The sequence below is a fragment of the Miscanthus floridulus genome, chromosome 10, assembly GCF_019320115.1.
Source record: "Miscanthus floridulus cultivar M001 chromosome 10, ASM1932011v1, whole genome shotgun sequence".
NCBI lineage: Eukaryota > Viridiplantae > Streptophyta > Magnoliopsida > Poales > Poaceae > Miscanthus > Miscanthus floridulus.
Window position 1 is genome coordinate 120,631,632 of NC_089589.1, and position 58,515 is coordinate 120,690,146.

The following is a 58,515-nucleotide window of genomic DNA, read 5'->3' on the forward strand; positions in this document are numbered from 1 at the left end:
GCGTGTTCTCCAAACGAGCATAGACCTCATACAAGCATGCTTCCCCACCGGCACATTTGGATGCCCAGCTGGGAAAATTGGTTTTGACTTCAATGACATGCAGACATGCTTTCACCTCAGAGCAATGGAGATTAATCTAATTCGCACGTGGTGCCTGTAAGTCCTTGTCCTCCCGATATGATATAAATGTAATCTTTGAATTTTGTTGTAACTAACCCACGCCGTGATTTGTAGAATGCAAGTGCACATTGTAAAACAAATGCCAAGTGTGAAAGCCGGGTATATAGACCCTTAAGCTATAGCACAAACAAATTTTAATAACCCTAAACAGTGGAAACTGGATGACAAAGTGCTAGCTTCTAGAAAGACCCTTTGGGAGAATTGGGAGAAAGAGGACATCCATACGAACAAACTAAGGCAAGAGTTCCTTAAGGTTTCGGCATACATTGCCCTGGCTTTTAAAAATCTCCAACAACACTCTACTATATGGCTACCATACAACTTCGAGTAAGTTCAACTCTATACTTAAAGCTTTGTTCGAAATATTTTATTCGATGCAAAAGAGCTTATCTAGTTCTATGATTAAATCCATGTAGCAACCACTAAATTTGTATAGGCGTCGATGTCGGGAGGAGCATGGCATGGATCTTTGATTCAATAGATAGGAACCCAATGACATACAAAGACTTCATATCGATTCTCAAGACGTATACATATCGACAATCCTCATTAGCTTATATGTTTGTATACATACTTGTAACGTTCATTTTTGGATACTAACAAGTTGTATTTGCTAAAATAATTCGAACAGGGCATTTAGGTTCTATGTCACTAAACATCACGGAAGGCATGATCCAGTAAGGAGCTGACTATAAAAATACTATGTGCGGTAAGTGTAACTTACTTCTTCAGTACTCCATTACATGGTTATCAAAAGCATTACTTAATATTTTCATATGCAAAACACACAGTGCCCAAAGCAAAAGTTTGGGAGTGTACATTGTGGATACTATGTATGTTCTATGATGAGTAACACCGGTGCCTACAGGAGACACCCTTTAAGGGTAAGTTTGAACCTCTTCATCCGTAGTATAAAACATTCATACATGGTATGAAATACTAAACCAAAACGTGTTCTCTTATAGTGGAAAGAAAAGAAAAAAATAAAAAGAGACCCATACAAGGATGACCAATTCTTAGAGCTCGTTGGCGACCTTTTCAACTTTATATTGGACCAGATTGTACACATCTAAGGCACCTACCATGACCAAGAGTCTGACTTAGGTAGAAATCCTCAGTACCAACACCTTCGTGAGACTGAAAGGCTAGCTCTAGGCCGTTGATAACAATATGTATGGAATTTGATATTGGTTTTACCTTGTGAATTATGTCTATTTCATGATGGCTTATGAATTGGACTTGTAATTGTAGTTTATATAATACTCTTGTGCTTGTAGTTTATATAATACTCTTGAGTGAACACGGTTCGGAGGCTGCGTTTTACGAATCGGGGGTCGTAGTTAAGTTTCGCGCGTTCCATGCCGCGGGTGATTCCCGGTCGCGCGTTGGTCGCGGGGCGTTCGGCGGGATTATCTCGCTTTCCTCGCTCACTCGCAACGCGAACGCGGGAATACACGGAAACAAACAGGGCCATATGTATGTTCTGGTCGAATTTGAATTGTAAATTTGAATTTTTTTTTTGCGAAAAAATATACTGTAGGGACAGTTCTAGACTAAACCGTAGGGACGGCTGATAACACCAGCCGTCTCTACAAATCGATTTGTAGAGGCGATCTGGGAACCGCCCCTATAAATACATGATTTGTAGAGATGGTTTGGTAGGGGTGTCTGGCCAAACCACCCCTACAAATAGTCTTGAGCCGTCCCTACGAACCCTGTGTGACGTAGTGAGTTATCCTTCAAGAAGTGAGCCGGTTCTGCCGATCCAAGTGTGACATCCGTTGCCGCTCTAAAAAGTGCTTCTACTGCCTTCTCAGTACGTCCCTGTAAGCCGGCCCAGGCACAGGTTGTATCTGTTCGCTCACGCCATTTCCAACGTAACCTGAGGGAGAAGCCAGTGCGCCGCAGGTCAGTAACTCCAAGACCTCCCAGGTCCCGGGGTCTGCAAACAGCATCCCAGGCAACCCGGCACCTGCCACCACCAACGTTGTCTTCACCGCACCAGATGAACGCCCGGCGGTGCTTGTCAATGCACTCGATCGCCCAAGAGGATAGGCACAGAGCAATTGAAATATGAATTGGAATGGCGGAGAGGGTCGCTCTTGCAAGAGCTGTTCGGCCTGCGACATTTAACAGCCGACCCTTCCACTGCGGGATCCTGGCCGCGACGGCATCCACCAAAGCTTGTTCATATGTCCGTTTTAATTTGAAGATGGACAGAGGAATACCCAAATAGCGACATGGGAAGTCCTCAAGCCTGCACGACAGCGTGTTCTGGATCATGTGCATCTGCTGATCCGAGAAAACAATTGGCGTGGCGACACTCTTGTCCAAGTTACAGAACAAACCGGATGCCTTGCCAAATAGCTCCAGCGCCCCTTTTAGAACCTGTAGATCACGCTCTACCGGAGCAAGGAACAAGACCACGTCATCTGCATAAAGACTGCACCGATTTCGGACAGCATTGACCCCTAGCGGAGTTAGAAAACCGTGGTCATCCAGCCACAGCAGCAACCGGTTGAAGACCTCCATTACTAGCACAAACAGCAATGGCGACAGCGGATCACCCTGCCGCAGACCTCTAGCATGGCAAATCCGTCTTCCTGGGTGACCGTTTAAGAGGATCTTTGTGCTGGCCGTGGATAGTATCACTGAAATCCAATTTCTCCAACGCAGCCCAAAACCCATGTGAGCCAGCACCTCAAGAAGGAAAGTCCAGGAGACGGAGTCGAAGGCTTTTGGCAATGTCAATTTTGAGGAGCACAGAGGGGACTCTTGCATATAGCACCTTGCAGGACAAACGAACCGTATATAAGTTATCATGTATGCACCGTCCCTTAATGAAGGCGCTCTGATTGCGACGTGTACCAAAGAATCTATGGTAGCCCCCAGGCGACTCGCTAGGCACTTTGTGATCAGTTTCCCAAAGCTATGCATGAGACTTATCGGCTGATAGTCTCTGATTTCCTGCGGCTGCTCTTTCTTTTTCAGCAACACCATGTAGGCGTCGTTCAGGAGGTTGAAGCTCCGAGCGTCTTGTGACCAAAACGCATTGAAGGCATTCATGATGTCCCCTTTTATTATGGTCCAGTCCGTCTTATAGAAGTGACCAGTAAACCCATCCGGACCCGGCGTTTTGTCATTTGGAATTTCTCTGATTACCGAGAGAACCTCTTCTCCAGTAAATAACATCACAAGTCCGGCTGTTGGATATAATATGGGCTTGGCCCATATAATATTTAATAATTAAATAAAACTCTATGGTGCGTAACTTTAAGTGTTGTATAGTTTAATACCATACGGGATTTTGACAGAACGATGACTCAGCTTATATGGTTGGAAATTATTCATCTAAATTGAGAAGCTGAGAAAAGATAAAGGCGTGCCACGCGCGAGCGTGCCGCCGCCGTCGGCCGGGCCGTGGCCGTGGGCCGAGGCGGGCGGCGAGCGGGCGTGGCCAGTCTTTTGCCACTTAAATCCATATTATCACGGGAGTTTCGCTCCTTGATGGTGGAGGCGAACTAACTGCGTGTTGATGCAAAAGTGGATCTGCAAACACAAAGGGCTAATACCCGAATCGGTATCCAAGGCGTGCCAGTCGATTTGACCTATTAATCGACAAGGATGAAGATACGAGCACTTTGGTCCTGACAACAGCGATACGCCCGGAAGTCACGGCCAAGAGGTACTCACGCGGAACTCGAGGATCGCCGAAGGTCGCACTGAAGCGATGCAAATCAATGAGAACTCGTAAAGAGAAAATAATGCAAATTGACGAAGTCGCCGAAAAGTAAGTGGATGCAAATAGGAGTAAAAATTGGTTTTGATATTGATTGATATATATATTTACATTGCCCCTCACTCCATATTTATACCCTGATCTAAAGAAACACAACCAAACACAACTAGGACACCAAGCCCATATCTAAGGAAACACGTGACTCTTACATGAATCATACTCTAACAAATATAGAAAAAGAAATCAACTCCTATCTATTTCCCTGTCCGCCTTAATTACAATGGAAATCTCACTGTCCTTCCTCCCATCGGCATACCCCCTGTCTCATCGGCAATAGTCTTCAAGTCTTCCCCCATCAGCATACTCCTTGTTTCATCGGCAGTAGTCCTCAAATCTCCCTTCATCGGCATACTCCCTGTTTCATCGGCAGTAGTCTTCAAGCCTCCCTTTATCGGCATCACCAGCTATCGGCAACCATCTTTACAAGGGCTTTCATCGGCTATCAAAGTATACAGTAACTTTCCCCTTGCCGATTAGTCCACTCCGAACATTTTAACACGTACAAAAAACAGTGTCAACACATGCCCCCCAATTTCGGAGTATAAAACCATTAATGCTCCGAAATTTACTCCAGATTACCGTAACTTATTCTCCAAGCCAAAACCTGATCTGTTATCAAATCCAATCAAATCTAATCCTGATTCACGCACTTCAGCAAATATCGCACAATCACCAACCACTCTTGCCTTGATTATGGTTAAGATACCGAAACAATAACCCATCGGCAAGATCTTAACATGATAATGCTGTCATTTTCAGAATTAAGATATCCTGTACCGATATTTCTCCCAAGTCATGATTACTTGCCATCAACCCATCTGTACAATCCCCTGATCATCGTGCAAACAGTTACCATATCCATCTGAACCACTTCGACCTACATGCGCGCGGCATAGAGATAAGTCCAAAATACCCCTACTCCAAGCGGCTTATAAATAGACTCCTCCGGAACACTTGTCTTCTACCCTCAGACTCCAATCTTTGACATTTCTCTTTCCGGCGGCGACTCCGACGAACCACTGCACGACCTCAACCAACAAGAACCCTTCTCCAGCGTTACCTCAAGTCTCCGGCTCGTGCCTTCATCTTCTTCAAGATAATGGCAGTCAACTTCGACGTCCCCGCGGTTCGCTCCTCTTCCATTACCTTTACTTTGATTCCCCTAGTTTTTGCAAATCCATACAGTTGGTGATTTTTCCTTTCTTTTGTTCTCCGGATCTTTCAAACTTAGGAACTGCGCAACAAATTAGTTATCCCAACCGACCAGCCGCATGTCCAATGCCTAGGACCAATGGGCAACCCAGATCCAACCGATCTGATTAATGCAGAGGTTAACAGAATCCCCTTTAGAGCCCAAAATTTCTCTCTGAATTTATGGAAAGACACATTCTGATCTTGGCCCAAAACCACCAAAGGGTGGAAAGATTGGTACTTAAGGGTTAATAGATCGATGCAAGTATACTGGGCAGAACGGAAATTAGACCAATGCATTAGGCTATCTATTGCCGATATGCAGAAGAATGAATCGATGATGATTGCAGCTGCTTACTTCTGGTCAGACACAACAAACACTTTTATGTTTGGACATGGCCCAGCTACTACTACACTTGCCGATGTCCACATGCTCACTGGCTTGGATATTTCAACTGCCGATAAAGGCTCCATTTATGGTAGAAAATCTGAATATAGGGTGAATACCCGCAACATCGGCGGTTGGACGGGATACATTCAAGAATACCAGAAGACTGGGACACTTAACCAGAGGGAACATGCCACATTCTTGAATATGTGGTTAGAAAAAATTATTTTCTGTGGTCGATCAGTAGGACCAACCAACGCCTTCCTCCCCGCAGCTGAACTTTTGGCTAATGGCGTAAGGTTTCCTCTTGGCCGATACCTTCTGAGCTCCACTTATCATCTTCTTTATCAAGTGTCTCAGAAACTTCTGCTTGGCGAACCCATCGGCAACCTAGGAGGCCCGTGGTGGTTTATCAACATGTGGCTGAATGCCCATATGCACAAACGCTTGCAATGGGACTTTTTTGCCCAACAATTCCCACGAGAAATTGCTGAAGACCATGTGCTTGGGGATGATGAATCGGCAACACGCTCACCCCTTAATTTTGGTGAAGCCATAATTGTCCTTCCCGGAATAGAGGCCAATGAAGACCAGATCGGCAGATTCTTCCAAAACTTCTACAATGGTCTTTCTCGTGATCATAGGGCCTGGGTACCTTATATTGACGAGGACAACAGATTTCCCCTTCTTTTCAACTTTGCCGATGACACCCTGAATCAGGATAAGGAACTCATGATGGCCATCATTACTCCCAGGGCAATTCCAGTGAATACATTTGGTAGCGGGAAAAACACCAACATTTCATATGAATTTTACAACCCATCGGCAGTATCCCGTCAATTGGCTTTTGGGCAACTGCCAATCAAACTTTGCTTTGCCGATGTGATCAAACCCAGGGAAACAATCACCTGTGGAACAGATTGGAACAAGGTGGTACAACTCTCCCCCGATGCCGATATCACAGATGTTGATATATCCACCTGGACGCCAGTATCCTTCATCACCGAGTCATACAAGCAATGGTGGCGAGAGTGGAAGGAACAACTGTTTGCAACTTCTGCTCACACATATCGGCACATGATCAACCCTGAATATGCCATCCCTGACGACGCAGTAAGTTTCTTTTAACTCCTTTTTGCTTTTTCCCTACATATATCAGTAACTGACTCTCGCATGACAGGTTAACAACCCAGCACCATCGGTGAGCAAAAGTGGGAAACCCTTCGATCTTTAGCCTATTTCCCCGATATCACCGATCGGCTACAACGCCCCCACCTTAACTGCTTTGACCCACCAGAAGATCCGTACCAAGACCATCACCTCTAAGTCCAGATTGGCTACAGCTAGGGCCACTCCATCGGCTGCTGCTACAACCTTGGTCAAGGCATTCAAGGTAACAACCTTGTTTATTTCTACTTATACCGATTACAAACTGTATTAACATTAATCACCAGGGGGTAAGAGCTGCCACTGGATCGTCATCGGCAACTCCTCCGATATCAAGCACCACTTCTTTTGACAAACCTTCAGAGGTATTCTCTTGACTTCTCATTTTATCCGTTAAATATCATACCTTACACTTGTCTTGCAGCAACAATTGGGTACATCGGCAACCGTACCAGACGTCCAAGCTTCACAACCAACAAGTGCCGATGCCCCCCAGCCAATCGTTGCCTATGCCCAAGCAAAGCGCAAAGCTTTAACAAATGCCGAGGCACAGCCAAAATGACAAAGGTCCATGCCGATCCCTACATCTGCCCCAATGTCATCAGTCATCATACCTCAAGAGCCAACCACTGATGAAGTCACAGAGGACATCCCATCGGCAAGCTCAACCGATCCCTCACACGACACACTCCAGGTTGTTTCTTCCAGTCAAGCACAGGAAATTGCCTTGAAACAGGTAAACCGATTAACCTAGCTGATTTACAATATTCATACTTATCCTTAACCGACCTCCTTTTCTTTTTCTCAGGAACAAGACTCCCCAAACAGCCTATTCTCCTTTGCTATTGACATCTCTGACGATGATGGAGAGGAAACAAGTTCTTCCCTTGTACTGGGAACAATATCGGCAGAAACTAAGTCCAGGTTGGAAGCTCTCCTGAACTTGCTACAGCAGGATACCGCCCAACTGGTAGATGACTCGGACCCCGCAAAGGCAATTTTCAAAACAATCCGTGGCCAGGTCCCTACCGATGTTGAAGAAGTACTCTTCCCAACAGCCCATTTAGAGAGTCGCCAATTACAATATCAATGGGCTGCCCAACGTATTGCCGATAGAGTAGCTCAGGCTCAACTCAAGGAAGAGATGCTACAACTGAAACAAATTGCCGATGAGAAGCACAAGGGCATCGGCAACTTGCAGACTTCGGGTGCTGAACTTAAGCAGAAAATCTTGGATTTATCAGCAAGGAAGATGGCTCTATTGGCTGAATTGAAGGAAATCGAGGCAGCTTTAACTCATGCTCAATAAGAAGAAAGCCAGCTACCCAACGCCATCAAAACCCTTCAGCAAGAAAGAGATATCCAGGCTCGCAAAGCTTTGGCCATGAAGAAAAAACTCAAGCCCGTGGAGGGTACCGCCGATGACGATATCAAAGAAATGGAGGAAGCCGAGCAAATTCGCCTGCGTGCGATATTAGCTATCCAATCCTTGTTGAACTTGTAATCTTGTTTATTGTATCGGCACTTTACGAGACATTGACATCCTTGAGTAATTCCAGCCGATAGGACTGTTATCGGCACTTATACTTTTATGCATCCATCCAGATACTAGGGTAATATTTCTTTAAATATTTTCCATTTAATGCTCTAGGAAACACAACCCCTTCGAGGGTTTCTAGAATATATGCGATATCAGGAACAGACTAATTTATCCGATATAGACCTTCCCAATTAGGAGACCACTTTCCAAATTTTGAACTTTTGGTCCCAATCGGTAAAACCAATTTCCAGACCAGATCTCCATCGGCAAACTCCTTTATCTTCACCTTCTTGTCATACCATCTGGCTACTCTTTTCTTATTTTCTTCGATGCTAACTAAAGCCCTTAACCGATGACCCGCCACATCTTCCAACTCATCCTTCATAAGAGTATTATAATCATCGGCTATCAGCTGATCTTGAGAACATATTCGCCTAGAGCCAACTTTAATTTCCCAAGGCAATACTGCATCGTGTCCATATACTAACTGATAAGGCGTTACTTTGGTTGCACCATGACATGACATCCGATATGACCATAAGGCTTCATTTAATACTGTATGCCACCTCCTAGGATTTTCTTCAATTTTGCGCTTAATGAGTTTGATGATCCCTTTGTTAGAAGCCTCAGCTTGACCATTAGCTTGAGCATAATATGGAGAAGAATTTAAAACTTTAATTCCCATACTTACAGCAAACTCATCAAATTCTCCTGACGTAAACATAGTGCCCTGATCGGTAGTGATAGTCTGAGGAATATCAAATCGGTAAACAATATGCTCTTTCACAAAATCAATCATATTAACCGATGTCACCTTTTTCAAAGGAATTGCCTCAACCCATTTTGTGAAATAATCGGTAGCAACCAGAATAAATTTATGTCCCTTACTCGATGGCGGATAAATCTGACCAATGAGATCAATAGCCCATCCCCAGAACGGCCACGGTTTGATTATAGGGTTCATAGCCGATGCAGGCGCTCTTTGAATATTACCAAACTTTTGACATCCCTGACATCCTTTAAAATATTTAAAACAATCTTCAAGAATAGTCGGCCAATAGTATCCATTCCTTCTGATCATCCACTTCATCTTGAAAGCCGATTGATGCGCACCACACACTCCTTCATGAATTTCACCCATCAAAGTTTTCGATTCATCACTACCAACACATCTGAGTAAAACTCCATCTATAGTTCGATAATATAATTCATCATCGAGGAGCACATACTTGGTAGCTTGGAACCTTACACGTCTTTCAACCTTTTTATATGGATCCTTTAAATAATCGACAATCTCCTTTCTCCAGTCATCGGTATTAACTGCCGATGTTAGCACTTCCTGAATAAGTTGATACCCTAAAGCATGCTGAGCTAGTCGATTAGCTTCCTCATTATGCAATCGAGAGATATGTTCAAGACGAAAATCCCTAAATTCTTTCAACAATTGCACATATTTTTCATAATACGAAATTAAAGCTTCACTTCGGCATTCATAAAGTCCAGCCAATTGATTTATAACTAGCATAGAATCACCAAAGATTTCAACAGCATCGGCACGTATCTCCTTCAGTAATTCTAACCCTTTTACCAAGGCTTGGTATTTAGCCTGATTATTCGTCGACGTAGCAACAATCGGCAATGAAAACTCATACTTCCTTCCTTGAGGTGAAATCAACACAATGCCGATACCTGCTCCTTCACCACATGTGGACCCATCGAAGAAAAGTGTCCAGGGAGCAACTTCCAAAGAGTCCACTGAATCATAATGCTGAGTGACCAAATCAGCCATCACTTGCCCTTTAACTGCCTTAGTTGATTCGTAACGTAGTTCAAATTCTGATAATGCTAAAATCCACTTGCCGATTCTACCACTTAATATCGGCATCGACAGCATATACTTGACTACATCGTCTTTGCATATGACCGTACATTCGGCAGATAACAAATAATGCCTTAATTTGACACACGAAAAGTATAAACATAGACATAATTTTTCGATGGCCGAATACCTCGTCTCAGCATCCACTAGTTTTCTGCTCAAATAATAAATAACACGTTCTTTCCCTTCAAATTCTTGAATAAGAGCTGAACCGATAACTGTATCATCAGTTGATAAATATAACCTGAAAGGCTTCCCGTGTTGAGGTGGAACTAGCACTAGAGGATTTGTTAAATATTTCTTAATTTCATCGAGGGCTAACTGCTGCTCAGCTCCCCATACAAATTCCTGATCGGCTTTTAATTTAAGTAATGGACTGAAAGCCTTGATCTTACCCGACAAATTAGATATGAATCTTCTAATGAAATTAATCTTACCAATCAAAGATTGCAATTCAGTCTTATTGGCAGGAGCAACCACCTTGTTAATTGCATCAATAGACTTTCTACTGATTTCGATGCCCCGCTGATGCACCATAAAACTCAAGAATTGACCTGCCGATACGCCAAATGCACATTTATTAGGATTCATCTTCAATCCATGCTTCCTTGTACACTCCAGTATCTTTCGCAGATCGGCTAGATGTTTTGTGATATCTCCAGATTTAATCACCACATCATCAATGTAGATTTCCACTAATGTGCCGATGTATTCATGAAAAATAAAGTTCATAGCTCTCTGATAAGTAGCACCAGCATTTTTCAAGCCAAACGTCATGACTACCCACTCAAACAACCCACATGACCTGGACATCTGAAAGCAGTCTTGGGAATATCTTCTTCAGCCATGAATATTTGATTGTAGCCTGCATTACCATCCATAAAGCTGATAATCTGATGTCCGGCTGCAGCATCAATCAATAAATCAGCAATCGGCATTGGATAGCCATCCATCGGTGTGGCTTTGTTGAGATTCCTGAAGTCAATACAAACACGAAGTTTTCCATTTTTCTTATAAACAGGAACCACGTTAGAGATCCACTCTGCATATCGACACTGCCGAATAAACTTTGCCTCAATTAATTTAGTTATTTCGGCCTTAATATCAGGAAGTATATTAGGGTTGCATCGGCATGCTGGCTGCTGATGTGGCCGAAATCCAGATTTGATAGGTAACCGATGTTCAACTACCGATCGGTCTAATCCAGGCATCTCAGTATAATCCCAAGCAAAACAATCTTTATACTCCTTTAACACATCAATTATTTGCTGCTTACACTTGGAATCTAACTTAGCACTAATAAAAGTAGGTCTTGGCCTATCGCCATTACCGATATCTACTTCTACTAAATCATCTGCCGATGTGAACCCTTGACCTAATTTTCCATCATCGGTAAACCTATCCATTAAAATTCTTCTTCAGAACCGACTGCTTGGATCGGTGGAATTTCATAATCAGCAACTCTAAGGAACTCTTTTTCCCAAACTTCTCCTGATATGCATTTAGTTCGCTCATAAGTATCTGATTCTGCCGATGCGATGATATAAGAAGAATCACCAGGGACAACCTCAATCTTATCCCCAATCCACTGTACGAGGCATTGATGCATTGTAGAAGGAACACAACAATTAGCATGAATCCAATCCCTCCCTAGAAGCAGATTATATGCACCCTTGCCGTTAATAACAAAGAACGTCGTCGGTAAGGTTTTGCTGCCGATGGTCAATTCAACGCATACTGCCCCTTTAGCCGGCGACACATTGCCTTCAAAATCTTTCAGCATCATATCGGTTTTGGTCAAGTCTTGATCTCCCTTACCAAGTTTCCGATACATCACATAAGGCATAATATTAATCGCAGCCCCTCCATCAATAAGTACCTTAGACACAGGCTGCCCATCAACTCTGCCCTTCACAAACAAAGCCTTAAGATGCTGTCTCTCGTCATCGGTAGGTTTCTCAAAAACAGCCATCATTGGATCTAGTGTCAACTGAGCTACTTGATCAGAGAGAACAACTTCTTCCTCATTATCAGATAGTGCCAAAAATTCCATCGGCAACATGAATACCATATTAACATCTGCCGATGGACCCTTATTTTTGTGTTTTACCTGCCACTGCTGATGACCGGACTTCTCATTGGAGGAATTTTCCTCTTGGTATAAATCCTCCTGACGCTCACGTTGCATCCTCCTTCTCTGTGTTTTTGTTAGACCCTCCGGGCACCATCGAGGAAACTTGGTTTTCCAAACCGGCTGATAACAGGTCCTAGTCGATTCCACACGGCGTATATTAGGGTCCCTGTAGAATATTTCCTCATCAGGAACTCTTGCATTTGCCATTTCCTCAAGCTCCTCTTGATTCCTCGGAAAACATCCAGCGCGTTTACCAAGCCTTTCATGTACACTAAGTCTGCCCCCCAGCCGATCATGTACTGATGCTCTGCTTCTAATCGGCTCATTGATAAATAAACCCCGATTGCCAGGTTGAAATCTTCTTTCTGACCGATTGACCCCATAATAACCATTGCACTCAGGGCAATTTTCAACAGTTGGCAATTTAATACCTTCTTCCCAGCAATGGATAAAAAACGGGCACCTCCAATGATCTTTATGCCGATGCCATTCTTCCCGACGTTTTTCTTCTTGCTGTTGTCGATATCGATCATTACGCTGACGCCAACCCTCCTGCTGCCTTCGATGAGTAATCACAATGCCAGGTCGAGGAGGTTTTTTGGAACTACTGCTTTCTCCCAGCAATCCCTTACTTCTTGCATCATCGGTAGTTATCCGATGTTGGGGATCCACTGATGCGTTTTTCTCAGCAGCCTCGGACGTCAATACCTTGGTCTTCCCTTTGGCCTCCAACGTATTTGCTGGAAAGGGGTGTTGATCAATTTTCATCGGCCTTTGGGCATTAGAAGTACCAAACTTAATTCTCCCAGATTCAATAGCCGATTGTAACTGTTGCCTGAACACCTTGCATTCATTTGTACTGTGTGAAGTTGCATTGTGCCATTTGCAGTACAAGATCTTCTTCAACTCTTCTGCTGATGGGATCACATGATTAGGTGACAGCTTAATTTGACCCTCTTGAAGCAGAAGATCAAATATTTTGTCAGCCTTGGTGATATCAAAGGTAAACTTTTTCTGGCTCTTTTTTACCAAAGGGACAAGATATTGGCTTTTTATTCTTAACCCACTCAGCTAAGCCGATAACTGGTTCTTCATCAGAATCAGAATCTCCTACTTCTTCAACAAATGATACCTTTTTACTCCAATTCTTTTTAGGTTCAAAAACCCTAGTATCTTGATCGGAGATCCTTTGCACAAGATGACTGAGGCTTTCAAATTCCTGAGAAGCATATCTGTCTTTAAGATGTGGCAATAACCCTTGGAAAGCCAGATCGGCAAGCTGCCGATCATCCAGCACCAGACTGTAGCACTTATTTTTTACATCTCGTAGTCATTTGCACAAAGCTCTCTACCGATTCATCATTGCGCTGTCTCAATTTTACTAAATCGGTAAGCTTTCTTTTCATGGATTCCAGCAAAGAAATACTTATGAAATTGTTTTTCTAGATCAGCCTCAGGTAATAATAGAATTTGGATGGTAATGAAATGAACCACGTAAATGCCGATCCAGACAAAGATGATGAAAATAATCGAACTCTTAATTCATCTCTGCTAGCTGACCTCTCCACATTGAATAATGAAGCGATTGACGTGTTCCATTGTTGATGTATCATCCTGCCCGGAGAATTTAGTGAAATCTGGTACCTTGTACGATTTGGGAGAGGAATTAAATCATATGCAGGAGGATATGGAGTCCGATAAGAATAAGTATTGACCTATGGGCTTTATCCCAAACTGATCCTTCATAATTTCTGCTATCCTATCGGCCCAAAAAGCATCAGCTTCCTGCTGACGAACTGGCTGAATTTCTATAGGAGGTACCTGCTGATATCCTTCCACATATCTTTGTGGCCCACGATCTACAGCAATCGGCATATTTACCGTTACTTGTGGTCCATTAACCTGTTGGAAAGGATTCATCGGCTGAGCTGCCGATGCTTGATTCTGAACACCAGCTTGCATATAACCTTGTTGAATCCCTGCAATCTGTTGATTTTGCTGAACTGTGTGTTGAACAGGTAACTGTCCTGACCAACCATTATTAGAACCCATCGGTACAAAACTCACCTGATGGCTGGTAATTTGCTGATATTGTTGGATAATTATAACCAGCTTGAGGCATAAACTGAACCCCAGTTTGACTCATAACAGGGGCTTTCTGCTGTATCGGCAGTAAACTTGTCGATGGATTTGAACTGGGCGTTTGAACCGCAGGCATCTGGAAACCCCCTGGAGTTGGTTGCACAGTAGTTGTTGTGGCATATTGAGGCACTTGGGCCATCGGCGAAACAGCCGATGGTATAGGAGCTTTACCTACTGCGTCAAACATTTGAGGTAATCCAGGATTGAAAGCAGATGACTCCGGAGGCATACCATATCCCCACCAATTAGTAGGAATCTGGCTATTCTGAGACACAGGGCCTGACATAGCTGATGCCGATAGATCTGTACTAAGCTGAATTCGTCCTCCTGGTAGTACCGGATCTGATCGTACCGGTGTAGATTGAATATTAGGTAAGCCTGCCGATACTGGAGAAGAAGTAACTTCTGTACCCACAATGGCCGAGGGAGCCGATGGAGTATTGACAGATGCCGGCTCTGGTTGGTGATAGGCAGGCCCAACATAATGCGGTGACGCTTGTCCTTCTTTGAGAGTTCGAACCACAGCATTATGAACAATATTGGACAGCACATTGGAATGATTAATCAAAGCATGATTTACTGCAGAATTAACCATCTCTTGAAGTTTACCAGGGTTGGAATCAAAGGTAACCTGCCGAGGCAACGGCAAATCTTGCTTCTGGATAACTTGTCCACTCTTGTTCAGGCTAAACGATTTCAGACAAAGCTGCCTGTATTCTTCTACGGCCTTTTCCATAGCCTGCCTCTGTTCTTCCTTAAGATCTTCTTCTGATACCGCGATAATGTTCCCCGCATCGATCTCGGAATTGAACATATTAATCGGATTGATTGGTCCCACCGGGCGTGCCAAAAGATGTGTTGATGCAAAAGTGGATCTGCAAATACAAAGGGCTAATACCCGAATCGGTATCCAAGGCGTGCCAGTCGATTTGACCTGTTAATCGACAAGGATGAAGATACGAGCACTTTGGTCCTGACAACAGCGATACGCCCGGAAGTCACAGGCCAAGAGGTACTCACGCGGAACTCGAGGATCGCCGAAGGTCGCACTGAAGCGATGCAGCTCGCCGAATCAATGAGAACTCGTAAAGAGAAAATAATGTAAATTGACGAAGTCGCCGAAAAGTAAGTAGATGCAAATAGGAGTAAAAATTGGTTTTGATATTGATTGATATATATATTTACATTGCCCCTCACTCCATATTTATACCCTGATCTAAAGAAACACAACCAAACACAACTAGAACACCAAGCCCATATCTAAGGAAACACGTGACTCTTACATGAATCATACTCTAACAAATATAGAAAAAGAAATCAACTCCTATCTATTTCCCTGTCCGCCTTAATTACAATGGAAATCTCACTGTCCTTCCTCCCATCGGCATACCCCCTGTCTCATCGGCAATAGTCTTCAAGTCTTCCCCCATCAGCATACTCCTTGTTTCATCGGCAGTAGTCCTCAAATCTCCCTTCATCGGCATACTCCCTGTTTCATCGGCAGTAGTCTTCAAGCCTCCCTTTATCGGCATCACCAGCTATCGGCAACCATCTTTACAAGCTGGCTTTCATCGGCTATCAAAGTATACAGTAACTTTCCCCTTGCCGATTAGTCCACTCCGAACATTTTAACACGTACAAAAAACAGTGTCAACACTGCGTCAGTTACCGTCCCTTCCGCTTCCGCTTCCCGCGTCCCTTTCGCTTCCGCTTCCCGTCTCCTGGGATTCTTCGCTGCCTTCGTCTTCTCTTCCCCGTCAGCAGAGATTCTCTGCTGCCTTCGTCTTCTCTTCCCCGTCAGCAGCCATATATCCTATCTTCTGTCAGTCCAGACCCCCATCTTCCGTAACCACTCCCGAGAGAACCACAGATCAGCAGCCTTCTGACTTCCTTTGCGCGCACGGAGTCGCGGGAGAGCAGGTCCCTCCGGAACCCTCGTCCGCCTGAGAATCTTGCACGGGGTGAGCGGCGATTAAGTTTTTGGGGAGCGATCCGCGACTGCTCATTCATCTTCTTTCTGGAGATCGCTCTTGGATCCGTCCTCTCCCTCGAACGTCAAGACGTCTTCTTCCTGGTGATCCGTTCGTGGGACTGCACTGCGAATATCTTCCTGCATCGACTGTGGTCTACGACTTCGAGCAACGCACTATATCGACTAGTGCGAATGGAGCCTCCGATGCCCTCGGCATGGGACCCTCCACTGGGTACAGTCTAATCTCTGTGATTTCTATACTTTGTGTTCTTACTGTATTCATGAGTATGTCATCTCTGCATGCTGTAGTGTTCATAAGAAATATACACATGCACATATATGTCGTCACAAACCTGCTGATGTTATTTTTCTGGATTAAACTAATAATGAAATTGTCTAAATTCCTAACAACCCAAAAACCTAATAATAGGCAATTTTCTGTCAGTGGATTTGCTGCCGCTTTGAAGCCGAATAATTTTGATGGCAAGAATTTTATGATATGGCGTGCAAAGATGGTAATGTGGTTGACTGCGATGAACTGCTATCATGCCACACAGAGGAAGCCTGAACAGTTTACTCCTGAGGAGGAGCGAAAGTTCTTGGCTGTCGATAACCTGTTTCGAGGCACCGTGATTAATGTACTTCATCCCAAGTATGAGAAAAACTACATATCTTGCACATTAGGCAAAGAATTATGGGATGCTCTTGAGGCAAAGTTTAGGGTTTCTGATGCTGGTAGTGAGTTGTACCTTATGGAGCAGTTGTATGACTACAAAATGGTTGTAAACCGTTCTATGGTCGAACAGGCTCATGAGATACAGGCGCTGGCAAAGGAACTAGAACATTTCCCATGTTTGTTGCCCGACAAGTTTATGGCCGGTGGAATAATCGCTAAGTTGCCACCTTCTTGGAGGGATTTTGCTATTTCTCTAAAACACAAGAGACAAGAGTTTAGCGTGGCTGAGCTTATTGGATCTCTTGATGTTGAGGAGAGGGCGAGAGCAAAAGACAACCGTAGAAAAGGAGTTGAGTCTTCCGCTGCCAATATGGTGTAGAAGAAAAACTCATTTGCATCTCGTAATAAAAAGAAGAAAACATGCAAGAGAACAACAATGCAAAGCCTAAGCAGACTGCACAGTTTAAGAAGAAAAACAACAAGAAAGGTGGAGGATGCTTTGTTTGTGGGAGTGATGAGCATTGGACAAGTGCGTGCCCAGACCGTAAATACAAGCAAGAAAAGAAATCAGCAAATGTAGTCATTAGCGAGACTGGAGGAGGAACATCTGGGTATGGTAATTCTTTACCCTTTGTTCTTTCAGTTTGTCTTTCACCTGAGTGGTGGATGGACAGTGGTGCTAATATTCATGTGTGTGCTGATGTTTCTTTGTTTATTTCCTAACAGGCCAGCAGGAGTGGAGCCTTGCTGATGGGAAACGGTTCGCATGCGCGTGTTCTTGGTGATGGTACGGTCGTTCTGAAGTTTACTTCGAGAAAGACGGTGCTATTAAAGAACGTGCAGCATGTCCCCTCCATCAAGAAGAATCTTGTTAGCGCTTTTTAGATGTGTCGCGATGGCTTTAAAATTGTGCTTAAGTCCAATAAATGTGTTATGTCGAGACATGGAACATTTGTCGAAAAAGGTTATGATTGTGGAGGCTTGTTCCGTTTATCTTTGCTTGATGATGTGTGTAATAAAGTAGTGAACAATGTTATTGTTTTGGATGAGTCGAATATATGGCATTCACGACTTTGTCACATTAATTTTGGCTGTCTCACGCGGCTTACAAATCTGAATTTAATTCTAAAATTTAACTTAGTCAAAGATTCTAAGTGCCAGGTGTGTGTGCAATCAAAGCAACCGCGCAAGCCTCACAAGGCTGCTGAGGCGAGGAATTTGGCACCATTAGAACTCGTTCATTCTGATTTATGCGAAATGAATGGCGAATTGACTAAAGGCGGTAGACGATACTTCATGACATTTATAGATGATTGCACTAGATTTTGCTACGTGTATTTGCTGAAAACAAAAGATGAAGCGTTGCATTATTTTAAGGTCTATAAAGCTGAGGTAGAAAATCAACTTGAGAAGAAAATCAAGCGTTTGTGGTCCGATCGCGGGGGAGAATATTTCTCAAATGAATTTTCTGAGTTTTGCGCGGTGCATGGAATTATTCATGAGAGGACGCCACCATACTCACCATAGTCCAAAGGGATTGCAGAGAGAAAGAATCGCACTCTAACTGATTTGATTAATGACATGTTGGAGAATGCGGGACTATCTAAGGAATGGTGGGGTGAGACTATTTTGACAGCATGTTATGTCTTGAATAGAGTGCCCACAAAGAACAAAGAAATTACACCATTCAAGAAATGGAAGAAGAAGAGATTAAATCTTTCTTACCTGTGAACTTGGGGTTGTTTGACAAAGGTGAATGTGCCAATAAACAAAAAGCGAAAGCTTGGACCAAAGACTGTTGATGGTATTTTTCTTGGTTATACTATTCACAGCGTGGGTTATAGATTTTTAATTATAAACTCTAGTGTTCTTGAGATGACTGTTGATACAATCATGGAATCTAGAGACGCTACATTTTTTTAGAATGAGTTCCCCATGAAAAATGCACCTAGCACAACTGGTCATGAATTTATAATTCCCCATGAGCATGAAAATTTTATTCCAATGGAACAAATTGAGGAATCCTATGTGCAAAATTCTGAAGAGGATGACACTATAGTCACCAGGGAAAGCAAGAGACAGAGGACTGCAAAATCTTTTGGTGATAACTATATTGTGTACCTTGTGGATGACACACCAACGACCATGGATGAGGCATATTCCTCTCCTGATGCTGACTTATGGAAGGAAGCAGTACGGAGTGAGATGAATTCTGTTATATCCAATGGAACTTGGAAAATGTTGATCGTCCCTATGGGTGCAAGCCTATAAGGTGCAAATGGGTGTTCAAGAAAAAGCTTAGGCCTGATGGTACTATTGAGAGGTACAAGGCAGAGCTTGTGGCCAAGGGTTATACCCAAAAGGAAGGTGAGGATTTTTTTTATACTTATTCACCGGTTGCCCGATTGACCACAATTTGAGTTTTGCTTTGCCTGGCAGCCTCTTATGGTCTTATCGTTCATCAAATCGATGTTAAGACAGCTTTCCTAAACGGAGAGTTGGATGAGAAGATCTATATGAATCAGCCAGATGGGTTTATGGCAAATGGTCAAGAAGACAAAGTGTGTAAAATATTAAAGTCATTATACGGCCTAAAACATGCTCCTAAGCAATGGCATGAGAAGTTCGACGGAACTTTAACATCTGCTGGCTTTGTTATGAATGAAGCTGACAAATGTGTGTACTATCGGTATGGTGGGGGTGAAGGAGTCATTTTGTGTTTATATGTTGATGACATACTGATCTTTGGATCTAGCCTCAAAGTGATCGAAGAGGTAAAGGGATTTTTAACTAATAATTTTGAGATGAAAGATTTGGGAGAGGCTGATGTTATTCTTAATATCAAGCTTCTAAGAGAAGGTGATGGTGGGGTAATTCTGTTACAAACCCACTATATGGAAAATGTGCTGAGTCGCTTTGGGTTCAGTGACTGTGCACCTGCTCCTACACCTTATGACCCTAGTGTGCTATTGAGGAAAAATCGAAGAATAGCAAGGGATCAGTTGAGATATTTTCAGATCATTGGTTCACTCATGTATCTTGCTAGTGTAACAAGGCCTGACATCTCGTTGCAGTATGCAAGCTGAGCCGGTTTGTGTCAAACCCGGGAGATGATCACTGGCGTGCTCTTGAGAGAGTAATGCGCTACCTAAAAGGGACCATGAGCTATGGTATTTGTTATACCGGACATCCAAAAGTGCTAGAAGGCTACTGTGATGCCAACTAGATTTCTAATGCTGATGAGCTTTATGCCAAGTGGATATGTGTTTTTGCTTGGAGGTGGCGTTGTTTCCTAGAAGTCTTGCAAGCAGACTATCTTAACGAAGTCTACAATGGAAGCAGAACTCACAGCATTAGACACTACTGGATCTGAGGCTGAGTGGCTTTGTGATCTCCTTATGGATTTACCGGTTGTTGAAAAACCCATACCGGCTATTTCTATGAACTGTGATAACCAGACTGTGATTACGAAGGTTAACAGTTCTAAGGATAACATGAAGTCCACAAGGCATGTTAAGAGACGACTAAAATCTGTCAGAAAATTGAGAAACTCCGGAGTAATAGCATTGGACTATGTTCACACGTCTAACAATCTGGCAGATTAGTTCACTAAGGGTCTGTCACGCAATGTGATAGAAAGTGCATCGAGAGAGATGGGTTTGAGACCCACTTGAAATTTACTATAGTGGTAACCTGTTCTATGTGATCGGAGATCCCGTGAAGTAGGATGGTGAAACAAGCTAGTAGTAAATTGTTTAAAAAATCCTTAGTAAGACTCATTTCTGATGCATATCTTTCCTTTCTGTAAGGCAGGCTGGTTTTTGCCTTAATGTGTTTCAAGTGGCTTGTCAAAGCAAAGATATTGTCCTACAAAATATCTTTTGAGTAACACACCTATATGAGTCAGACTGCTGGTCACAGTCTATGAGATTTGGGTGATTTCTAAATACTAATGAAAGGCACTGATGTATGACTTATATGCTTCAAATAGAGGGGATGTCTTTTGCTGCCCAGTATCAGCTAAGGACTTTAGTGATATTCACCTCACACAAAACTATCAATTCAAGGCTTAGTCCATTGTTCAATTGTGACTGAGTGAAACTATTGTTCTAGATGGATGTTCAACTTAACAGTCTCCATCGAAACACTGGTATATAAAAGAAATGTGGTTCTAAGACTACTTTGTTACAAACCCTAGAGTTTGGTGGGGATTGTTGGATATAATATGGGCTTGGCCCATATAATATTTAATAATTAAATAAAACTCTATGGTGCATAACATTAAGTGTTGTATGGTTTAATACCATACGGGATTTTGACCGAACGCTGACTCGGCTTATATGGTTGAAAATTATTCATCTAAATTGAGAAGCTGAGAAAAGGATTAAGGTGTGCCACATGCGCGCGCGCCGCCGCCCGGGTCGGGTCGTGCCCGTGGGCCGGGCCGGGCCGAGGCCGTGGGCGTGACGAGGCAGGCGAGCGGCGAGCGAGCGGGCGTGGCCAGTCTTTTGCCACTTAAATCCACATTATCACGGGAGTTTCGCTCCTTGATGGTGGAGGCGAACTGACTGCGTCAGTTACCGTCCCTTTCGCTTCCGCTTCTCGTCTCTTGGGATTCTCCGCTGCCTTCTTCTTCTCTTCCCCGTCAGCAGCCATATATCATGTCTTCCGTCAGTCCAGACCCCATCTTCCGTAACCACTCCCGAGAGAACCACAGATCAGCAGCCTTCTGACTTCCCCGTCCCGTACCTCTGCACGCACGGAGTCGCGGGAGAGCAGGTGCCTTCGGAACCCTCGTGGGAGAGCAGTGCCTCCGGAACCCTCGTCCGCTTGAGAATCCTGCACGGGGTGAGCGGCGATTAGGTTTTTGGGGAAAGATCCGCGACTGCTTGTTCATCTTCTTCCTGTAGATCGCTCTTGGATCCGTCCTCTCCCTGGAACGTCGAGGCGTCTTCTTCCTGGTGATCCGTTCGTGGGACTGCACTGCGAACATCTTCCTGCATCGACTGTGGTCCGCGACTTCGAGCAACGCACTATGTCGACTAGTACGAATGGAGCCTCCGATGCCCTCGGCATGGGACCCTCCGCTGGGTACAGTCTAATCTCTGTGATTTCTATACTTTGTGTTTTTACTGTATTCACGAGTACGTCATCTCTGCATGTTGTAGTGTTCATAAAAAATATACACATGCACATATATATCGTCACAAACCTGCTGATGTTATTTTTCTGGATTAAACTGATAATAAAATTATCTAAATTCCTAACGCCGGCTAGATCCATGGACGGTACCTCAATCTGCTCGAGGTCAAATCTTCTGGAGCGCGCACAAAATTGGCCCCCAGCAGCTGGTCATAGTGCTCGTATAAAGCCTGTGCCATGGCCTCATCCCGAACGACCTCATTCCCCTGGATCCGCAGGGAGTGAATGTGATTTTTTTCGTTTCCTATGGCAGGCCATGAGATTGAAGAACTTTGTGTTCGCATCACCCTCCCCAAGGAACAGCATGCGAGATCGCTGCCCGGCAATTGTGCGCGACAGCGATGCCAAGCCCAGGATCCTCACTTTCAATGACCGTCGCAACTGTGCATCTTGAATTGACAGCGACCTGGAATCTTGTGCCTCGTCCAGACGCAGCACGACATCCCGCGCAAGCGCAAGCTGCAAGCGAACGCTTCCAATCCTTTTGTCGCTCCAGCTCTTCAGTGCCCTGGCGACGTTCCGAAGCTTGTAGTCTAGGACGATCCGCATGCAACAGCATTGCAGACCACGCAGCTGCGACAACCTCCACGTAGCCCGTAAGGTTCACCCAGTATGGTTCAAAGCGGAAACTCTTCTTCACTCATGGGATTGCATTTGTTATTAGCAACAGTGGGCAATGATCTGAACAATCCGAGGAGGGCTTTGAGCACATGATTCGGGAAAGCACCAAACCAGTCCACCGTGCCAAAAACACGATCAAGGCGTTCCAGGGTCGGTTGTTCCCAGGACCAGGTGAAACGTTGCCCTAGCAGATGCAGCTCTTCTAGCTGCGCCGAGTACAGGAAAGCCCTGAAACGACGCATAGAACGACAATCTAGCTAGGCAACCATTATTCTTGTCCTCCGCCCTATAGATCATATTGAGGTCCCCACAAAGGAACCAAGGGCCGTTTGTCGCGTTCCTGAACTGCAAAGGTTCATTCAAGAACTGGACCTTCTGGTCGTCAGTTTGCGGCCCGTAGACGATGGTGATGAACCAGTGGTCGGACGGATTGCCATCCTGGGAGGCCCTAGCCGAGAGTGAAAAATAGGCCCTTGACAACGTCGGTTACCACTCAACAGTCGGAGCACCAGCCCAACAAGATCCCCCCGGAAACATTCAGCGCTGGGAGATACTCATAATCAAAAGAGGTTCCTAATTTTTTCAGTTGCCACGGCATTACAAACGTTGGAGAGCTTGGTCTCCTGAAGAAAGACGAGCGTAGCACGCTGTCCCTAACGACATTACGGCGTGCGCGACCATTAAGTCCCCGCACGTTCCAAATAAAGCATGTTGGCGTCGAACGGGGGGGAGTGGGGAGAGGACAGCGCCTACATATCCACACCCTGCAACTCGGCCAGATTGAGCTCCATGGCCACCGGGTCAAACTCACTGGAGAAGAGTAGCTGCAATGCTCCCTGCTTGTTCGGCGACAACGGAGGAGCAAAAGTCGCGTGATACTTCTCGGACGCCTCGGGGTCTTGCGGCTCAGAGTCAACCGGAAGCCCCAGCCTCTGCCCTCTGCATAAGCACATATTGTGCCTGCAACGTGGCATTGGCTGCCCTTGGCTTGACTGCAAGTCGACCACTCCGTCTGATGGGGAATGGGCCATCTTTGCGGCAAAACTCTAGTTCCATAATCTCCCAGTCCGTGACTTGGGCCACCACTGTTTCGGCCATTGCCAGAAAGCGGCACTTATCATACATAGGCCTTGGTCTGGCGTACCCACCCCGAACGGGGCTGGAATCAATGATGGCCCTCCTGGACCTCATGGCACACATTTGGGCCGAGCGTGATGGGCCCAAATCGGGCGAATAGGCAACTGGGTCCTCCCGAGGAGAGGGAGCCCTAACGGGTGACATCGCGGCCAGCCCGGCTTCCAACGGGGGCGACTAGCTATCGACCCCCCTCACCTGTGAATCCCGCCGACCTCCCCTCTCCTCCTAGAAAAACTAGTATAGTGCCCGTGCTAACGCCACGGCTTCATTTTAGGGATGCACATAAAAACACCCAAAGGACAATATTTTTTCTATAGTTCAACTTTCACACAATTGTATATGACCATGTATATAATCCAAAAAAACATTTATGCATAACAAGGCATAATAAAGTTATGTCTCACATTAACCATCTAATTTACAATCTGCCTAAGACCTTAAGTAGGCAGGGCGCCATTGGAGTAAACAGGGATATTGCGGCGCTATTGAAGTAAACAGGGCAAGGTCCATGAACAAAATAAACAATGCCTAATCATTCGATAGCAGTCACATGTTCTAAACACCATATTCTTATACCACGGAAGATTTCCGAAGATAGTGCACTTGGTTGATCCGGTACGTTTGAAAGTGCACTTGATTCAGCCTTTCGCCGAGCACGTTACTCACGCTTCCTCTTATTCCTCTTCGCCCTTTCCTCGTTGGTTTCTTGAGCCCTTATCCTGGCGCGGTACTCACGTTGTTTCCTATTCATTTCCTCTCTCGCGTTGTTCTTCGCTGCAAGCTGTTGACATGGTGGTGTTTATATACATGGTGTTGTATATATCTTGTGGCAATATGTGTGTATGCATGTACCTGGAGTATGTATGTTTGTTATACATTGTTGAGCGCAGTGCGTCCCTCTCCTGGAGTCTCCATTTTTTCGTCGAGGGCTGGTAATTCATAGAATAGGCACCGGTGAAACAAAATTCTGAATTCTGAGTTAGGCATCAAAATTACCAAACTTCAAAACTCTCACTGCAATTTTTAGAGCTATCAAGGCTCTTGTTCTGCATATACTCTCTTCAGAACATTACCTAGCTGTGCTACAACTAATCAAGATTGCAGGGTGCAAGAGATAGAGGCAAACTGCACATATATCATTTATTGATCCCAAGGTCTAAAAGTTACAGCTAACTTTCAAAATACTTATTAGGCCCCAAATTAACTTGCAACACACAAGAGGAACATAATTGTATGATCTATCTATCTTATATATAAATCATATAATCTGAAAACTTTTATAATACCTCAGCCCAAATGCTAAAGTGATCTGCAAAGAAATAATGAGTTCAAAAATCTAACAAAAGGTGGAAACCACAACTAAATAATGAGTTCAAAAAAAGCTAGAAGAACCATCTCTATTCTAATGACTCCTTTTAAAATTACTCAAGACACTGAATGGTTAACAATCAAAATAATAAGAATTACTATTACATAGTACAAGCCCCCGCAGGCAATTAGCTGTGTAGAAATGACTTCCAGGAATCTAATTGCAGATATGTATTACAACAGAGTACAGATTCAGAGATCAGAGAAGTATGTTTATCTGATTTGATAGCGTTGCCGTTGCAAAGCTTGCAAAGTCATCATGTCTGCATCCTTTTTTTCATATATAGTGCATGAGCGTGTAAGGATGAGATATATTTAAATTTCACATAAAAACGAACAGAGTTATGGATGTCAACACTTATTAATTCAGTTGGATTTTTGGATCGAACCTATGCTGCTGGAGATCAATCTTGATGTACCTAGGTGACCTCTGCTTTTTTGCTGTCAAAAAACAAACATTAAAACAGAGAAAGGGCTAACCAATTTGTGTCTTTAATACAAAAGATATTTTTTTTCAAAAAAATGTCATCAGATATGACAGTGTGTCATTTCACTTGCTACTATCAGTGCCAATGCAACATTTCTTTTTGAAAAAGGAATGATTTGTTCATTTGTTATATTGATCATAATGCATGATAAGGTACAGAGTTCAGCAAACATTCCATTTTGTGCTTCCAGATAATTCTCAGGGAGCTTCTTTCTTCAGGGTTATTTTACCCATCAGGATTATTGAAGAATAGGAAAAAAAAAGAAATCTCTTCTTAAAAAATTATGAGCCAAAGTGAACACCTTGTATCTCAGTACCACAGAGCCTTTTTTATATGGGTTACCACAACCTGGCGGAACTGTGAATTGACAACCTGGGAGAAACAGGAAAGTAAGAGAAATCCCATGTGATATTATACCAAGCAAAGAATGCTGGTTCAGTTTTGCACTAAGACACGACATGCTCCGAGCAATAAATTTAATACTGTTGAGTGCAAACTAACCAGTAAGAAAAGTTTAGAATTCCAGCCCAGCAGCGAAGCCAGTTCCAGTTGTATCCTGTCAAAACATGAAAGTTCCAAAGCTCTCTCATGGTAGTAAGCATGCTCATCGTGCTGCATAAAAATAAGTGAGGAAAGGTATACAAACAAAATTCATGTCAGGGAGATTTCCAACTCCTAGCTGACTACATACTATGTTTTTGCCTAGCTTGGGCAGACTGCCGCTGGTTGGGGGATCTCGCTGCTCATATCAACTTGAACTCTGGCACCTCGTTGCTCATATATCTGGAGGAAGAAAATAAACAAAAATAGAGCTTGACACATCATTGTAGCTGCAATACACACGCAAGGTTAAGAAACTGTAAAAGAAATGTTTTTCTCAACCGAGTGATACAAATAAGCACAGGTCACTGATCATAATTTTGACAAACAAATTCAAAACGTTTCACGGAAATTTCTTCGAACAATCCGTGGACACCAGACAACAACTTACAAGTGGTAACCCAATCACACAAACAAAATTAAGAAAGAAGACGATATTGATTAGGTTCTCGTGAGAAACGCGTCAGAACACAGCTGTTGAGAAGTCGACACAGCTTCAGATCCTAATAACTGCTGCTCCTAATTTGCCTCTCCCATCCATCCTAATAACTCAAGGGAGGGGATATGGTCGACGATTTATCGGCTAGATTGGACGCAAAATTTGCAGGATTAACGGAACTGATCTCGATTCTGGCACGAAAGTGAAACAAAATCGAAATGGGATGGGAGAGGCAGGAAACCATACCTGGGATGGGAGAGGCAGGCAACCATACCTGGGATGGGAAAGGCAGGCAACCGTACATGGGACGAGCGCCCGCGAGGCCGCGGTGGAGCCCACGCGCGCCCGTGAGGCCCCCAATTGGTGTCGCGCCGCACGCCGTCGCCATCCCGCTTGCTGCCCCTCAGCTTCCCCAACCTCAACCACGACGACGAGGAGCAGGGAGCAAGATACGAAGAAGGACGACGCGGATGGCTTGCCTGGTGGGAGGCAGACAACCGGCCTGGACTGCCCTGCTAGCGGCCGACGGCCTGCCGTCCTATGCCGGTGCCCTCGCCTGGTGGCCTGGCGGCCGGCGCCCGTGGTGCCCTCTCCAGGGGCGAGCGCACGCCGGGGCCGCCGCCGCCGCGCCGCTGGTGCTCTTCTTTTCGCGTTTCCTGCTCCGTATGCGAATGAGAGAGAGAGAGAGAGAGGGAAGGGGCAGGGGCGGCCTGGCGGCGTGGGGAGGGGAGGAGTCACGCCGCGTTGGGGAGAGAGGGAGTCTCGGGTGTGGGAGAGGAGGCGTCGGGGGAGAGGGGATTCGCGCGTGCGTCTGGGAGCGCGTGCGTCGTGGGAGGTCCGTGGGAGGGCGACGGAGGGCAGACACAATAAACATGAGTCATCGGATTTGGATGAGTAATGAGAGAAAATATCTAAGAGATAATTTGGTACATCCGTTTTAATGGTGTTATATTTTCTGGGTGTATTTATAGGCGTGGATATAGCATAGTTCATGACTGTGGAGCAGGCATTTGTTGTGTGGCTGTAGATTTATTCTAACTGGTGTATTATAGGGTAGGGTAGATAATTTCCTTCCTCACTTCTTTCACCAAATTAGACCCAATTCAATTGTCTTTTTGGACTAAACAGCAGACCAGATAGCAGCCATACAGTAAAAGTCAAAATTACTGACATCAGCATATATCCCATACTTTTTGAAGTAAAAAGAAGCCATAGCTCCTAAACCAAGTATCCTAGTTAAAATCCGATTGCACCATCGTGTTCCTTGTAATAAACTCTTTAAAACAAGACCCCCACATGGATATATTTTGATAAAAAAAATTAACTAACATTTATCTCATGATGAATCTGTATTTAAAGATAATCGTCGAACATCACATTAACACTACACGAACATCGCAGAAAAATAGCATAGAACACAATATGTATACTATGTGAACATCATATATATCATGAAATGTAAAAAATAAAAATAAAATTAGTGAAATAATTAATTATAGTCAAATAAAAAGAAGAAAAAATGATATCGAACTTCATAAAAATACATCATAGAACATCACATTAAGACTACATGAACATCGATAAATAAAGCATAGAACATCATATGTATACTACGTGAACATCACAAATATGATGAAAATATAAAATAAAATAATAAAATTAGTGAAATAATTAATTAGAGTCAAATATAGAACACCAATGTATGCTTACTGAACATCACAAAATACATTGTAGAACATTACATTTCTACTCGTGGACATCAAAAAATACATTATAAAACATTACATATATACTACATAAACATCGTGTGTATCTATAAATAAAAAAACTGAAACATAAAATTATAAATAGAAAAAGAGAAAAGGAAAAAGAAAAGGAAAACATACAATAAAAATGAAAATAGAAAAAATAAACAAAAAGAATAATAAAAAACAAAGTACATCATATAGAACATCACATGTATACTATGCGAACATCATATGTATACTGTGTGAATATCACAAAGTACATCATAGAACATCACATATATACTACGTAAGCATGACAAAATAAATAATAGAACAACACAAAATATATCATAGAACATCACTAGTATACTACGTGAACATCACGTTAAAAAGAGTAAAAAGAGTAATTAATTAGAGTAAAATAACAAAAAATACAAATAAAAACTTAAATAACAAATGCTAAATATATAGAAAAATAAATAACTTACATAATAAAAGGAAAAAAGAAAATTAAAAGATCACATTTATACTACGCAAACATGACATGTATCTCATGTAGCTTATGAAATGAAAAAATAGGTAACAAAAACTAAAGCATAAAATTGATTAAATAAAAAATAATTAGAGTACAATAAAATTGAAAATGAAAACCAAACTGAAAAAAAAACCACATGAAACATAAAAAAGAAAAGAGAAAGTAAATAGAAGAAAAAAAAAGGAAAATAAAGAATATGAAAACAAATGAAATTAAAAAAATAATTAATTAGGTCAAAAAATGAATAAAATAAAAGACAAAAATATAAAAAAAATGAAAAAAAAATAAAAGGCCACATAATAAAATATAAAAGAAATCAATGAAAGGAAAGAAAAAACAAAAGAAGAAGCACACAAAGGAAATAAAAGAAAAATAAAAAAGGAGAATAAAACTACAAAGAGAAAAGGAAAAGGAAAAAAGAAATAGAAAAGAAAAAGTAACCTACAAAGCATCGTGAATTGCTCGGCGTTGTCAACGGAATGAAAAAAAAAAGACCGCCTCATAAAAAGGAGAATAAAACTACACAGAGAAAGGGAAAAGGAAAAAAAAGAAAAGGAACCTATGGAGCATCGTGAATTGCTCGGCGTTGTCAACGGAAAGAATAAAAAAGACGCCTCATCCCGCGAGCAGCAAACGACGCGGATGGCGCACCATTGTGGGCCTCCGCCTGGCGGGCCATCTCGCAAACAGGTAATCGCCCCAAAGTCACGGACGAGGGGGGGGGGGGGGGGGGGGGGGTTCGGTGGAAGGCTTCCATCCGACTTGTCGGACCGGAAGATTTCCGGCTTCCAAACTCCATCGGGTCCACAACAGGCGCAGGATCTCCATACTGCCTCCATACTCCACGGGCATCTACAAATGCCCCTATTTTTAGAGACGGCTCTATTTCCAGCCGTCTCTAAAAACTGATTTTCAGAGGCTTCCAAATCAATTTTTAGAGATGATTGAAAATAGAGTCGTCTCTAAAAATAGGAGCTGAGAGTAAAATTTGAATTTTTGAAACATCCTCTGCTAGAGAAACTACCAAAATTAAAGTTGCAGAACTCGATGATATTAACAACTTTGTAGTTGAAAACTTTTATTTGAATCCGTTTAGGGTCTCCAATTCTCATTTCAGAATTGGTCGAAGATAGTACGAGGACAAAGAATATTTCATGTAGACATGCAAGTAACGTCTGGGTGGAGTGGTTAGAGGAGGTACGCGCGAGACTACAAGTCACGGGTTCAATTCTAGACAGATGCGTGGAACCTTCGCATGTTAGAGTACGCTGCCTAAAAGAACAGAATGTATTGAATGAAACTTGAATCGATTCTCATACCAGCCTTACTGGGGTTGTGTTGAGCTGCCCAAATCAATAATGGTTGCATCTACAACTTGTGGAAAAAAGTAGATCGGGTCCAAACCCTAGAAATTCAATTCAAACACAAGTGATAGCAATAAAAGCGCAATACCCAAGAGACAAATGATTTATCCAATTGTTCAGCTCGACACTAAGGCTTGCCTAAGTCCGCAATGTTGAGGGAGCAACAAAGGCTTGGAGTTTCTTCCAACTACTACCTATTCTTAAGGTCACCACCAAAGTTGTGAGCTTGAGGGTTCAATCGGGGTGATACAAACTTCCCGGAGCACCTCACAAAGCTAGGAGTGCTACATGGGCAACCTCTAGCCGGCCAAGAACCTTGCTCCAATAGTAACAAACACCAACGGCGGATAGGGTTTCACAAAGTGCTCAAATGGAGTGGAGCTTGATCTTCTTTACTCTCTCAAGTATCTCTCAAGGCCAATCACCACAAGGAATCACAAAGATTCGGAGCTTGGTGAGTGCTGGTAGGTTGGCAATGTCTTCAAATCTTTATGACAGTCTGCTAATGTCGTGAGCTTGTTATTCACCCTTGGGTCATGCACTACTGGAATCTCGCTGTCGGATACAGTGAGAAGGGGTACCCTAAGCACGAACCAAAAAACGGCTGCTTAGACTTCGTAAAAGTCGAAACCAGCTAAACACCGCTGGCCTCGGCCGATTCTCCGACTCGCCCGAGGCCCCCTCACCGCTGGCCTCGAGCGACCCCCCACCAAGGGCCTCGGCCGGGCCGCCGACTCTCCGTCTCGCGCGAGGCAGGCTCGGCAGCACTCCGCTGCCTCTTCCTTCTCCCGCCCCTCTGACAAAACGTCGTGTCACATTAACTCAGCCAACTGCTGCCCCTGACATCGGCCGCATGCTCGGCACAGTACAGCAGAATGGCCGATGGGACAGGAGGCAGGACTGGGCAGAAGTTACCCGCCACTATGCTAACCACTAAAGCACATAATTGACGCCCATGCCTCACTGTGCTACCAACTCCTGCTCCGAGAACAACGCAGCGTGGGGAGCCACGTCGGAGATACTGTGGCCTCGGAATCAGCACCCAGGATCAATAATTCCCCCCAAGGCCTCGGCGGTATGCTTCAGGGGCTCGGCAGCCTGAGGATCCATGTCCGCCGAACCCCCCATGATGGCTCGGCCTTGCCGTCTACGGAGCCACGGCTCCCTACGACGTCATCACACGATGACCAGCACGACGCCCGCCATGCCCTGCATCAAGCTGTACTGGAGCCCCACGACGCACAAGATCAAGTACGACCGGCGCGTCACTTCTGCACGACAAGGACGGGGCCACTCCATCAACCATACCACAACAGTGGCCGGCTACAGGGCTCGGACACGCCGCCCCCGTTTATAGAGCAGGAGGTCTCGGCATCCCAACGCCAACTCCGCTTCGTGCGAGGCACCCCAGAGGAGGCCTCGGCCAGGGGCCTAATCTCCGTCTCGCGCGAGGCCTCATTCTCTGTGTCGCTCGGGGCCGGCTTGTCCGTGGTCCGACGGTCCCCACCTCGACAGCACGTCACGTCTCATTAATACTTTCAACCACTCCCGCAATCTCCGCCGGACAGCGGCTCAACGTCACAGAATGGCCGATGCGACCCAAAGTCGCATCAACGCCGTACCAGCTGGGACAGGGCACGGCGGGGGTTACCGACAACTGTGTCCCGGCACTGTGTCCACGATCAGCACCTGGGATAGAGCGTGACGGGGGTTACCAGCCACTGTGTCCTAACACTGCGCCCGCGACTCGCCGCCCGCTCAAGGCCTCGGCACTGTGCACCGGGGCCTCGGCAATCTCGGGGTTCGTGCCCGCCGAGACCCCCACCGCAGCGCAAGCCTCGGCACCAACCAGGCCTCGGCCTCGTGCACAATCTGTCCACCAGGGCTTGCACGTTCGTCGTCACATCCACTCCGAGACATTCCCGGGGCTCCCACGACGCACAGGACCTGATGGGACAACCACGCCGCTCTAGTACTCCAAGGACGGATCGCTCCTACGGCCACGCCGCCACTAGAACGGGCCACAGGGTTTGGACGCGCCACTTCTATCGACACTACGTCGCATAGTGATACATGTACTACCTTCGTTCTCCCTTCAACTATAAAAGGAGAGGACTTGTGCCTCGTAGGGGAGGACGAACACACCGATAGAACGACACACTTCTACGCTACTTGAGAACAACGCCTCAAGCAGCCCGCACCACCCTCGCCGAGACCTGGGGCTAGCTCCCTCTCTCACCTAGCTTGTAACCCCCTACTACGAGCACTCCGATGCAAAGAACATAAGATCGATCTTTCAGACTGGACGTAGGGCCTCGATTGCCTGAACCAGTATAAACCTTGTGTCTCTTTGCATTACCATCTGGGATTAGGGGCACACAGCACAAATTCACCCATCGGTAGAGGGACCCTCGGTTCCAAAACACCGACAGTTGGCGCGCCAGGTAGGGGACGCTGCGTGTTAGCTTCATCGTCCCAGCAGGACTCGGATGGCAGACCCCATACGACCATTGCGTCTTGGCACCATAGTTTGGTTCGGGAGCCTAGAGTTCATGTCTCTGGGGCATGAGTACGACATGGTGCTCCTCGCCCCTCGAGCCCCACCATCCAACGATGACGTCACGCCCCGGCAGCCCAAACGCAGGAGGCGCCCGCTCTCGCCTCGCCGCGCTCGCCGCGCTCGCCATCGGTAGAGGGCAGCCGCTCTCGCCGCGCTCGCCAGGCACGACGCAATGAATGCCACCCCGACGCTACGCGAACCTGGGGCGGCACGCCACTCCCCGCCGACGTCCTACGACCAGCTGTTGGTACGGGGTCCCTGGCTGGGGACCTATCTGGCCTGAGCCTGGATAAAGGAAAATCGCCGGTGACTCGCGGCGACGCCCAGTCGTCTAGTTCTACTCCACCACTCCCTGAAGGGTCAACCCCGGCGGGGCAGAATATGGAGACGACACCGTCCTCATACCCCTTTGGGTTGCGGGATGCTGCCGCCTCTTATGCCTACGCCTACACTGCCGCTCACGAGCACCCCTCGGAACGCCGCCAGCGCTTCGCTCTCGATCTGAGCACCCACTTCGACTCCTCGGACGAGGACGAGGCATGGCCCGGGGTGGATTTCTCTGAACTCCACAACCCCGGGGCATTGCGCCAATTCTTGGCCGCAAGCGACTACTGCCTCGGCTATTCCGACTCCGACGACGAAGGGACTTACGATCCATCTCGCGAGTGCTTCCACGTCGGGCTCGGGATGCCAAGGGCGGGCGAAGAAGACGAAGGGACAGGCAACCATCCCCCACCCCAGGCAAGGGCGGGCGATGCCACGCCTCTGCGTCTCGTAGCCCCGGCGGCGCGAAACGAGAACCCCGTCCACGGGGGGCATCGACGCCCAGACCTGGAGCAGCTCCACGAGCTTCAAGCCAAGGTCGAACAAGACCGACTCCTCCTGCAGCAGCTTCGGGACTCTCTCGAGCAGGAGCAGCAAGGGCGCGGTGAGGGCGGAGGGGCCCGAGGGAGGGCCCGCGACGTCCATCACCGCATCAACGACAACGAGGGGGGAGAGCCGCCCCCAATCTTTAATCGGGCTAGCTAGAATGTCGCAGCGGCCGCGATGCTAGTCCGAGCAATGCCCGAGCCCTCCACCACCGAGGGGCGACGGGTCCGCGAAGAGCTCCATGACCTCCTCGAGACCGCTGCGGTACAGCAGGCCGAAAGTTCCGCCTCCCGCCGGCGCGGAGGCACTTCGGAGCAACCCACGGCGTGACCTCACCGGGGCCAAGATGCCTCGGTCCGTCCCGAGCCCGCTCGCGCGCCAGCGGCCAACGAGGCCCCCTCGGTGCGCGATCGACCTAGAGACCAGCACGAGGCACAAGGCGACCACGAAGTAGTTGGCAGACGACGGCGCCGCGGCGACGGAGCCGCCCGGGGCTACCACCCACATCGAGGCGGTCGCTACGACAGTGAAGAGGACCGCAGTCCTTCTCCCGAGCCGCCGGGCCCTCAGGTCTTTAGCAGAGCCATTCGCAACGCTCACTTCCCAGCTCGGTTTCGGCAACCTGCCAACCTCACGAAGTATAGTGGCGAGACGAACCCTGAGCTATGGCTGGCTGATTATCGTCTGGCTTGTCAGCTAGGCGGGGCGGAGGATGACCTGCTCATCATCCGCAACCTCCCTTTGTTCTTATCAGACTCGGCACGAGCCTGGCTCGAACACCTTCCTCCCGCACAGATCCACGACTGGCGCGACTTGGTGAGGGTCTTCGTCGGGAATTTCCAGGGCACCTATGTGCGCCCGGGGAACTCCTGGGACCTCAAAGGTTGCCGCCAGAAGCCAGACGAATCTCTTCGAGATTTCATCCGGCGCTTCTCCAAGAAATGCACCGAATTGCCCCGCGTCGGTGACTCGGAAATCGTCCAAGCGTTCCTCTCTGGCACCTCCTGCCGAGACCTGGTCCGAGAATTGGGCCGGAACGTACCAACCACAGCGGCTGCACTCCTCGACATCGCCACCAACTTCGCCTCGGGCGAAGAAGCGGTTGGGGCCATCTTCCCCAACAATGACGCCAAGGGGAAGCAGAAGGACGAGGCCCCCGAGGCCTCGCCCGCCCGCGTCCCCAAGAAAAAGAAGAAGGGTCGCCCAGGGAAGCAGGAGGTCTTCGAGGCCGTCCATGTCGCCGCGACAGATCGCAGGAATCCCCGAGGCCCCCGGGGCCCCGGGCTATTTGACGACATGCTGAAAAAGCCCTGCCCTTACCATCAAGGTCCGGTGAAGCATGCCCTCGAGGAGTGCACCATGCTCCGGCGTTACTATGCCAGGCTTGGGCTCCCCAATGACGACGAAGCCAGGAAAAGGGGGGCCGACGAAAGGGATGGCGATAAAGATGATGGGTTCCCCGAGGTACACAACGCCTTCATGATCTTTGGCGGACCCTCGGCATGCCTCACGGCGCGCCAACGAAAGAGGGAACGCCGGGAGGTCTTCTCGGTCAAGGTGGCCACCCCTCGGTACCTCGATTGGTCTCGGGAGGCAATCACCTTTGATCGGGATGACCACCCCGATTATGTTCCAAACCCCGGGCAGTACCCGCTTGTCGTCGACCCGATCGTCGGCAACACCCGGCTCACCAAAGTTCTCATGGACGGAGGTAGTGGCCTCAACATCCTCTACGTCAACACTCTGGAGCTCCTGGAGCTCGATCATTCATGGCTCTGAGGCGGTTCCGCACCCTTCCACGGCATCGTATCGGGAAAGCGCACACGACCCCTCGGGCGCATCGACTTACCCGTCTGCTTCGGCACTCCCTCCAACTACCGCAAGGAGGTCCTCACCTTCGAGGTGGTTGGATTCAAGGGGGCTTACCACGCCATCTTGGGGCGCCCGTGCTACGCCAAGTTCATGGCGGTCCCCAACTACACCTACCTCAAGCTCAAGATGCCAGGCCCCAACAGCATCATCACCGTCGAGTCCACGTACGAACATGCATACGACTACGACGTCGAGTGCATCGAGTACGCCGAGGCCGTCGTGGAGGCCGAGACCCTCATCGCCGATCTCGACCAGCTTGATAGCGAGGTTCCCGACACCAAGCGGTGCGCTGGGACCTTTGAACTCGCGGAGGCTGTCAAGCTCGTCCCCGTCGATCCCGCCGACCCCGACGGCCGAGGTCTGAAGATCAGCACCACCCTCGACAGCAAATAGGAGGCCGTGCTCATCGACTTTCTCCGTGCGAACGTCGACATGTTCGTGTGGAGTCCCTTGGACATGCCGGGCATACCAAGGGAGGTCGCCGAGCACGCCTTAGATATCTGGGCAGGCACCAGGCCGGTAAAGCAGCGCCTGCGCCGATTTGACGAGGAGAAGCGCAGGGCCATCGGCGAAGAAGTTAAGAATCTCATGGCAGCCGGGTTCATCAAGGAAGTATTCCATCCAGAGTGGTTGGCTAACCCTGTATTAGTCAGAAAGAAAAATGGCAAGTGGAGGATGTGCGTGGACTACACCGGTCTAAATAAAGCGTGCCCGAAAGTCCCATTCCCACTACCACGAATCGACCAAATCGTCGACTCCACTGCGGGATGCGAAACCCTTTCCTTCCTTGATGCATATTCCGGTTACCACCAAATCAAGATGAAAGAGTCCGACCAGCTCGCGACTTCTTTCATCACTCCATTCGGCATGTACTGCTACGTAACCATGCTGTTCGGCCTCAGAAACGCGGGGGCTACTTACCAACGGTGCATGATCCGAGTCTTTGGCAAACACATCGGGCGAACCGTCGAGGCCTACGTGGATGACATTGTAGTCAAGTCCAGGAAGGCCGGCGATCTCGTCGGTGACTTGGAGGTTGCCTTCACATGTCTCAGAGAGAAGGGCATCAAGCTCAACCCCGAGAAGTGTGTCTTCGTGGTTCCCCGAGGCATGCTCTTGGGGTTCATAGTCTCAGAACGGGGAATCGAGGCCAACCCGGAGAAGGTCTCGGCCGTGACCAACATGGGCCCGATCCGAGACCTCAAGGGGGTGCAGAGGGTCATGGGATGCCTTGCGGCCCTGAGCCGCTTCATCTCGCGCCTCGGCGAAAGAGGCCTGCCCTTGTACCGCCTCTTGAGAAAGTCCGAGCGCTTTTCTTGGACCACCGAGGCCGAGGAAGCCCTCGCCTGGCTCAAGGCACTGCTCACCAACCCCCCCCGTCCTGGTTCCGCCCACCGAGGGCGAGCACCTCTTACTCTATGCCTCCGCGACGACCCAAGTGGTCAGCGCAGCCGTAGTAGTCGAAAGGAAGGAAGAGGGACACGCTCTACTCGTCCAACGACCTGTTTACTTCATTAGCGAAGTGCTCTCCGAGACTAAGACGCGTTACCCCCACATCCAGAAGCTGGTTTACACCGTAGTCTTGGCTCGACGCAAGCTACGTCACTACTTCGAGTCCCACCCGGTGACTGTGGTGTCGTCTTTTCCTTTGAGAGAGATAATCCAAAACCGAGAGGCCTCGGGTAGGATAGCCAAGTGGGCTATCGAACTCATGGGAGAAACCTTGTCTTTCGCGCCTCGGAAAGCGATCAAATCGCAGGTCCTGTCCGACTTTGTAGCCGAGTGGACCGACACGCAGCTGCCACCCGCTCAGATCCAATCAGAATGCTGACCATGTACTTCGACGGGTCTCTGATGAAGACTGGGGCTGGCGTGGGCCTGCTCCTGGTCTCGCCCCTCGAGATACACATGCGCTACATGATCCGGCTTCACTTCGCCGCCTCCAACAATGTCACCGAATACGAGGCCCTCGTCAACGGCCTGCAAACTGCCATCGAGCTTGGAGTGCGACGTCTCGACGTACGGGGTGATTCCCAGCTCATCGTCGATCAGGTGATGAAAGAGTCAAGCTGCCATGACCCCAAAATGAAGGCGTACTGCGCGATGGTACGTCGCCTAGAAAACAAGTTCGACGGTCTCGAACTCAACCACGTTGCGCGAAAGTTCAACGAAGCTGCGGATGAACTGGCAAAAATGGCGTCGGCACGAGCCCCGGTCCCCCCGAACGTCTTCGCCAGAGACCTCCACAAGCCATCCGTCGACTATGCCTCGGCGATAGAAGAGGGCACATCGGCCGAGCCCAAGGCAGGGCCCGAGGCCCCCTCGGCCACCGAGACCCCGCCAGCCGAGCCCGAGGCCATGGCGATTAACGCAGAGCCTCCTAAGGTCGACCAAGGAACAGACTGGCGAGTCCCTTTCCTTGATCGCCTCGTTCGAGGAGAGCTTCCTGCAGACAAAACTGAGGCCCGGCGGCTTGCGCGACGAGCCAAGACTTACGTCCTCTGCAACGGCGAGTTGTATAGGCGTAGCCCATCGGGTATTCTCCAACGATGCATCACCACCAAAGCTGGGCACTCCCTACTTTGGGACTTGCACGCGGGAGTCTACGGGCACCACGCGGCGCCTCAGGGCAGCTCATGGGTAACGCCTTCCGACAAGGTTTCTATTGGCCAACGGCGGTGGCCGACGCCACGAAGATAGTACGCTCCTGCGAGGGATGCCAGTACTACGCTCGACAGACGCACCTCCCGGCCCAAGCCCTCCAAACCATTCCCATCACATGGCCATTCGCTGTGTGGGGGCTGGACATGGTTGGGCCTCTGCAGAAGGCACCCGGGGGCTATACCCATCTGCTGGTAGCCATCGACAAATTCTCCAAATGGATCGAGGCTCGTCCGATCACCCAGATCAAATCCGAGCAAGCGGTGCTGTTCTTTACGGACATCACCCACAGGTTCAGGGTTCCTAACACCATCATCACTAACAATGGGACGCAATTCACCGGTCGCAAGTTCCTAACATTCTGCGACGACCACCACATCCGGGTGGCCTGGTCGGCCGTAGGACACCCAAGGACGAACGGCCAAGTAGAACGTGCCAACGGCATGATCCTACAAGGCCTTAAGCCAAGAATATTCAACCGGTTGAAGAAGTTTGGCAAGAAATGGCTTGACAAACTCCCGTCAGTCGTCTGGAGCCTACGAAACACCCCGAGCCGAGCCACGGGATTCACACCGTTCTTCCTGGTCTATGGAGCCGAGGCCATCCTCCCAACTGACTTAGAGTACGGTTCACCGAGGCTACAGGCGTACAATGAGCAAAGCAACCGCACCGCCCGCGAAGACGCCCTTGACCAACTGGAGGAAGCCCGAGACGTCGCGCTACTACACTCAGCCAGGTACCAGCAAGCCCTACGACGCTACCAAGCCCGGCGCATCCAAAGCCGAGACCTGAAGGTGGGCCACCTGGTGCTGAGACTGAGGCAGAGCAACAAGGGCCGCCACAAACTGACCCCACCCTAGGAAGGGCCGTACATCGTTGCCCAAGTATTGAAGCCCGGGACCTACAAGTTAGCCAACGAGAAGGGCGAAATCTTCACCAACGCTTGGAACATAGAACAGCTACGTCGTTTCTACCCTTAAATTTCCAAACGTCGTTTACATTGTTTCTCGAAATGCAATAAAGAAGCATTCTTAGTTGTTATAATTTTTTGAGAAACCCCCATCAAGGGGAACCTATCCCCTCATAGACAAGTCGACTGTATAGAACCTAAGGACAGTACGATCGTCTCAAAGGCGAAAAGGCCAGCCGAGCCGTGAGAACGGCCCATGCCTCCGGGCTACGGCAGCTCCCTCACCACCTTTTCACCCAAAGGACAACGTAGGCTCCGAGGAAGTTCTGTACAGAGAGCTTGTCTATCGATAGGGGCTTGACGTCCCAATAGCGCTATAAGGAAGACTCGGCTCTGCCTCTGCAAAGCCGAGCCTCCCTCGGGGGCTAAAAAGGGGGAACCCCCTGAGTCCCGAACACCGTTTGTTAATGATCTTTCAAAAAATTTCTACACCAAACTCTCTCGCGCTCTGACGGGACCTTCACAAGAAACCCAAAGACCAAAAGCTTGTCTCGAGGCCAAAGGGCCGGTCGAGTCGTGAGAACGGCCTACGCCTCTGGGCTACGGCAGCTCCCTCACCACCCTTCGCCAAAGGACGGCTTAGGTTCCGAGGGATTTCTTTGCGGGTTCCCAAGATCGAGACAGAGGGCACAGGCTCGGAAGTAGAATAGAAAACGGTTAAAAGACCCACGTACGCAAATACTTTAAAGGCCTCAACGGCCACAAAAACGTCACGATACGGCAACTAACTCAATTCGGTTACATGGCCCCTTTCGGCCCAGGTCAAAGCTCAAGGATCGGTGGCCGGTGCGGGAGGGACCACCTCTTCTTCAAATAGACCAGCCAGCGCTGCGCCAGGTGCCTCGGCCGCCTCCAACAGCTTCACGACCTCCATGTCAGCTTCTTCGTCATCTTCTGGCAACACGTAGCCGTCGCTGACAGCCTCGAGGTTGATAGCGTAGTGCGAGGAGACGACGGCCAGGGCGCGCTTGACGCCCGTGTGCAACGCCCCCCAAAGCCTCTCGTGGACGCGGCCGCTCAACGCAATCAGGCGGCTCCCAAGGGAGCTGGCCGATTGGACCCCCTCAACGTCCAGGGCCTCGCAGGCGGTATGGACTGCGCTGCGCAGCGCCTCGTGCTCCCGGACCTCAACATCTAGCGCCGCTTGCGCTGCAATGGAGGCCTCAGCCGCCTGGGAGGCCTCTTTCTCCAGATCTACGTCGCAACGAGGGGTCAGAAGTCAAACGCAAACCAGAACAAAAAAGAACAAAGAGCACGATTCGGCGGAACTTACCCTCGGCCTTGCTCTTCCAATCTAAGGCCTCGGCCGCCTTGGTAGCCTCGGCCAAGGCGACTTTGGTCAGCTGATGCTCGCTCTGCTCCGCACCCAGCTGCCCGGCTAGGGCCTTGGCAGAGGCCGTCGCTTCTTGGGCCCGAGACCTGAAGGCGTCTCGCTCCTCCTCCAGTTCCTTGATCTTCGCTACCAGAGGGGCAGACTGCTCCTTAGCCATGGCCAACTCGGCCTGAACGTCAGCACAACGAAGGCGAAGGTCCTCCACTTCTGCACTCCACGCCGACAAAAGCCCCTGAGCATCGGCGAGCAGGCCTGTCTGCCGCCGGAGCCGGTCCCAGATATCCCTCTCCCTTTGTAGGAATACCGATTTCCCAAGGGATCGGGTCTCCAGCTCCTAAAGGGGCAAAACAAAAAACGCGTGTCAAACATTGCGAGGGGGCTCGGAGAGGAAACAACGCGGCACGGGAGAGGAAAAGTACTTACCTGGGTGACACCGGGCAAGTCCCGTCCCACAATAGTCATCGCGGTCTGCAGCGACCGCACTGCAAGTTGGCGGTACTGCTCGAGGGTATCCCACCGCCCCCCCTCTGCGATATCTTCAAGGGCGAACACAGGCTCCCCCTTGGGATCAGCCCGGTCCCGCCAGAAAACACGCGGGAAGTTCCACCCACGGGGCTCGGGCCGTAGCCGGGCAAGGGCCGAACTCCCCTCGGTAGGATCTGGGACTGGCTGCTCCGCGGTACTGGCCGCCTCGACGTCCGCCGCCTCCTTCCCGGGGGAGGAATCATCAGACGAGATTGTCTGAACCAGGGGCGGCGCCAAAACTTGCTCCGTCTCCACTTCCATCGCCTCGGCCTCGACGGATCCAGGGGCTCCGGCCTCCGCCATCTCTACCTCGATGGCCCCGGCATCCACCGCCCCGACTTCGGAGGCCTTGGGGGCTCCGACCTCACCCTCAATGGCCTCGGCAATGGTGGACGCCCCAGCCTCCTTCGCCCCAAGACTCACGACATCACGAGGCGTGGGCTCCTCCTCCTCCACTCGCTCCGCGGCCGCCTCGGCACCCTTTTCCTGGGCAGCCGCCTCCTCCGAAACGGCCCCGCCCGACGCCGCGCCACGCTGCACGCCAGCCTGCGCCCCCACTGCCTGATGGGCGGAGGAGCTAACGTTCACCTTGAGCGCCTTACGGGGCGCCAAGGCAGGATCCTCCACTAGATGCTTCTGGCTGGAAGCAAAGACACTCCCAAGGTCAGCATGCGACCAAGGGACAAACGGGAAGTACTATGGACTCCACAAGAAAAGACGCTTACCGCGAACGGGGATGCAGCCGCTTCGACACCGCCAGCCTCCTCTGCAACGGCGCCGGTGGTGGCAGCGGCGCGGCCTCGGTATCCACCGGAGCTAGCTGGCCTCCGCCGGACCCCGGCGCCTCCTCGACCCTTCACGGAGACGATGGGGTCGGCCCCACCGTCGCTCGCTCCACCTCCACCGTCGGACCCATCGGGCTGACGACACGCTCCTCCGACACCCGCGCCTCGGGCATGTCGGCCTCGGCCCCGGGACGGGCCGCCACTGGCCCCGGGACACCTCCTCCCCCTAGGGGCGTCAGGCTCCTTGCCGGCGCCCCGAGCACCATCTCCCTAATGTCGGGGAGGTGTTCCAGGCAGGCCGTCCCCACGTCACACCCGTCGCCGTCGCCCGAAGAATCCGACACCGACGACGAGGGAGACGGCTCCAACGGGAGGCCGTCGAGCTTCTGACGCCGGCGACGGGCATCCAGCTTTTCGCGCGCGAGGAGCTTCTTCGTGCGTTTCGCCTCCTTGGCATCCTTCTTCTTCTTCTTCTTCTCCTCCTCGGCGCGCGCCCTGTTCACGGCTCGCAGCTGGGCGTCCTCGAGAACGGGCGGCGGGGAGTCTCGCACGTCCCTTATCCCCTACGGAACGACGAAGTAAGACAGCAGACAAAAAAGGCGGAAAACAAGAAGGCCGCGAAAGCGTCGGCAACATCCAACTCACCAGTGAGATGTACCCCCGCGAAGGGCGCATCGGGAACGGCGTCAAATCGTCGATCTTCGGCTTCCCGTCTACCGCCTCTCTCACCCGACGTAGGGTCTCATCATCGGTAAGGGCGAAGGCGGACATCTTGATACCGGCAATTGGGTCGCGCGGGGTCATCTCGAACAGCCGCCGCCGCCGGGCCATCAGCGGCAACACCCTCCGGCGGTGAAAGGCCGCCACAACCACGGCCGCCGAAAGGCCGCGGTCACGTAGCTTCCCCAAGGCCCGCAATAGCGGCTCCAGCCTGGGCTGATCAACCTTGATGACGCTGTATCCCCACTTCTCTGGTTGACTCTCTACAACCCGCCCGGTATAAGGAGGAAGTCCTCCGTCGTCGTTGCGGAGGTAGAACCAGCCGTCGTACCAACGACGGTTGGACGATGACAGCTGGGCCGGGATGTAGAGAGACTGCCGGTCTTGGCGCACGTGAAGGGTGCAGCCGCCGGCCCTCTGCACCTTCCGAGCCCCCCTCGTTCCCCCCGGCTTGGTGGTGAACATCGCTCAGAACAAGTGGAGCCACAACTCCCAGTGGGGAGCGATCCCCAAGTACCCCTCACAGACGGCGACGAAGATGGCCGCCTGCGCGATGGAGTTGGGGCTGAAATTGTGAAGCTCCACGCCGTAGTAGTGCGGGAGCGCCTGCATGAACTTATCCGCCGGCAACCCGAGGCCTCGCTCGTGGAAGACGACGAAGCTCACCACGTAGCCGTCGCGCGGCCTCGGCTCCGACTCATCCCCCGGAGCAATCCACTCCGGCTTGTCAGGGTCGGTGATCGGGCGAAGAAGACCGGCCTCCACGAGCGACTGCAGCTTCTCCTCGGTGACGTCAGACCGCTCCCAGGGATCCGCCGGGAGGATGACGGGACCACCAGCCATTGCGCGGTGGAGGTCGCTGCTACGGTGGTAATCTCTCTCTCTTTCTTTCAGTTTTTCGCTCTCGCCCTTCTCCTCCCCGGCGCTCTATGCTCTCAGCAATGACACAGGGGCAGCGAAAGCAAATGCGGAAAAGGTAAGAAAGGGGAGGGCGATGCTCTTTGCGTATTTATGCAGGGACGAGACGAAACCGCCGGGCGACGAAATCGGGGAAGTTTCCCCAAAAAGTCCGGCGTGGTTATCCAGATCCGGTCTTATCGCCCACGCGCCCACTCCCTCCTCATTAATCGCGCGTGCAGGTACGTCCCGTCGGCTGACGCCACGTCGCGTCCGACCACAGCAGCAGCAGGCGCCGTTTCGCCTCCCCGGAAAAGCCGCCTCAAAAGATGCGCCTGCCGTTATTAGCCGTAGGGAGAGAAATAACCCCCCCGATTCCTTTCAGGCAAAGGAACTGGGCACCGAGCCCGCTACGGTCCAGGGGTTCGAAGGTTGGGCCCTTAGGGGTTTCGACAGCCGCCCCAGGGCAACAGAGTCAGGGGCGACTACGGGCAAGCCTATGCGAGCTTGGTGAGTGCTGGTAGGTTGGCAATGTCTTCAAATCTTTATGACAATCTGCTAATGTCGTGAGCTTGTTATTCACCCTTGGGTCATGCACTACTGGAATCTCTGCATTTTTCTGTGTGTGCGAAAACACACAGAAAAATGTGAATACCATCAGAAAAATATTTTTCTGACGGTGTACCCTCAGAAAAATACCCACAGAAATATAATGACAGAAAAATTCAATTGTTCTGTGTGTTCGTCGTCAGAAACAATTTTTCTGTGGGTGTTACATGCACAGAAAAATTACGTTAACCTAGATTAAATTTAAATGTTGTGTGTGTTGATCCTCATAGAAAAAAAAGAAAAGCCCGATAGGAAAATGATTTTTCTATGCATGTTACACGCACAGATGAAAGGTCCTAATGGCTATAGGGGGGGTGAATAGCCTAATAAAAAATTCTACAACAACACTTAACAAAATGGTTAGCCAATTATGAGGCGAAGCAAGAGTTGCACTAGCCTACTCAAAATGCAAGCCATCTACTACAATTCTAGTTTAGATAGTATCTATTCACACAATAGCTATGACACTACCCTATGTTAGTGTGCTCTCAAAGGCTAACTAAAGAGCCACACCAACCAACCAACCAAGCTCTCACAACTAGCTACACTAAAGAGCTTGACAACTAGTTTGCGGTAAAGTAAAGAGAGTGATCAAGAAAGTTATATCGCCGTGTAGATGAAGGAACCAATCAATCACAAGAGTAAATAACAATGAAGATCAATCACCTCGGAATCAAAGAATGAACACAATGAATTTTTTACCGAGGTTCACTTGCTTGCCGGCAAGCTAGTCCTCGTTGTGGCGATTCACTCACTTAGGAGGTTCACGCGCTAATTGGCTTCACATGCCAAACCCTCAATAGGGTGCCGCACAACCAACACAAGATGAGGATCACACAAGCCACGAGCAATCCACTAGAGTACCTTTTGGCGCTCCGCCGGGGAAAGGTCAAGAACCCCTCACAATCACCACGATCGGAGCCAGAGACAATCACCACCCTCCGTTCGACGATCCTCACTGCTCCAAGCCGTCTAGGTGGCGGCAACCACCAAGAATAACAAGCGAATCCCGCAGCGAAACATGAACACCAAGTGCCTGTAGATGCAAACACTCAAGCAATGCACTTGGATTCTCTCCCAATCTCACAAAGATGATGAATCAATGATCGACATGAGTGGGAGGGCTTTGGCTAAGCTCACAAGGTAGCTATGTCAATGAAAATGGCCAAGAGAGTGAGCTTGAGCCGGCCATGGGGCTTAAATAGAAGCCCCCACGAAATAGAGCCGTTGTACCCCTTCACTGGGTACAGCGTGGGGTGACCGGACGCTCCGGTCCGATCGACCAGGACGCTGGCCCTCAGCGTACGGTCACGTGATACACGCCACGTGTCCCCACTTCAAATACAGTTCATCAGATTTCAACGGTCATCTTGTTGACCGGACACATCGCACAAACTGACCGGACTCTAAGCCACCAGCGTCCGGTCGTTTACAGTAAGGTTCCAAACACGAATTTTCACGACCGGACGCGTCCGGTCATGCCCGACCAGACTCACCCAGCGTCCGGTCCCTCAACATCTCCTCTGAGCGCGTCACGTCAGCGTACGTCAGCACTGACCGGACGCACCCTGCCAGCGTCCGGTCGCAGAGCGACCAGCGTCCGGTCGTTTGACCGACGCCAGCGTCTTCGCTGTTACACCAGACCGGACGCGCCGGTCCAATCGAGGCCAGCGTCCGGTCACACCCAGTGACCTCCTATCTTTTCTATCTAGGGCGCCGGTGGCACTGTCGGTCTATCCGCACTCTACGGACGGACACTCCGCCGGTGGAGTTTCTTACCCTTGCACCTAAACTTCACCACCCTTGATCAAATATGCCAACCACCAAGTGTATCACCTTGTGCACATGTGTTAGCATATTTTCACAAACATTTTCAAGGGTGTTAGCACTCCACTAGATCCTAAATGCATATGCAATGAGTTAGAACATCTAGTGGCACTTTGATAACCGCATTTCGATACGAGTTTCACCCCTCTTAATAGTACGGCTATCGATCATAAACGTGATCACACTCACTAAGTCTCTTGATCACCAAAACAAAATGGCTCCTACAATTTATACCTTTGCCTTGAGCCTTTTGTTTTTCTCTTTCTTCTTTCCAAGTCCGAGCACTTGATTATCACCATGGCATCACCATCATCATATTATGATCTTCATTTGCTTCATCACTTGGAGTGTGCTACCTATATCATGATCACTTGATAAACTAGGTTAGCACTTAGGGTTTCATCAATTCACCAAAAGCAAACTAGAGCTTTCAACAGAAAAATTGCGTTAGCCCAGATTAAATTTCAAATGTTATGTCGGTCTCGGTTAACGCACAGAAAAATAACAGACCACTGACAGAAAAACCCTTAACCATGCAGCAAATTGGATACAATAATTATATAGAAACAGAACAGTAGCAACAACATATTAAATATAGACTATCACTACTGTACTTTCATCACAACATAATAAATAGCATATATATAAAGATCAAATGTTCAGCACATTCATTAATGCATCCTAGAAAAATTCCCTTTTCCGTGAACTGTCGATATCTCATATGACAAGGGAACCCATGGTGTACAGCCCGCTGCAGTTCAACATGTCTTCGTCGGACTGGGCCGTCCTGGGCTCCACGGTCGCCGTCGGAGCGGTCAAGACGCTCTCCATCCTCGTGGCCACGTCCCTCTCCGACCTGCCTCGGCCGGCGCCCGCTACTGCTTGCCAGCACCGGCGGCGTGGCCGTGGCGATGGCGTCCCTGGCCGCGTCGCTCCGCCTCGGTGCGACGTCGGCGTGCCTCGCGTCCATGCTGGCCTTCGTCGTGGCGTTCTCTGTCGGGTTCGGGCCGCTGGTTCCGGCGTACTGGCGCGGAGGTCCTGCCGCTGCGGCTGAGCGTGCAGGGCACGAGCGTGGGCACGGCGGTCGGGCGACTGGTGTGCGCGGCGGTCAGCATGACGTTCATCTCGCTCGCCGGCGCCATCACCATGCATGGGCGCTTCTTGCTGTACGCCGGCGTGGCGGCGGCCGCTTGTGTGTTCGTGTTCGTGCGGCTGCCGGAGACGAGGGGCCGGAGCCTGGAGGACACGGAGGTGCTCTTCGCCAAGTGAGGCATGGGTGTGGGGTGTGCTCTGTCCGTGCCAGCGCGGCGAAACGCGAAGAATGGATTGGTTATTCTGGTTGCATTGGTTTGTCCGGTAGCTTTTGAAAATGCATGCCATGTATAGTGACTATACAGTGGCTAACATGGGTGCTGTCGAGGTAAAGGTGCTACGTGCACTGGATTTAGGTTCCAGATCTAAGAGTATAAACTTTATCGGCATTACAACCCCAACTTTCTGTTAACACACCAGCCAAGAGTCTAAAGTTCAAAGAATGTTAGAGTGCATCCGTGTATTACATATGGTTCTAAGTATCTATATTTGGATCACTTAAAACTATAGTTTAGATAGACTAAAATTTAGTTAGACAAAAGTTTAGGTGGCCAAAGTTTAACAGGTGTTGGTTACACGGACTAAAAGACTCTATCTCTATGTATCTATCTATATATCTATATCTGTCTCTGCAACTAAAAAACTTCAAAAGTCCTTGTCAACCCGACAGCACGAAGGGGTCCTCGGTCAAGCGGTTCCCCGGTTATACGAAAGTTTTTCCCTGATCGCGCGCTCCCCCAGTTATACGGAAGTTTTTCGCACCAGCAGATGGCCCTCCAGGCACTCACACATGCTCACGTCAATCCCAATCCATCCCTTAAATACCCTGCCCCCGGTCATACGAAAGTATTTCACACCGATAGGTGGCCCTCCGGGCTCTCACGTATGCTCACGATCGATCCCCATCCATCCTTGAAATTGGGCTGACGATCACAGCAACGCTCTTGCCATATAACATGTCGGCCAACGGATCCATTCCTTACTTACACGGAGGAGCTAAATTATCTCGCCACATCTTCAACCGAAGCACCCGCCGGGAGGACGTACCAGAAGCAGTGAGGCGGTGGCAACTCCTCTCGTGCAGTGATCTGATGGTGAACGTTCGCCAACGTGTAGAACATCTAGCGGCGCTCCGACAAGATGGGATTCAGGCCCATGCTGACTCGGATCTGCTAGGCGAGGACCTCCATGTTGGCTCCCAAGAGGTCCAGCGGAGGGTACGACGCTGGGGACTCGTTGTCCTCCGACGGAGACTCCTCGAGGGGGTGAAGTTCGTCATTGTAGTCGGCGACGTAGCCCAAGCTCCCAAAGCTGAGAACTTGAACGGGGGTGAAGGAGCCACCGGCAATGACGATTTCTCCAGAGAAGCGCACGTACGCTGCCCTCGGGGGCGACCTCTGCCAGCTCCGGCGATGAGGCGGGTGGCTCTGGCCACCACAGAGTGATGATCACACACAACACGCTCTCGTATCTAGCGCACCAGCTGTCGCAGGTTCGTAACTGTAGCAAGCATTGTGATTGTTCATCGAAAGTCGATGTGTGGGTCTCTAGTGGCTCGGACTCTCAAAACATGGAAGGGACACAGCTCGATTTATCCTGGTTCGGGCTTCTGAGCTCTAAGTCCAGCATTATAGTGATCTTGATCTTCATGTTAGGAATGCCCAATCAAGGGTTACAATGGTGAAAATGAAGAGATATTGGTAGGGGATCGCTCGGTGCTATCTTAGAGTTCGTTGCTGTTCTTCCTCGGGCCCTTCTCAAGTGAATTGGGTCTGATCCCCCGTACAGGGAGTCGTTGATAGGTCGAGCTGGCATATTAGAGGAGGAGTGAATAGTCCTTTCTAAAAATAATTACGTCAGCTAACCAAAATAAATGCGGAATTAAAACTACTTGGTCTAGCCAAGACAACGCCGCTCTATCTAAATTCTTAAGCACCTCAAAAAGAATCTAATTAAGCAACTAAGGTGACGGGCTAGGTAGAGCTCACCTAAACAAGTCTAGGTTGCAAGGTCACACAAACCTAAGCAACTAGTACTCAAACCACTAGGGAGCTCCTACACATGCTAGTATGCAAAAGCACAAAGCATAAGCTCACTAGCAATGCTCAATAGCAAGGCTACTCAAACGAAACTAGAGAGCTCAACAATTACTTAGGTACACAAAGTAAGCAATATAACTAGCAAGGCTATACAAGCCAACTATTTACTCAAGAGAGCTACTTCTAAGCTACACAAGCGAATAAAGCAACTAGCAAGATACACAAGCTAACTAGTTACAAAAGACAACTACACAAGCACAATATATGAACAAAGTAAAAGAGCTTGAGTATGGAAATTGCAAACCACTGAGAAGATGATGACAAAGTTGACACGGTGATTTTTCTCTCGAGGTTCGATCACTTGCTTGTCGGCAAGCTAGTCTCCGTTGTGTCGGCCGGTTCACTTGGGGGTTCACGCGCTAATAGGCACCACGCCTAGCCCAACACTTGGGTGCCGTAAGAACCTCCACAAATGAGGGCACTCAACGACAGGAGCAATTTACTAGAGTTGCCTTTGGCGCTCCGCCAGGGAAGGCACAACGCCCCTCACAATCACTTCTCCGGAGCTCCGCGCAATCTTCGCGACGGAGACACATCACCAAGCCGTATAGGAGGCGGCAACCTCCAATAGTAACAAGGAATCCCTAAATCACAAAGATTTCCTAGTGTCACCAAATGCAATCCTCAAATGCGCGCACTCACTAGGTCACTCAATCCGTCACTCAAATTAGCACCAAGCTTGAGAGGGAGAGGAAGGGGAGGGAGGTGGATCTTCAATCCCTCAGCATCACCCACAAAGAGCAGTCAGCTCTCTCTAGAAATGTCAGCTCAAACCATGGGAGAGAGAAGAGAGGAGGAACCCAAGGATGGGGAAGGAAGGGGGAGCCAAGCCTTAAGAGCCCCCAGCTGGTCCAGGCAGCGCGGCCACCAGCTGCTCCCTCACTCAAAGGGCTACTGACGCGCGGGCCCTTCACCAGGCACACGGCGAGGCCCAGCCGAACGGCGGTCACAACTCACAAGCCGCACTCCAACGGTCACAAGCGGCCGAGCGCTCACGCCTGCTCGCACCCTCACGCGGTTCCAAGACACATTCGCCTCGACGCAAAAAAAGGACCTTTCCTCTGACAGCAGGCGGCTCCAGTTCCGTTCCATTTACGAACAAGCGCAGGCAAGTCGAGCACCCCCTGGACCTGGAGCGCCCCTGCCGATGTGGCCCCCACGAACCGCATGCATGCATAGCTCCTCTACTCCACTCGGTGAAAGAAACGGTCGGCAAAAAGCAGTGGCCAGCAGCTCTCCCTTGCATTGCATGCCACTCTCTCAACGTCAACACGAGCACAGGCTCGCATGCGCCACTTCTCTCTCTGGCTGACGCATGCAGGCAACGGGCCCGCACCTTTTTCCCTCCACATGCAAACGGCGCTGCACTTTTTCTCTGGTCAAACGTGCATGCAGAGGGCGGCAGTAGCGCATGCTCGGCTGCTCTCCCAAGCCACCAGGTGCTCGCATAAACTGCGCCAGGCACCGGTACTACCGGCTCGAGTCGGTACTACCAGTGAAGGACGTGGCCTATCGATACCACCGGCAAAGGGCGCGGCCTGTGGGTACTACCAGCACGAGTCGGTACTATCGGCAGCCACAGAAAAACTAAGATACCCATAACTTTTTAGCTCTGAACTCCGGTATGGATGAACTTTGAACATTTCGAAAAGCTTATCCAGAGGGCTATCCATCTCAACAAACACTATTACAAAATGTTTATCCGCGGCGGCCGTTTTTGGTTTCCCGCGGCGGGCAAACCGGTCCGCCGCTGCCGGGAAGTCACGGTAAATCGTGGCCTTCCTGTGGCGGGCTGCTTTGCTCGCCGCGGTTAATCGATTTACCGCGGCGGGCACCTAAGGAAGCCCGTCACGGTAAATCATTTGGAAAAAACAAAAAAAAAGAAGAAAAGCTCACACGGGCTTGGATCTGGGCCGCACTGGACCTAGATCTCGCCGTCGACGTCGATCCGCCGCCGTCACCTGGATCCGCCGCAGCTCCAGCCCGGTCGCGCCACCGTCAGATCCGCCGTCGGCGCCTCCGCCCGGACCGCCCCCGCCTGGATCCGCCCGATGTAGAAGAGGAAGGAGGCGCTCGCGGCAGATCAGGCCTCCCCGGCCGCGCCATCGCCGGATCCGCCGCCGAGACCTCCTGCAGGGCCGCCGTCGCCTAGATCTGCCCAGCGGAGAAGGGGAAGGAGGGGCTCACGGCGGATCCGGCCTCCCCTGCCGCGCCACCGCCGGATCCGCCGCCGGGGCCTCCGCTAGGGCCACCGTCGCCTGGATCTGCCTGGTGGAGAAGGGGAAGGAGGGGCTCGCGGCAGACCCGGCATCCCCGGCCGCGCCACCGCCGGACCCGCGCCCGTCCACGCCTGGATCCGCGGCCGGCGCCCTCGATCCACGCCTGGATCCGTGTCCGTCCACACCGGCGCCCTCGCCTGGATCCGTGGCCGCGACGCCGCGCCACCGCGTGCCTCGAGCCGCCGTCCACCGCCTGTTGAGGGAGGAGGAGGGCCGCCGGTTGAGGGAGGACGAGGAGGAGAGGAAGGGAGGAAGAGGGACGCCGTGCCTCGTGCGAGAGGACCGAGAGGAGTGGTGGCTACCGCCGGTTGAGGGAGGAGAGGGAGAGAGTGGCTGCCGGTTGAGGGAGGAGTGGTGGAGAGAGAGAGGTGGAGTGAAAACCCTAAAACCCCCGTATATATAAGCCCGATAAATCATAATTGGATACGGGCCTCGCTGGTGTGCCTATTGGGCCGTGGCCTTTTCCGTGGCGGGCCTTATAATGTGTCCGCCACGGAAAATTGATTTACCGTGGCGGGCACCTTAAGACAGGCCGCCACGGTTAATAGGGTATTTTCTGTGGCGGGCATCTTAATATGCCCGCTGCGGAAAATAAAAAGTGTCCACCGCGGTTAATCGTGGGATTTACCGTGACAAACAAAAATAGGAGCCCGCCACGGAGACCTTCGGGACGACGCTGCGCAAATTGAATTTTGTAGTAGTGAAATGGGAAACCCCCAAGATCAACATGTTCAAGTGTTGTGACATGTGTTTCTTTCATGTTAGCACTTTTCAAACATTTTGAAACACCTTTTCTCTTACACCTCACCACGTCACTAAGCGCAATGCATATGCACATGAGACTCACACTTAGTGACACTAGATAACCGTTGCAACTAAAAGATTTTTCCTCTTTATAGTATGACTATCTATCCTAAACCCGGTCAATCACTTCTCTACTCAACTTAGACCGATGAAATGAAATGCCCTACAAATATACCTCTGCCTTACGCATTCCATTCCATCACCTCCAATGTTGATGCCACACAAGCACCAACCATTACCACAAATGATATGATCCACTTCATATCATCATGTGATCTTTGGTTCATCGATTGCAACACCACTTGCTCTTCACCATTGCCTTGGTCCATCGGCACCAAGTCTTTGCTCAAGCTTCCCCGCCATGTGCGGTTTGTCACTTCAAAGCCTCCGACTTGTCCTTCACTCTTGCAACTGGTCCATCAAGCCAAGCCTTATCTTGATCTCCTCCACCTAGTCACATGACTCCATGTCATGTCTCATATGCAATGAGCTCCTTCATCACATTTGTACATGTGGACTAATCTCCTGTGTACCTCACATCAACCACATGTTAGTCCACCTAGGTTGTCACTCAATTACCAAAACCAAACAAGGACTTTCAGTCATGCCTCCTCTTATATTCTAAGGAGGACATGATGTATAAGTCGGTTTGATTCAGTCTATGGTCTATGCACTGGGTGCATGAGTCCTCTGTTGTGGCGTTGCTGGATGTCGCTTTGTCACGTAGGGAGGAGCCGATAGCGCTGCAACCGCCTCCTAATGCCGCTACCTCCGTTCTAGCACTTGACCGTCAGGGGCTGGCTGCTGCGGCTGAGCTTCCCCCAGGTGAGCCTTCTTAAGGCTTTCTTGGCATGCAAGGAGCTTCCGCCTAAAGGGGCTGACGAGAGGGCCAGGGGCCCTTTGCCCCCGGAGTTGGTAGAGTCCCTTCTCTTGTTATGTCATGCCCGTTGCATGACCCTGCCGAGAGAGTAGTGGACAGGTCCTCGTGCCCGTCTGATAGGCAGATGGTGTCGTACTCTGTACCTACCAGATTCCGGGTGCCTAATCGGTCTGAGTCGGACGTCGTCCAGTGGCTCGGGGCACTGGATGTCGCCTGGGCTCTGGCTCGGGTATGCGCTCGGTGGAAGTTAGGCTAGGGCTACCATACTCAGCAACCCGAGGCCGTTGGCCGAACCCCCGAGCCATGAGTGGTGGCAGCGGGGTCGCTCAGGGTCACCCTGACTCCCCAGAGGGTGCGCGCGAGCGTACCCGATGGGTATAGCCCCCGAGCCCCTGAGCGATCCGTGGGATCGATCGAGGGGTCCGTCGGTTGGCTTCTTCTTACTGGTACTTAACATACCTCTACGTTAGACTCTTGTCAGTCGGCATGCTTGTTTCGATAAACGACAAAAATATAAACACATTGTCTTTTTACTATGTCATAAAATAAACTCTACTAGAGGCTCTACTCAGGACCTGAAACCCAAATTTGAAGGCAGATCTAGAAGGATCGCTACTCAAACACCTAAAATCCTCCCTCTCTACCCCATTCCATAGGACTCTCCTTACAGCCCGTACTTTTCAATTGTGTTGGTTCCCCACCGATTCCACATGTGCATCCGCATGAAACATGCCAATGCCTCCCTTCTGTTCATTGCATCCTCCTCTGTCTCCACTGATTTTGATCACTAGACATTGGATCCATGCTTCCCCGCCAACTGAAAAGGAACACAGCTTTGAGGAAGTCTATATAGACGACGTTAGTTGTACTATAAATTGTGGAGGTACCATACTAACTTGAAAATGATAACCGTTGTATTACCTCTATTTAGAGCCTCTTCGGATCTCGTTCTCATAGTGAGAATCTGAATTCTATATAGTGAATGTAGAATCTTGATTTTTTTTGTGGGGAGTGTTTGGATTTCATACTCCCTCCGTTTTTTACATGCCATGTTAGTTTTGTATTAAGTCAAACATTTATATCTTTGACCATCAATTTAAAAAAAAAACTATATAGATTCATAATATAAGATTTATATTTTAGATTCACCGAGAAATACTTTCATAATTTATAAATTACATATAGTGAATCTATAAGAAATTTTTAAAATGGATAGTCAACGATAGTAATTTTTGACTTAGGAGAGAGGTAAGGTAACATGTAAAAACAAAGTGAGCAAGTAGTGTTTACTATCATCGCATAGTAAAAATCTATAAATAGTATGCGTGCGTAGTAGACTGTTTGGATCTCATTCTGTTTTTCCAACCTCATTCTTATTTCTCTTATGAGATCCAACCAAAGCCTTACATACTTCAATGTAAACAAACCAATGAACGTGGCCCTCTTTTCAACTGCTGCACTGTTATTAAAGAAAACGGAGCTATGCTCAATCCGCGTAACTTTTTTTTATTTCTTGTCCTGTATATAAGAACTCCAAATCCAAAATAAAAATTTAAAAAGTTTTGAGCAACACTTCTCTGAAATTTTCATTCACTAGTGGAAGCCCTTTTTGCCAGCCGCAATCACATCCCAATCATTAGTATCTTATCTTATGTAAAAGTTATCAATTATTTAAAAGCATGCATGTTGAAGCCTATCTATTGGTTGGATTATGATTTATGAACTTGGCAAGACATGAATATGACCAGATGCACTGCAACTATAGCACAATACGATGGTAAAAGGTGTTTTTTCTCGAATACGCAAAAGCTTTGCGTATCGTTGTATTAAGCAGAAGAGTTTAGACAAACATATAACACGCTTGTACAGAGCGTTGAAGGAGGTCAACCTAACACAGCCATAGCTGGATCATCCTAGCAAGAGACCTCTAGAATCGATATTACATTAAAGGAAACAACCAATACCGACACAATGGTGCGACCTAGGAGGTGGCCTTGCGTCTTCGCGGCTACGCAGGACCGAACAGCCAGGAAGAGCTCGTCCAGTGTTTTGGCTTCGGACGCAGTCAGGTCGTCGCCGAAGAGCTTGTCATAGGCCTCCAGTTCCGACACGGATGACGCTGATGAACCCTTGGTGAAGCTCATACGCTGCATGATCAGCACCTCACCTTGCTTGGAAAGCAAGTACTTGAGAGAGGGGCTGAGCCGCTAAACGTCTGCTCCGCCACTGGCATCACTAGCTTAGCAGGAGGCTGCTTTAGAGGCTCACGAATCAGTGGAGAGTCCCTCTTATGCGTCACTTCGTTGATGAAGCTATCGAGGCGGCGTTTGGCGGAGTCGTCGTTGTCCTTGGTCGAGGTGGGTATCCACTGGCGGTGAGTCCACTGCTCAGTGAATGGGGCGCGGAGGTGGTGTCCGCAACGCACAGGAGACCACTGCCACCGGGTCTTCATCCTCCAGCTGGGGGGCCATCACTGCCGGGGCCTCACCTTGTTGGGGGGCCACCAGAGGTGACAACAAGCGCTCGGGAAAAAAGGTCGCGCGACGATCCGACTGTTGGCGAGCGAGGCTGCGAACTCGTCCAACATCAGGTCCTCCGTGATGTCACGATCATGCGTGGCGTCCAATTACAGCGTCAGAGTCAACGGGTCAGGCTGGACAATGCACGTCTCGTTGGACAGCTCACCGTGCCCAGGCTGAGCTTCCGCATCAACCGAGGTGAAGGCCGGTGCTGTCTGTGCAGCCCCTGCCGATCGCCCGTGATGCCTCCGCCTTTGGCGCCGGCGACCACCAGTGCCTGGAGCGACGTTGCCCGACTTAACCCCATCAGAGTCTTGTGAGCCACCATGGTCCGCTGGCTCAGCGGAGCAGGCGTTACAGGTGCCACAGAGAGAAGTTGCGGCTGGCGGCCCATGGCACTTGCATCGCTCGAGCTCCGAGAGCCCAAGCGCCTTGGCTGCTTACAGTTGCGCGCAATGTGTCGAAATCCCCTGCACCGCAGACATCGTTGGGGCAGCTTACAGGTTACCACCCGATGCGTGGAGGAGAGGCAATTGAGGCACTTGCCGTGAAGATTTGCCGGGAAGCCCTCGGTGGTCGACGACTCGCCGGCTAGGCCTCCGCTTGCTGGCCCTCGTAGAACGGAGCCGTTGTAACACCCTAAAAATTTCATTCTTTTAAAATAGCTAAATCTGATTTATATATGCAATTATGTGAGCATTAAAATATAGGAAAATAATAATTTTTGTGAAAATAAATTCAATCATAAGGAATAGATACAAGTTGATACATTCATGCTGCTGCATTTAATTTATTGAGATGTCTGGTTTTGACCTAAATGCCAAAATGGTTCAAAAACCCTTTGAAAATGAATTTGGAAATTGGATTTGGAAAAAAAAGAAAATTCTTTTCTCCCCTTCCCTTCTTCAATTTCGGCCCGCTAGCCTTTTTCTTCCTCCGCGCCAGCCCGCCAGCCTAGCTTGGCTTCTCCCTTGCTCACCCCCGATGACCTGCATCGCCGGCCCGCTCGCCTTCCCCCTTTCCCCTTCTCCATTTCCTTCCTGGGCCGGCCCAGCAACCGCCGCCGCTCCCTTGGCCCACTCGGGCGGGCTGACAACCGCCGCTGTCATGCCCCTTTCCCCTCCTGATCAGCCGCTGACCGCCCGGGCCCGCCTGTCGGCGCCGTCCCCCACCTCCACGCCTCGCGCTCGGTCAAGCCAGTCAAGGCGCAACCGCCGCCGCGCCCACTTCGGACGTGGGAGCGTCCTCCCCCCCCCCCCCCCCCCCCCCGCCCGCGCGTCCCGGCCTCTACAAAAGGTGGTCCTAAGCCCGTCCCCGCTCCCTCTGTTGCCCCCGCTCCCTCCTTCGTGCTCGCCGTGCACGGAAGACGCAACTGCCGCACCGAGGTCGCCAAGGTCTGCCGTTCGCCTCCCTGCACGGACAGCCATCCCCGAGCCGCTTCGTCTGCATTTGTCACCGCGGTGAGCTTCGTCACCTTCCCCTCCTTCTCCCCATGCATTTACTTTCACAAATCATGGCCTCTAGGGCCTGTTTTGCGTGCGCCCGTGAGCTCCATGCCGCCTGCCATGGCGACCTCCGCCTCAGCCGCATCCTCCGGCCCCGTTCTCGGCCTAGGCGGGTTCCCCTCCACCCCCTCTTTTCCCCGGTGCCCTCGGTTCTTAGAACCGTGGCCCGTAGGCCGAGTTATGCGCAGCGCCGGTGACCTCTATGCCGCCGGCCATGGTGCCCCGCGCGCCGGAAGCACTGTTCCGGCTGGCACCTCCCTTTCTCTCCCTCTCATTTCTAATCTGAGCCGATCGTTCTTGATCCAACGGCATAGATCATCCCGTACCCCTTCGCGTGGTAGTTTTGCTAAGGAGTCCCTGAGCTTTTCTAAATCCTAATCCACAGTCCAAAACACATTTCCTGAGTACGCTTTCTCCTTTTGAAAACGTAAAATATACAGTTTTAGTCCAAAATACGTTTTCAGTATTTACAGAAATGCCATTGCACTGTTTTGCTTATAAAATCGTCGTTTTAGCTCCGAATCGACCCGTTCAAATTGTGTTAGTTTTGTAATTTCATAATCTACGTGTTAGTACCACTGTTAATCATGTTTGCAACTTTTCAATTTCATGGTTAGATTTACTTAATTAATTTGCTATAGGAAATCCCGTTTAAATCATAACTTTCGCGTTTTAGCTCCGTTTTTCGTGAACTTCGTGTTGACGTGATCGTAGCGAGACGTAGATTATATCTGTGAACTCCGTTTTTCAGAAACATTTTATCTTGTTTTCTATATTGTTGGTGTACTGTTCTAACTATAGGATTGTTTGCTTTGCATGAATGCCTTTGGAATGTTGTATGTTGCCGTGTTGGTCGTGTTCAGACGGTGAGGAGAACGTTGGTGATCAAGAGTTCTTTGACGACCAGCAGGACCAGCAGGAGTTTGCTAACCAAGGCAAGTATAGCATGGGATCTACCTTGATGCCTATTCACCTTTATTAATTACTCATTTGCCTGTGTCTAATTTTGATACCCGTAAGGACATCCTAGTAATTGATTATCCTGTTCCTTGTTCTCCTATGGGTTATATACATATGTGTAGTTTGCTAGTGCTCAACATAACTGTATATGATCTACATATTGAACAATGATTCTATGGAAAGAAAAGGTAAAAGTTGC

The 58,515-nt window shown here is 49.2% G+C and overlaps 2 long non-coding RNA genes across 3 annotated transcripts; both read right to left on the minus strand.

The window, feature by feature from the left end:
* Positions 1–24,380: 24,380 nt before the first annotated feature.
* On the minus strand, positions 24,381–26,266 carry LOC136485528 (uncharacterized). Of its 2 annotated transcripts, XR_010766468.1 has the most exons (4): positions 26,186–26,266; positions 25,786–25,837; positions 24,881–24,957; positions 24,381–24,809 (listed from the first exon to the last, which is right to left on the minus strand). It is a non-coding gene; the product is annotated as an uncharacterized lncRNA (long non-coding RNA). The 2 variants fall into 2 exon arrangements; XR_010766467.1 differs by lacking the exon at positions 26,186–26,266 and having other exon boundaries at positions 25,786–26,021.
* Positions 26,267–26,382: 116 nt separating this feature from the next.
* LOC136485529 (uncharacterized) lies at positions 26,383–27,645 on the minus strand. The gene is made up of 3 exons (XR_010766469.1): positions 27,403–27,645; positions 26,576–26,667; positions 26,383–26,440 (listed from the first exon to the last, which is right to left on the minus strand). It is a non-coding gene; the product is annotated as an uncharacterized lncRNA (long non-coding RNA).
* Positions 27,646–58,515: the final 30,870 nt, after the last annotated feature.